Source organism: Arachis hypogaea, chromosome 9 (assembly GCF_003086295.3).
Source record: "Arachis hypogaea cultivar Tifrunner chromosome 9, arahy.Tifrunner.gnm2.J5K5, whole genome shotgun sequence".
Classification (NCBI taxonomy): Eukaryota; Viridiplantae; Streptophyta; class Magnoliopsida; order Fabales; family Fabaceae; genus Arachis; species Arachis hypogaea.
In genome coordinates, this window is record NC_092044.1 from 83,831,985 (window position 1) to 83,904,073 (window position 72,089).

At 36.3% G+C, this 72,089-nt stretch overlaps 4 protein-coding genes, 1 non-coding gene and 1 pseudogene across 8 annotated transcripts; 4 read left to right on the plus strand and 2 right to left on the minus strand.

The window, feature by feature from the left end:
• The first annotated feature begins 4,859 nt into the window (after positions 1-4,859).
• On the plus strand, positions 4,860-13,288 carry LOC112711119 (RNA-dependent RNA polymerase 1). Of its 4 annotated transcripts, XM_025763686.3 has the most exons (6): positions 4,868-4,997; positions 5,274-5,329; positions 7,385-7,926; positions 8,708-10,578; positions 11,443-11,593; positions 12,297-13,288. In XM_025763686.3, the coding sequence occupies exons 3-6, from the start codon at positions 7,411-7,413 to the stop codon at positions 13,107-13,109; spliced, it is 3,351 nt and encodes a 1,116-aa protein (XP_025619471.1). In that variant the 5' UTR covers positions 4,868-4,997; positions 5,274-5,329; positions 7,385-7,410; the 3' UTR covers positions 13,110-13,288. The 4 variants fall into 4 exon arrangements, with proteins under 4 accessions (XP_025619472.1, XP_025619471.1, XP_025619470.1 ...); XM_025763687.3 differs by lacking the exon at positions 5,274-5,329 and having other exon boundaries at positions 4,860-4,997; XM_025763685.3 differs by lacking the exon at positions 4,868-4,997 and having other exon boundaries at positions 5,026-5,329.
• Positions 13,289-14,618: 1,330 nt separating this feature from the next.
• LOC112711121 (22.0 kDa class IV heat shock protein) lies at positions 14,619-15,559 on the plus strand. The gene has a single exon (XM_025763690.3). The coding sequence runs from the start codon at positions 14,740-14,742 to the stop codon at positions 15,343-15,345; it is 606 nt and encodes a 201-aa protein (XP_025619475.1). The 5' UTR covers positions 14,619-14,739; the 3' UTR covers positions 15,346-15,559.
• Positions 15,560-17,261: 1,702 nt separating this feature from the next.
• LOC112711122 (uncharacterized) lies at positions 17,262-19,351 on the minus strand. The gene is made up of 3 exons (XM_025763692.3): positions 19,173-19,351; positions 18,709-18,842; positions 17,262-18,615 (listed from the first exon to the last, which is right to left on the minus strand). Exons 2-3 carry the CDS (start codon positions 18,836-18,838, stop codon positions 17,477-17,479), a joined length of 1,269 nt encoding a protein of 422 aa, XP_025619477.2. The 5' UTR covers positions 18,839-18,842; positions 19,173-19,351; the 3' UTR covers positions 17,262-17,476.
• A 7,665-nt stretch (positions 19,352-27,016) lies between these two features.
• Positions 27,017-27,592, plus strand: LOC112709267 (uncharacterized). Its single transcript, XM_025761160.1, has 2 exons — positions 27,017-27,221; positions 27,435-27,592. The coding sequence occupies exons 1-2, from the start codon at positions 27,017-27,019 to the stop codon at positions 27,590-27,592; spliced, it is 363 nt and encodes a 120-aa protein (XP_025616945.1).
• Positions 27,593-46,811: 19,219 nt separating this feature from the next.
• On the plus strand, positions 46,812-48,470 carry LOC112711123 (mitochondrial arginine transporter BAC2-like; annotated as a pseudogene).
• Positions 48,471-65,075: 16,605 nt separating this feature from the next.
• On the minus strand, positions 65,076-65,183 carry LOC112713494 (small nucleolar RNA R71). Its single transcript, XR_003158466.1, has one exon. It is a non-coding gene; the product is annotated as a small nucleolar RNA R71 (small nucleolar RNA).
• Between the last annotated feature and the right edge of the window lie 6,906 nt (positions 65,184-72,089).

Here is a 72,089-nt window from a genome sequence, read left to right on the forward strand (position 1 = left end):
TTTGACCAAGCAATTGCATTCATGTAGATAGTTGCATATAGGTAGATTGCATTTAGTTAGTTCCATTGAATAAAAGCCATACCCTTTGCTTCATTCTTAGTTTAAGCATGAGGACATGCTTGGTTTAAGTATGGGGAGGTTGATAAACCCCGTTTTGACGGTTTATCTTGTATTGATTTTAAGAGATTTTATCACCTTTTACCCACATTTATCCATTGAATTAGCATAGTTTTGTGATTGTCTCCTTATTTGTGCTTATATGTGAAAACATGCTTTTTAGGACTTAAAATAGCTAAATCTAATTCTCCTTGATTCCATTAGATGCCTTGATATGTTTGTTAGTGATTTCAGATTGAAAAGGCTAGGAATGGATCAAAGGAGTGAAGAGGGAAAGCATGCAAAGTGGAGAAATCATGAAAAGTCAAAGAAGTTGAACTCGCCCATGGACGCGCACGTGCACCTGGCACTTGCGCGCACCTTGCGAATCACCCCATGGACGCGTACGCGTGCTGTGCGTGTACGGGTCGGTGCTGGTTTATGATTTTTTAATGAAAACGTGACCAACAAATTCTTAAAGGGTTGTGGGGCCCAATTCCAACCAACTTTGGCGCCTAAACTGCTATTTAAAGCCAAGGATTGAAGAGCAAAGGGACTTTAGTTCATTTTCACTCATTAGGATTAGTTTAGAGGTAGTTTCTAGAGAGAGAAGCTCTCTCTTCTCTCTAGAATTAGGATTAGGATTAGGTTTAGTTCTTAGATCTAGGTTTCCATTCATTCATTCTTCTACTTCTACTCTTCAATTCATTGTAGTTACATTCATTCTTCTTCCATTCTTTTGTTGTAATTTCCTTTGTGTTATTCTTATGTTTTGTTGTAGATCTACTATTGTTCCTTCCATTTTCTTTCAATTCAATAAGAGGTAATTCATGTAGATCTTGTTTCCTTTAATTGTTGTTGTTAATTCTTTACGTTTGATTGTTGTTAGAATTAATTCTTGTTGTTGATTTACTATGCTTTTCTTTTGTACCTTCCAAGTGTTTGATAAAATGCTTGGTTGGATTTTAGAGTAGGGTTTTATGTTCTTGGTTTGGAAAGGTAACTTAGGAACTCTTGAGTTGCTAATGTCCAAGTAATTGATGATTGGGATCCATTGACTCTAGTTCTCACTAATTGAATTAGTGGAGAGTTAGGACTTATGGACTAGGATTGATATAGCTCATTTGACTTTCCTTTACTACTTGTTAGAGGATAATTTAATGAGATTAATCCTTGCCAATTCTCATATTGTGGTTAGTGATTAGGATAGAGATCCTTGACCACCAACCCTTGCCAAGACCTTTTAATACGTTAAAGAATGCTCTGATGAATGCTCCTATTTTAGCTTTACCAGATTTTTCTAAACCATTTGTCCTGGAAACAGACGCGTCAGGTTCCAGTTTTGGAGCTATTTTGAGTTAGGATAACTATCCGATTGTATACTTCTCGAAGAAACTTTCATTAACTATGTAGAAACAATCCACCTATGCTAGAGAAATGTAGGTGATACTCACAGCAGTTTCAAAATTTTGACATTATTTACTTGGTCATCGTTTTGTCATCTGAATGGATCATTGAAGCCTGAGAGAAATGTAGGACCAAGTGATCTAAACCCTGGAGCAGCAAGCTTGGCTTCCGAAGTTGCTTGGGTATGACTTTACCATTGAATACAAAAAGCACAAAGACAATCATGGGGCAGATGGGTTGTCTCGTGCCTTTATGACATTGTCCACCATGGAATCCTCTTTTGTATTACAGCTTAAGGCTTCTCTCCGATCATTTACACCAGCTTCTAAGTTTTCGGCGGCTGAGTTGGAGTTTGACAGATTGCACAAACAAGATGGACTGTGGTATTGGGATGGCAGGCTGGTGGTGCCAAAGGATCCATTCCTCATCCCAACTATTTTAACTGAATTCCATGATTCTAAAGTGGCGGTCATGCTAGATTTCAGAAGACTCTAGTGAGGGTCTCAGCTCAATTTTTTTGGAGGCATATGCGTGCGGCTGTTAAAGAGTATATGGCTAGGTGCCAAGTGTGTCAACAGGCCAAGTACCTAACACAGGCTCTAATGGGGTTACTGGTTTCGCTGCCAATTCCCTCTACATTTTGGCAAGATATCGCTATGAATTTTGTCACGGGGCTTTCTAAAGTACAAGGATATTCGGTGATAATGGTGGTGGTGGACCGTTTATCTAAATTTGCTCATTTTGTACTTCTGCTGACAAATTACATTGCAGAAAAAGTGGCTGATGTTTTTATTGATCGGATTGTGAGTTTACATGGTCCTACAAGCTCAATTGTGTCTGACCATGATAAAGTCTTTACTGGTAGATTTTGGGAGCATTTTTGTGTTAGACAAGAAATCACACTGACTCGTAGTACAGTCTTCCAGCCAGAGACTGATGGCCAATTTGAGGTGTTAAATCGTTGCTTGGAATGTATCTCCGGTGCTTTACCCAACATAACCCCATAAGACTGGCTTTCTCTGCTTCCTTGGGATGCATTTAGTTACAATACGTCTTGGCATTCCTCAATCGGCATGTCCCCTTATAAGGCTCTTTTTGGTCATGATCCCCTTGCTATTCTCCGATACACTCCCAATTCTAATGACCCTCAAACCCAGCAGGATTCGCTACAGCAAAGAGATATTATTCTGGCAGAGCTCAAATTGAACCTGGAGCGGGTCCGAAATAGAATGAAAGCCAAAGCGGATCTGAAACAAAGGGACCTCGAGTTTTAAATTAGAGAATTCATATTTGTTAAATTACAACCCTATCAATAGTAGTCCCTTGCTCTACGAGCGAATTAAAAATTGTCTATAAAGTATTTTGGACCCTCAAGGTGCTAGCACGTTGGGGAAGGTGGCTTATAAGTTAGATCTCCTGCCTCATGGCCGGATTCATCAAATATTTCACATCTTCCTTCTCAAGAAGTGTGTGGGACATCCTGTTGCTGCTACTTTTCCTTCTCCTTAGCTTACGGATGGCAATCTTGTGATACTAGAGTCTCAGCAAGTGTTAGGTCATCACATGATCAAAAAAGACAATAGATGGCCGGAGGAGGTTTTAATTCAATGGCACTCATTGGCAGCAGAAGAAGCCACTTGGAAACTATATGAGCAAATGAAGCAGCAATTTGCTTTCTTTGACCTTGAGGGCAAGGTCCTTTTTAAAGGTGGGGTGATGACAATAAGGATAGTAACATGCTGCACGCAAATGGAGCAACACACGCAGAGCACAATGAGGATCGTAACAAGAATGACCAACAAATGCAACTAACAGAATTGGTGCTTATTAAGCGGGCGTGACATTGGCAAGAGGGACGAGTGTGAATTGTGAGCCTTCCTTTCTGAATCTCTCTTTAAATTCTCTTCATGTGATTCTCTTTCTGTTTCTCATTCTTTCTTCTACTTTGTGACTTTGGACAAGTTGAGCCAGGCTACTATTACACATTCCTATTTCTCTCAGCCCCAATATTATACTCCTAACTCTCATATGTACTCCCATGAATTTCATTTGTGATTTTTCTATACTTACATATTCATATCAGTGGTTTTGTTCAATTTGAGTAAGCAGTCGTATCAATAATACAAAATTAATCTAATAATATCACACAATAATATTTAGGAGACAATAATTTTATTAAATATAGTACTCTTTTAATTATTAAATATTCATTCAATGTTTATAATTATATTTAAAAATATTTTGATAATTAATTTTTCAATACTCATAAATAATCAATATAATAAGACGAGTATATTTAATTAATAATTTAATTTAATTCAATAAAAACAAATATACCTATTTGTTATTTATCAAAAAGATTTATTTTTCTATAAAAAAATTAATTTTTAATTTATTTATTATTTATTATTAAAATAAAAATTTAAAATTTTTATTTATAAATATATAAATACCTTTAAAACCTAAATACCTACAAATTCCTTTTTTCTTCTCTGCTTTCTAATTTTGCCAGGCTCAAATTTTGCTCTAAAAATGTTCAATTTCAATGGATATAATTTCTCAACTACAAGAATAAGTTAAACAAATAATGCCATTTTTTAAAAATTAATTTTATAATACTCATAAATAACTAGCACAATAATATAAATATATTTGTTTTTATTGAATTAAATTAAATTATTAATTTAAATTATAAATTATGTTATTTGAATTATAATTTATTAAAAAATATTTTTATAATTTTAAAATTTAAAATAATTTGAATTAAATTGAATGAAATAAAAAAAATTAAAATCAAACAAACATAACATCAATTCAATTACACACATCTGGGTGATTGAAATCCAATTAGTACTTTGTGCCTATTTTTGCTACTGAGATCCTTTATGAATGTTGCACGTATTTCGATACTCATACCCATTTAACTCTTGTGATATAGATGGGTTTCAAAGTGATTTTTAAATATGCAGTTGAACTTTAATGTTATCCTTAGACTTAAAATTGTTGTAAATTTATCTCTCAATTTAACAATCGTTGGTCTCTGAGATATTTTTTAGTGACAAAACGATAATGTAATTGGACAAAAATTACATTAAAAGCCACGCTAGTAAAACGTCGCAGTTTTATTTTTAATGTCTAAATAAAACATATACCAACATCTTTTAAGATATTTGAAGGAGTTTTATTTGAACGCCAAAAATAAAATAATGACATTTTATCAGTCCAGTAAAACTTTTAACGTGGCCTCCATCTAACTATTATCTCGTTACCAAAAAATATTTCAGAATAAATCATTGTTAAATTAAAAGACAAATTTAAAATAATTTTAAATTTAGAGACGATACTCAGGCTCTACTGCAAACTTAGGACCCAATTTAAATATTTACTCAAAAAAAAAAATCCCTTCCTTAGCCGAGTCAAAAAATCATAATATATCGGAATTTGGAACGCAAACTTTTCGTGTTGACTTGGCATTGACGAGTGAGGATCCTTGGGTCAGTCTCTCTGATACTTTACTCTCTTGTCTCTTCTCTTTCTTTGTGCCTGATCATGATCATGCTCTTCAATCGTATCCTCATGCTCATTTTCACTATAACTTCTGCATTGCTTTACTCTTCTTCCAACATTGATTGGTTTTGTTGTTACTCTTTGGTCGTTGGACTTTGATGCATTGTAGAATATAAGTGCCATCTTTGGTTGCTGTAACTGTAAGGAAGAGTCTTTTTATTTTTTCGGTCCATAACTCGTGGTGTTCCAATTTCTTTAAGCAGGAAATGCTCAATTTTTTACCTCAAATTCACGCAAGTTCATCACTATTTGGTTAGAGGTTCGGTTTTCTGTTATTTTGTTCCATATTTATGACCAAGTTATCCTTTTTTTTTACTAAGGAAAGCTCGAAGTCGTTACGAGTTAACCAAAATGATTTTGCAGCCATTTTTGGGGTTCCTTAGTGTGAATTCCTTGACAGTTAATTTTTATTATTTTATTTTATTTTTAATCTTATGTTGGGCAGAAAAAACTTTTAACACTTTTTTTTTAAATCAAATTCCTTGGTGCAAATTGCTGTTTATTCATATCGTAAACGAAAACAAAGGCTCTAGATTCTAGTAATGTGCTTATTTTGAGAAATCAGGTCGCACAATGGATGCAAATGCTTCTGATTTTGGGAAAAAATAATTGATTTTAGTATTTTACAACTTACTTTTTTAATACAGTTGAGAATAGCTGAGGACAAATTTTATTTAGAAGGTTTTCTGCTTAACTTTTTGAACAAACGCTAAATATTTTTATACCATTTTGATTGTTTCATAAAATCTATACAAAAATGTGGAAAGTAATTTTTTCAGTAAACAAGATGATTTTTTGTCTAAAAACCAAAAGCATGCATCCTAATTTCATAGATATCTCGAAGCCATTTAAGCCATGTTCATGTCTGTTTCTTCAATAATTTTAATCAAGACAATTATTTATTTATGTTATTTGCATTTATTCATGAGCCAGTGAGTTTTTTACAACTTTTTCTATATAAAAAAGGTTGTTCTTGAGCTTCAGCTGTATTTTCTTTTTATTTTATTTATTCACCCTTCAATTTTGATATTTATTCATTTGCACTTATTGACTGCCCATTGGATCTTAAGAGAGTCATGATTTTGTATTGTGCACTTGAATATTTTCTGAAATTTTAGGATCTGGCTTACTTGTTACATTCAAAGGTAGACATTATTTTTATTTTCTTCTTCTCTTTTCAGTTGCATTTGTTTCAGTGCACATGTTACATATTTTGACAACAGTATACTATATTTTGGTAAATATCCTCTATCCCGCTTACATAACCACTTGGTGGAATATCCATCTCGAGTGCTGAGCAATTTAAAGAGCTTATGTTTTTCTTGTGTTGGCTGAACATAATGCATGTTTGAAACTTTTGACATTTTGTTAACATGATCTTAACTCCATTAACAATTCAACCCATTTAGAATAAGTTTGGATAGTATCACTAGTTCCAGAAATCATTGACATTTTCTGCAGGGTGCACTCATTGAAATTGTTGAAACTTTTTGATAGATTGTGCTGTGCAAACTAGATACTTATCCATATTCTTAACAGCTGATAATGAATTAGTTAGGAAAGTTGTTTTATATTATTATATTCATTGATGTAACTTCTGATTTGTTAAAAAAATATTGCCTTGTTAATAAATGTTACATTACAATACTTATATTTTAAATTTTAACTTTACAGTCTTAAGAGATGTATGTATTTTCAGAAGATGTCAATGATATCTATTGTTACTGTGACACCTGAGAAAGGTTATGTAATATGAATATACTTGGAATGTTTTGGTTTGGCTATGCAGAAAGTTTCTGAACCTTTAATGTTCCCTTTTTTTTAACTATATTTACATTGTGGACTGCAATGAGAGCTGAATCTGTGAAATGCATTTTGAATCTCATCCATTAGGTTAAACCTAAGCTTGCAGCCTGAACTGATGTTCGGTTATTCAGATAAATTTCATCATTAAAAGTGTGGGAAGTTCTTGCAAACATGGCTGTCTTATAACTAATTTGTGTATATGATCAGTTAGTTTATGTTAAGAAGGGTTTGTTTTACATGTAACACACCCATTTGTCAAAAGCAGCGAAAGTTTTCCCTTGAAAACAAATTGGCTTGGAAGGTGCATTCTAGTGTCTGGATCAATTGTCATCTATCCATGTTTACCAGAACAATGTGAATAAACATTCAATGCATTTGATACCGTAATATTTTGGACGACAAATTTAAATTAACTGTTTAAATAGAAGATCTAGCATCATATTAGTGTTGCCTTTCGTTACTGCTTTTTAATTGTTTTACTTGTTTATTTTGTTCTCCTCCTATTCAGGAAAGGCAAAAGAGTGGTTATGAAGGATGGGTAAAACAATTGAGTTGTATGGATTCCCATATTATGTTACTGTGGACGTTGTAAAGACATACGTGGAACAAATTACCGGTGAAGGAACTGTATTAGCTGTTAAGATAAGGCAAGGCAAAGGTAAGGTTCCAAGGGCATTTGCGATTATTCAATTTACCTCTGCAAGCAATGCTTCACACATACTGTCTAAAGCTACAAAAAAGTTGTGGTTTGGCAACTCCTATCTGAAGGCTCGGGAAATGATAAAAGATATTGTGCCAAAGCCAAGATCTTCTCAGCATTGTTTGAATAATGTGAAGCTTTATTTCGGCTGTCAGCTCTCCAAGGAAAGATTCTCTGTGTTATGGAGAAATATGGATGTCCGTTTATGTTTCGGGTATGGAATGAGAAAGTTTCATTTCTTTCTTTCCCATAACAATTCAGAATATAAACTTGAGCTTTATTATGAGAATATTTGGAAGATTGAGCGGCATCAACCCAGAGGTGAAACTGCTAATTATCTCCTGATTCAGGTTCTTAAATCTAAACCTTATCATTATTGGTTTTAATCTATTCTTCAGATTTAAGTAACACTTTTATTATAGTGGAAAATGAATTCCAACAGAAAAGTTTAACTTCCAACAGGAGTTACCTGCTGTAGTCGCTCTCCTACCCATGGACCATAATAAATACATTGCTCGAGTTTGAATTGGGGTATTTCCTTTTGTTGAACCTTGGTTCTAGACTTGAGCAAGTTTCCTTAGCACTGGATTTTCTTTAACTGAAGGAAAATAGTTCTATCAAAGTCACAAGAGACCTGACAACAATGCTGTGATGTTTCTGTAGAAGTTAATAGGTTGGATACCTTGTTCACTGAAAATTCAAATGAAGTGAACCTGAACTGATAAGTCAAACTATATTTAAAAAAAAAAAAAGGTATAAACCAGCTTTCTTGCAAGAAAGCAACTAAATATAATGATACAGGGAGTAGCCTTTAGTAATCCTTTTGACAATGCTCATTAACTATTTTCCTTATCATTTCATCTATTACTAGGTGTAAACCCTCGACCATCCACAACAATGTGCATATGGTTTAAATTTGATCTCAAGCGTGTTATTACTTATTGGAACTTTTTTCTTTTTTAATGTATTTCAGAATTTACCATGTCGATATGACTTGGAAAGCCAAAATAATTTTCTTGATTTTCAGTCTTTTATCGTTTCGTGGGATGTTTTTACCTTGTAATTGCTGTTGCTATGGATGCTCTATACATGACTTATGACGAACATCTTTAATTTTTCTTCAAATGCCAGTTACTTGGTGCTCCCCGTATTTTTGAGAAAGAAGAATCTACTTCAGGAGATATATATGATCATCCGTTATTCAACTTTTATAAAGATGTTCCTGATGACCAATGGATTCGAGCAACAGATTTCACACCTTGCAGCAGTATTGGGCAGTCATCTGCCTTAGTTATAGAGCTTCCATATGACCAACAGTTTCCAGATTTCAGGGAAAACTTTGGTTATTATGAGGAAAGTGAGAGGCAATTCACTTTAGTGACAGGGGTTCCTTTTTCTAGCAATCTGGACCTTGTTCCCATTGTTACTCCTCCACAAGGCATTCAAATACCATATGACATCTTGTTCAAAGTTAATTCACTGGTTCAGCATGGGAGTCTCGCTGGTCCATCACTTGATGATGGCTTTTACCGTTTAGTTGATCCATACAGAATGAAGCTTGAATTTATAGAACATGCTTTAGAAAAAATGTTCTATTCAAAGGAGTTCTGTTATGAACCCATAAAGTGGCTGAGTGATCAGTACAGAAGGTACATTTCTGGCAATGCATTAGGGAACCCTCCTCGATCACCTGCGATATCCTTGGATACTGGTTTGGTCTATGTAAAGAGGGTTCAGATTACACCTTGCAAAGTGTATTTTTGTGGGCCAGAGATTAATGTCTCAAATCGTGTTCTCCGCCATTTCCATCAGGATCTTGACAACTTCCTACGTGTTTCATTTGTTGATGAAGAGCTAGAAAAACTGTATTCTACTGATTTGTCGCCACGTACTTCTGTGAACAGGAAGACTAAAATATACACAAGACTTCTTTCCATCCTTAGAGATGGCATAACTATTGGTGACAAGAAGTTTGAATTTCTAGCTTTCTCATCAAGTCAGTTGCGGGAAAATTCTCTTTGGATGTTTGCTCCTACAGCAACTGGATGTACTGCTGCATATATCAGGGAATGGATGGGAGATTTTCGTAATATTAGAAATGTGGCCAAATATGCTGCTAGGCTGGGGCAATCTTTTGGTTCATCTACTGAAACACTAACTGTTAAGAAGCATGAAATTGAAGTTATTCCTGATGTAGAGTTTAATGGCTATGTCTTTTCTGATGGAATTGGGAAGATATCTCTTGAATTTGCCAAGAAGGTTGCTAAAAAATGTGGTTACAGTTCCACTCCATCTGCCTTTCAGATCCGATATGGCGGGTACAAAGGAGTTGTGGCTGTTGACCCAACATCGACAACAAAGCTATCACTGAGGAAGAGTATGCGGAAGTATGATTCAGATAACTCAAAGTTGGATGTTTTGGCATGTAGTAAATTTCAGCCTTGTTATCTAAATCGTCAGTTGATTTCTCTCTTATCCACTCTTGGCGTCAAGGATGAAGCTTTCGAGAAAAAACAGAAAGAGGCTGTTGATCAACTGAACACTATACTAACAGATTCATTAAAGGCGCATGAGGCTCTGGACATGATGTACACTGGGGAAATCAGTAATGTTCTGAAGGAGATGCTCAGCTGTGGCTACAAGCCGAATGTAGAACCGTTTCTATCAATGATGCTGCAAACATTCAGGGCATCAAAGCTTTTGGAATTGCGACTCAAGACGAGGATTCTGATTCCAAAAGGACGAGCAATGATGGGTTGTCTGGATGAAACTGGAAGCCTAGAATACGGTCAGGTGTTTGTTCATTTCTCTGACAATAGGCATGGGAGTCTTTCTGGTAGTTCTTCATATGATCCTGCAAAATCTTACATAGTCAATGGTAAGGTAGTAGTGGCAAAAAATCCCTGTTTGCACCCGGGAGATGTGCGTGTTTTAAAGGCTGTGAATGTGCCAGCCTTGCATCACATGTTAGATTGTGTTGTTTTCCCACGAAAGGGACGCAGGTACTTATATTTCTTAATATCTCAATTATTATTTATGGTAAACACTATCTCAGAAGATACTGTCTCACGTATATGTTAAGCGCAGTCCACATCTTAGTCACTAAAATTTACATAAAACAAGTTTGGGGAAATAATTAATACCTACTTGGCCTTTACCATTATGTATAGGCAGCTGCACTATGAACTGCTAGTTTTACGTGTTGAAAATTGTCCTTGCTTCTGTTACTTTTAAGATGTATAGCTGTAACTTTTTTTTTTTTTTTCTTTTTTTATGGTTGTTTTTTAGTTTTTCTTTCAAAAAAACATCAACTATGAACTCCATTCAGTCAAATAGACGTTGCAGTTTTACAGTCAATGGTGGTTTCTTCCACTGCTTTCTAATTATTTTTGATACTCCATTTTTCTCTCCATTAATACTTTAGTTTTCACTTATATACAATATTTAGGTTAGATAATATAAATTTCTTAAAAGATTATTTCTAATGACGACATCATTTAAAATAAAAAATAGAGAGAAAGAATGAAGGAGAAAAAGACCTGCGTGCAATGCAATTTGGGGGTTAAAAGAAAAAAAAAAAAAGTAAATCAGAGTGAGAATGAAAGAGAGAAAAACCTGGAATGCAGTTGCAGCTAATAATATTCTTTTAGGCATCAATATTGTTCTTTATTTCTCTTAGATATGTTCGTCAAATGCTTGTGAGTTTTGAATCATACATTATACATGATCTGAATGGTACATCAAAGTTGATCTTCTTTAAATATGCTTGAGAAGTTATTTCCATTCATAAATGATTTTTTAAACTTTTGCATGTGGCCATCCTCTCAAACTGTCTCTGGGCCTCAATAACTGATTTTTGTTATAAGGCCTCATCCAAATGAGTGTTCTGGAAGTGATTTGGATGGTGATATCTACTTTGTTTCTTGGGACCCTGAATTGATTCCGCCAAGAGTAATTGAACCAATGGACTACACTGCTGGTCCAAGTACGGAACTGGATCATAATGTCATGATTGAGGTATCATTTTAGATATTGTTATCTTTGATATATTTGTTATTATTTTTGTTTTTTGATCTTATGTTGCTATTATGTATAATCTTTAATCATGTTTCAACATTTCTGCTGTTGTTATGGATTATGTTGTCACATCCAACCAAGGTTTCACTTCAATACTGATTATGTTATAACAACTTGAGCCAAGCTATACTTTCTGTCAGAGTATCTCCCTTAAAATAATTTCCCATTTTTCTTTATCTTTTCAAAGTGTAAACACAACTTCACTTAGTCACTTAAATACAATCCACGTCAATTCTATTATCTAAATCCAATACTCGTTCTAAATTAAAATATATGTCGTTTATTTATTTATTTTTTTCTAGTTTCATTTCATAAGTCAGAAGTGTTAAACAATCTCATAAATATTAGTTATGTTCAAAAATACCAAAATCTAGCCTCAAAACACCCAAAATGTCTCTCCTGTTTTAGTCATTCTCTTCTATCGCAAATCACATCTGAAAACAGTGAAACATTTCTCTTTTTTGTCCACGAAGCTTGAACTCTATAACTTAGATATCTCTATTTTCTTTTGTATTTGTTATGAATTTATGATAGACCAAAATACTCAAACAATTTAACTTTTCATATGGTCTTTGAGTTCATCTTAGTCTCTTCTGTACCAATTCACTTTTTATTTCAATTTTCTTTTAATTATTTGGTGCAGGAGATTGAGGAGTATTTTGTAAACTACATAGTTAATGACAGTCTAGGAATAATTGCCAATGCACACACTGTATTTGCTGATCGAGAGCCCTTAAAAGCAATGGCTGAACCATGCCTCAAGCTAGCAAAGTTATTTTCAATAGCGGTCGACTTTCCAAAAACTGGTGTTCCAGCTGTTCTTCCTCGTGAACTTTATGTCACAGATTATCCAGATTTCATGGAGAAGCCTGATAAAAATCCCTATGAGTCGCAGAATATTATAGGAAAGCTTTTCAGGGAAGTGCGAGGAATCGCAACCAGTGCCAGCTCGATCACATCCTTTACCCGGGAAGTGGCTATACGGTCATATGACCCCGACATGGAAGTTGATGGTTTTGAGGATTATGCTGATGATGCTTTCTTTCACAAAACCAACTATGACTACAAATTGGGAAATCTGATGGACTACTACGGGATCAAAACAGAAGCGGAAATCTTGAGCGGGAATATCATGAAAATGTCAAAATCTTTCAGCAAAAGGAGGGATTCAGATGCAATTAATGCAGCTGTGAGGTCTCTAAGGAAAGAGGCTCGAACGTGGTTCAACGATGGCAACGGTGATGATGCCTATGCAAAGGCTTCTGCATGGTATTATGTTACTTATCATCCTGATTACTATGGTCTGTATAATGAAGGCATGAATAGGGACCATTTTCTAAGCTTCCCATGGTGTGTTTACCCTCAACTTGTTCAAATCAAGAAGGAGAAAGCCTGGATTAGAAGATCTTATAATCTATCATTGGAGGATAGTTTCCCGCAGTTGAGTTTAAATTGACAACTCTGCCCTTCTCTTTGTTGACTATGTGTATATTTAACAATTTATGTTGTGAGTAATTTAAGGCTCTGGTTCTGTTTGTTATTTCACTTGCATGCATGTAAATATGATGAAGATGTATATGGATGGGTAAAAACTCTGGCTATGTGTTAATGATATCCTTTGTGTTATTTCCCTTATATGTAAAGTAGTATTAATGCCTGCGAAAAACGAATGTCAATTCCCACATGATGAGTTTTATTAAAAAATAAGTAAAATAAATTTATTCTTGTCTACATTTCCAAACACAATGATCATTATATGAAAGTAGACAAATTGAAAGAGAATAATGAGAGTTTCAACTCTCAACTTTACTTGTATAAAGTAAATTTCTCTATGAATTTTAACATTATTCACTAATATTTAAATATTTCAAACTTCTCTTGACTATAATTCGTTCACTTTTTAAAATTTGCAGTAGAGAAAAGTGTGGAAGTCCGATATAACTGACTGCCTGCATGTGCTGCACTTTTTTTTGTCTCGGCTTTGACACTCCTTCACGGTCATCTCGTTCTTGTTATATAACTTTATATTTTAGTGGATAGCAATTGCAGGTAGTCCATCAGTAACCAAATTGAACTAAAATAGCTATGTTAACATATCTCTCCAATCAATCTTTTCTTTTCTCTCTGAATTATATATAAGTCAAATAAGTCTCTTAAAATTTTATTATAAATCAGAAAGGTCTCTAAAATTATAGAATATATGTCAATTTAGTCTTCTCAAAAGAAGCAGCTAGAAGGTGGAGGATAAAGGTGGAAGACGAATCTCTCCATTAAAAATAGCGTCGTTTGGCATTTTAGTCACGTGTTTAGGAATTAATTTATCTCAATGCAACGCGTGTTGTTTTATCTTATATGTTACATCTACAATTTTCACGTAAGAAAGACAATGTCGTGTTAACTTATTTAACTTGGTTTAGAGATTTATATAGCATATATCTAACAATCTTAAAAATTGAAAATCTAAATATTTTTGGAGACAAATTTGTCGGACCATGAAATTTTTGAAAACTTATTTAAGATATTACTCTTTTTAGTAATTTTTTTTATGATATGTTTAAAATATGACTTTAGGACATATATGAGTAAGATCCTGATAAATAAATTTTTATGTCAGGTTATTTTATTAAAAAAATATAAAAAAATTTAAAAAAAAGATAAAATTATAATATTAATTTTTTATTAGTAAATTTTGTTTGTCTTTAATATAAAAATTTAACACTAAAACTTATTTATTTAAAAATAAATAATTAAAAATTAATTTAATAATTAAAATTTATTAATAATTAAAATATCTTATTAAAAGTTTGGACTTTGGATACTACTAAATTTATTAATAACTAATATTAATACTCCACAGTTGAAAGTAGTATGCAAAAGACAAGAAGGCTCTGGAACATTTAGGAAAACTCTTGCACTCGCTTTTACGTTCCTATACTATCGAATCATAATGGAACATTCTCCATATCTCTACCACCAAATTAGAGCACATCCTTTCACACTATATATAGACACCAGAATTACACTTAACTCATCAGTCATCATCACTGCCAAGTCCGACCAAATTCTGAATTCCAAGCACAACGAAAATGAGGCCACAAAAACTCAAGTTGCTGCTAGCATCATTGGTGTTGCTTATTGTTGCGCAATGTTGTTCCAACACAAAAGCTTCTCTCCTTCCTTTGATAGATCCTCCCACCTCTCTCTTATCTGACCTCTGGCCGGACCCGTTCCGAGTGCTGGAGCAAGTCCCATTCGGGGTAGGCGGCAGGGACGAGCAAGCAGCGATGGCACTGTCGCCGGCGAGAGTGGACTGGAAGGAGACTCCGGAGGGACACGTGATCATGCTGGACGTGCCGGGGCTGAAGAGAGACGAGATCAAGATCGAGGTTGACGAAGGAAGGGTGCTGCGAGTGAGCGGAGAGCGCAAGAGGGAGGAAGAAAGGAAGGGAGATCACTGGCATAGGGTTGAGAGGTCATATGGAAAGTTCTGGAGGCAGTTTCGGATGCCGGAGAATGTTGACTTGGATTCTGTTAAGGCGAAGCTTGACAACGGTGTGCTTACTTTGATTCTTGATAAGTTGTCACCTGATAAGATCAAGGGTCCTAGGGTGGTTACCATTGCTCCTGGGGAGTCTGAGGGTGCGGGTCCCGCCAAACACGACAACAGTGGCGCCAAGCGGCAAGAGCTTTGAATTTAGAGTCTCTTCGCGAGTTGAAGGGCATCATCATCACTATCGTCTTGCGTTTAATTTGTGAATAAGAGTATGTACAATGTAATGTTGCTTGCATTGTGTCTCCATGGATGAAGTTTGAGGTCCTATATATATATGTTGCATATATCCACTAATACACCACTGTTTTATTAATCTGGTGATGAATCGAAAAAGAGGTTTTTTAAATAACTAATTTTTTTTTTTTGTGAATACTATGGTCTCTATTATTTTGTACTTTAAATTACTAAAATAAATAAATAAATAATATTTAATAAATTTTATATGATTTATTTTTTATTTTAAATATTTTATTTTTTATTTTAAAAGAAATGTTAGGCAATTTAAGCACCATAATAAAGATATCATAGAATTTATTTTTTTCTTTTCATGAATAATCAACCAATAAATTATTAAAGAATTTTGTTAGATAATTTATCTAAAATAAAATAAAAATATATTATATTTAAATTATTTATTTAAATTTTAATATTAAAATAATTATTTATATATTTAGTAAATTAAATATTTGATATATTTATTATTATATTATTTAATATTTTTATTGTTTATTTATATTTTTTTATTAGTGAATTGACAAATCTTAAAGGTTAAAAAGAAAAATTCAAAGGAGGATATTTTTTTTCTCTTCAACTTATTTATTTTGGTTGAAATAATACTAAGGAAATTAATTTTTTTCAGTTAATATTAATTTATTATATAAATTATTTTATTTATTTTAAATTTTAATTTATAAATTTTTTATTTTAAATTTTAAATAATAAATAACAAAAAATCTGAAATAATAAATTTTAATTTTAAAATTAATTAATATTAATTCATTATAAGTTAGTTTTTATATTTTTTACTATATAACGAAAATATCAAGCAAATCAACTTAGGCATAGTTTAGTCACCAAAAAAAACTTAGGCATAGTTTGGTCAGAGTTAGGCCATGAGATTGGTTTAAAATGAGAAATTTAAATTTTTTAAATTTTAAATTTTTATTTTAAAAAATAAAATATAATTAAATATTTTTTTATATTTTTTTATTTTATTTATAAAATAAATAGTGAAAAATTATATTTTATTTTTTAAATTAAATAAAATTAGAAAGTTCACCAAAATCCATCCTCAATCGGCTGATCAGATTCTCTTCCGAAGATGTCTCCACAAAGCTCAAAGCATTTTTAGCTTAGGTCACCGACATTTTTAAAAGAATAATGTTATATATTTAAATTTTTTTTAACTAAATTTATTCAAGTTAGTCTAATATAATAAAAATTAATTATGATTAATATTATTTTAGGTTTTATTATTTAATTTGAATAGATTCTGTTTATAAAAAAGCTTAAATACATAACACTATTCTTCTTAAAATTGCAACCAAAAGAAGTCCAATTCAAACTGAGATCTTCAGTGAAATTTTAAAATATGCATGCATCTCTCTCCGAAGATCTGTTGTCTCCATTTTAGATATAAAACATAGGTAGCTAGTGATAAATTAAATTTACCTTGTAGCACAAATTTATCAATGTCTCTATCTATGGATGCTTTTGATTTGTTTCTAGTTTTGAGATGCAGATGTTTTGTACGTCCGGAGATTCAAGACCTTTTTTTACTGACTTTTCATATATCAAAAGCAAATCCTCTAGTCTTGTATTATTATCTGATTCTAGTGGCTTAAATGACTTGGTTTCTTTCTTTTTTTTTTTTTGGTTCTTTTAAAAAGGGGGGGGGGGGGGTTATAACAGTGATTGATTATTAGCACTTGAAACTGGAAAAAGAATTATTTAACTTTACAGCATCTTTAAAATGTTATACGTGTAAATCCCCTGACAAAAATAGTTTTCTTTTAGATACAACCAACGTGACTTCACTTAACAGTAGACCTCTAATTTTCTACAAAAAGTTCTATATACGAATGAATTAGATTACTCAAATTTTTAGTAACAAGAATCCAATATAAATGGCAAAAGAATTAGAAGTGTCTGCTATTCAATAACTAGAATTAGAAACTTCCAACTGGAGTATGCCATATATGCACATAAAATCAAATGATTAAAAATCTATAATCAAAGACTAGATTCTTTACTGTCACCATTAGCTGCTTCTATACTTCTTTATCTGCATTATTTGGAAATTGGAAATCTATTGACATCTTCCCCAAAGATTTTGTTAGCATGTCAGTCATAGTATTAGAGCCTGCAGATGGCATGGTTGCTTGGACTCCACTTGTCCTTTCGTCTGGCTTCTCACAATTGTCTTGATCACAACTTTCAGATTCCCTCAAAAATGTTTCGCCCGTCTCATTTGCTTTCTGGCTATCATTAGTATCCGGATTAAGGGCAGCTAGTTTTGTACTAAGCGCATTTACAGCAATGTCCATAAAATGGTTACGAAGCTCCGCCTGGTAGATGCCTTTTGCAATGCCGCTCTCTTTAGCTTGGGTTATCCCGCTATATTTGAAATCCGGCTCCTTTGAGTTTCGCTCATCACAGCTGGTCAAGCTCATATCCTCCAAGGCACTTCTTATCTTGGAAGGATTAAAGTAACTTCTTTTAGCAACAGGGTGCTCCTCTTGGGAGGCATTTTCCCTCTCTGTTACTTGCTCCTCATTGCGCTTTCGCTTTACTTTCTGATACATCTGTTGAACATCTTTTTCTTGAGTTGCAGAGGAACCCTGACAAGTTTTTCTCAGTAATGTACTGCCATGGAAGTTGCTTACATCATGTGCCTGTGGATTGACAGTGTGCAACCCCCTGGAGCGCCTCCTTGCTGATAAAACCTTCCGTCTATCTAGTTCAACTGCCATAAATTCTTTGTTGCAAACAAAACACAAAAGTCTACAGTTAACTTTAACTCTAGGGTACAGGAATACAAGCTTGCACCTACGGCACATAGTCCAAAATGTACTTGATCTTGATGCAGGTGAATTCTCCTTCTGAATCTTTGCAATTGAAGTGGCAGCCTCGGTAACATTGTGATCACAATTAGCCCCCTCTTCTGATGGTATATATTCACACTCAGTTGCAAGTTTACATGTTTCCACCTTCACCTCCTCATCGAATGCTGGGGCATTAATCTTCTCATCGATCATTGCCCTCTTAGCCTTATCTGACAGCACACTCCATGCTTGCGAAACAAGTTCAAAGGCCCCATCTGCGCCAACAAACTTGTTCCTCTCAGAGTGAATCAGGGAAGCTAAACTCACATACGATTCCCTCATCGTGGCAACATCGTCTTGCGTGCCTACACCAAGCATAGTGTACCAATCAATTTCACCATTTATTTTAATCTTAGCAGCGAGGTATATACCAAATATTTTTATCATCTGCTCAATACCCTCAAGACCAGGAAACAAATTTCGAGCCATACGAGCGAACCTCATTGCAGTATAAACATCACCTGCAGCAAACATTTTCTCAGAAATCTCTTTGGCTCTGATGGCCTTATGCTTATTTGACTCATCCATGTGCCTGCGGAAATATTAAGATATAATCCACACTTCTCTTCTGCACTCAAAAACTACACAGCAGGATCCTCCATTGATAGGGTTATGAAAACAATTTATAAATTTTCATATGAATGCATTCATTCTCTACTGTGATCAATAAAGTGCATTATAATCACTAACCATCAAATGATCGGAAACCCCTTTCTTTCCCAATTGCAACGCTTCAAAAGTTTCCTACCTCTTCTTTCGTTTTCTATAATTCTAAGTTTATAAGTTCTAACTGCTACCTAACAGCATACTGAGAGTCAAATTGAAAAGAAAAATAGAAACTTCGAAGATAATTTGATAATACCTCAAATCTCGATGATGCTGTTGGAGAACTGGTGGAAGAAGGAGAAGAGAAGAAAGATCAAATAATCGGAGAAGAAAGAACTTATTTTTAGGCAAATCCTGCTTTTGCTGACTTGATTCTTTGCTTGTGGAAAAAACCGCAGATTCGGGGAAGTTCGTTCGTTTTGCAATTTTCAAAATTAATTCAAATATGGGAAATTGGCAATACATCTTTTTATTATGTGTTTTTTTTTAATTGTGTTGTCTGGTATAATTTTTTATTATATAATTTTTAAATTTAATTTAAAAAATATGTGACAGAAGATATTAAATAATGAGATTATACTTAATAAAATAATTAAGAAAATTAAAAAATCCATTTCAGGAGAAGATACAATTTGTTACCAAAATTCCTCCTAAGGTGTTTGGATCACTTCTCTTTTTTGGCATTTAGCCAAAGTGCCAAACTTTTACGAAGGAGTAAGTCATTTTTTTTTTTAAATTGTAACATTTTTTAAATATTTAATTTTGAGAATTTAATTTTTAAAATTAAAATTTAGCATATAAAATTCAAAATTTAAAATTTAGTTTAAAATTTAAAATGAAAAAATTAATTGATATTGACATTGAAAAAGTTAGCTTCCTACTAAATTCAAATTTTATTATTCAAATTTCTTCGACAATTCTATATTTTATTTTTTTTCATTTTTTTAAATTTTAAGCAAAACTTTTAATCATGTCATATGTATACAAAAAAATTAGTTATTAAATTAATTGTCTATATAAAATATACATTAAAATAAATTAAATAATATATATATTTATATATAATACATAGTAGTTAATTTGATTGTTGATTTTTTGTGTGTATGTATAACATTACTTTGCTATTTTTCGATGTGAGGATTATAATTTTTTTGTTTTTTAAACTAGAATTATTAAGATGATTCTTTGTATTAAAATAATTCTCTTATTTTAGTCTTTAAATTATATGTAAAAAATAATGTTTATAATTTTATATTAAAAAAAGTACCTAGTCACCAAAAAAATATTTAAAAAGTACACCAAATCTCTTCTAAGCCTAATAGCCAATAGATTTAGCACATTTTTATTTTTATTATTGGATTAATAAGGGTGTTTTTTTGAATTGTGATCTATTATGGTATTTTTTTAAAGAGAAAGTATAGATAAATAATGAAAATATTAAACAATATGAACAATGGATATATCGGATGTTCAATTTACTAGGCGTGCAGATGGTTATTCTAATATTAAGATCTAGGTGAGTAATTTGAAGTGTAATATGTTTTACTTGAATTAGGAGTGTTTGCGGTGGGGTTTGGATCGGGTTTCAGTAAAAAACTCATCTAATCCGAACACTATGTTTACTTGCGGTGCGGTTTGGATTGGATGGTTTTTTTTTAAAAAAAATCCGATCCAATTTCAAGCGGTTTGGATTGGATTGGATTTGCGGTTTTATAAATTAAAAAAATTAAATATATATAACAAGTCTCAACATCAAATTTCAAATAACCAACAATGACATAGCAAGTCTTAACAATATTTTAAAAAACCAATGATAACATAACAATAGGAATAAAATTATAGGTTAGTTAAAATAAATAAATAAATTACATTTTGAATATAAAACATCTATTAAATAATAATAATACATGAAAAATATAAAAATATATAACAAATTAAATATGTTATAAGTATAATTTTAAATATAATAATAAAATAATAATATTATAACACATTGTACGGTTTGGATTGGATTAGATCGGTTGTGAAAAGTAGATCTGAAATCTGATCCGATTTAGCGGTTTGTAAAAAAAAGAAGATCCAATCAAATTTGAATTAGTGCGGTTTTAATCGGTTTTCGGTTTGAATTGGATTAGACGAACGGTTTAATTTGGATCGGTTTGGATTTGAACACCCCTAACTTGAATTGGACTAATTTTAGGATCCGTTGTTTTATGTTGTTAAAAAAAGTCATTGGTTACCTAGCATGATCCTTTTCTAAAATGTGGGATGATTTAATTTAGAGAGTACAAATCGGACCGTCTAATTTTTAACAAGTACACAAATCGGACGGTCCGATTTGTGTACTCTAATTTTTTTTAATTTTTTAAACACAAATCGAAAGATCCGATTTGTGTACCCAAAATTTTTAAAATCTTTTAAACACAAATCGAATCGTTCGATCCGATTTGGGTACCTCCCATCATTTTAAAAAACACAAAAATTTAAAATATTAAAATATCCCACTCATTCTATTTTTATATATAAATTTTTTAGCCTAGATATAGTACGTAACCTTAGTTAATAAGAAAATTTTCATAAACAAAATAAAAATATCTTTCCAAAAACAATTAAACAACATTTAAATCTCAAATTTTTTTTGGAGAAAAATGAATTAAGTCCATCTCGATTACGACCAAATTGGTTGGATTCCAACAACCGATTATGCTTTTTTGTATTTTTTTTTCTTTTTACATTTGTAATATATGTATTATTTTTTTTCTTTTTACATTTGGTTGAATTTAGCATTGCAAGAAACTCGAACAGACTTTTTTTTGTTGCTCTTATTTTAAGGTAAACATTCTTTAAATTTGTTTTGTTTCAAAATTCGTTGTCGTTACTATAGAGTGTTATTTGTTACAGACCATAGCTCCACATTACAAATACTTTGTTTGGCTTGATGAATATGTTAGTTCATATACACATAAAGCTGATGTCAATCAGAATGGAGTGGTTGAAAGTTTGAAAAAGATGGAGGAAAGATTAGAGATACTGGAAGTCATGATGGCAAAGTAGAGAACTGAAAAAAAAAATTTGGAGGCAACACTAAATGCAGGTATTTTAATGAGATATTTTAACTTGATTTGGATGGATTTCATCCCATAAATCTACACTTAAACACCAAAATAGCATACTTTTGTGATTTCTCCCTAATTTGATCCTAAATGTGAAAATATGCGTCTTTGTGCTTAAATTAGTGATTTTAATTCCACTTTTATGTCATTTGATGCCGTGATATGTTTTGTGAGTGATTTTCAGGTCATTTAGGCAAGATTGGCTAGGTAAAAGTGGAAGAAAGCATGTACAAGAAAGAACACATGAAGAAAATAAAGGAGAAGCACTCACTGACGTGTGCGTGCGCACAAGCACCTGTGTGTACGCACAAGACCCTGCACGTGATTTCATTAATGAAATACGTGATCCGCGATTTTGGGGGGCCTTTGGCCCAGTTTTTGAATGCTTTATGCTGAATGGGAAGTGTTATATGAAAGGGAAATGAAGCCATATGAAGGCATTAGGACTTAGACTTTATTTTAATATTTTTCTCCATAGTAGTAGGAATATGAGTAGTATAGATTAGGGAGAGCTCTCTTAAGATTTTTAATTAGGATTCATTGTAGCATTTTATAGCAAACTTTGATTTTGGATTTTGCTCATCTTTTGTAAGTATTCTCAATTTCCTCTTTAATTTCACTACTTTTGCTTTTATGTTCTTATGGTTCAAGTTACTTTGTTTATATATGCAATTTTGGTATCTTGAAGTTTTGATTGATGAATTTAATGTTTTATGCCTTATCTATGCTTGATTGCTTGTTTATAGTTGGTCTTGTGAATATTTTGGTTATAGATTTTATTTTTCTTTGTAATTTCCTATATTTTGGTTTTATGCCCACAAGTTGTTTGTGAAAAGGCCAATTATGAGTTTTGAGTAGATTTTCACACTTTAGCTTGGGATTTGAGTTTCTAGGACACTAGAGTCATGATGTCCAACATTTAGTGGTAATTCTTGGGTAGTTAGTTGACTCTTGTGTCCATTGAAGCTAGCTTTTTACCAATAATTTGGTAAGTTAGCTAGGACTTATGGATCAAGGTCAATTATGCTTCCTTGACTTGCTCCTCGATGATCGGGGTTAACTAAGCGAGATTGACTCATCATAATTAACATAGTTGTGGTTATGGCAATGATAGGATTCCTTGGATCCTCATTCCCAAGTAAAGACTTTTTATGCATTTCTAGCATTTTCACTAGTTTTGACCTTATTTTCCTTTTTCCTTGCATTAATATCAATTTTGATTACTTCTTAATTCATTCATTTCTTGGTTCTTTTAATCTCTCATTTCTTGATTCCAAAACCCCTTTTTGCCCCCTCACAACCAAGAGAGTAACACTTCAATTGCAGTTCTAGGAGAACGACTTGAGATTTCATTACTCTCGGTTTATATGTTTTGAATTTGAAAATATCAAACTTTGATTTGAGCACTACTCGTTTGTTGAGAACTATACCTACAACGAAGTTATTTCTCTTTTACCGAGAATAATTTCTTAGCGGACGGTTTTGCTCTACATCAAGTACTCTCAATTTTGTATTTATATTTGCCTTAGAGGCTTACTTTGAGAGAGATATATTGTATATGTTGGTTTTACTTTCAAAGCTCTGTATGTCTCTATGTAACTACTTGGCCTAAACTCTGCGGCTGAGGCTACTTCTTTATGACTATTATACTCATATATCTATTTATGCTTTCTAATCTTGTATCTATATCCTGTGCCTTAAGTTCGTTACTTCGTGTGAAAGTTTTGCAGTTTTGAAACTCTATTTTTTAGCTTATTTCTTCATCGAGCATCTAGACTTATTATTTTCTTCTATATATATTAATGTATAATCCTTAGAATTGTCGTGACCTTTAATTAACCTTTGCTTTAAGGGATGAGGTAAGGTTTAGGGTAATTAGGGTGTTATATTTAGTGGTATCAGAGAGCTTCGTCCTCGTGAGCCTGAAGGATGGACCGATTGTGCTTCATTGCATACCCTGTGTCTTTTTCTTTGATGCTATTTAGGTTATCTGCTTGATATATGCATAGCATGCTTTTTTGTGACTGCCTTTTGGGATAATTGAAGCACTAAGCTTTTGATATTGAGACTACTCACCTTGATATCGACTATTTGATATAGACAGGAACCCTAATGGCTACTCGCGGATGAGGTCGTACTCGTACACAGGGAGAAACTGAGAATGACCAACCGGCCGACAACCATGCTGGGTTTATGGTAGCTATGACTAATCTGGCAAATACTATGCAAGGTAACACTGTGGCAACCATGCATGCCATGGAAAAGGATGGGTAAACCGGCGGGGAACGATAACGAAAACAAGAATGGAAATGGGGAAGGAGACGGTAATGACTTGGGAGGTGCTCCGATGACCTTGGCTTCGTTTCTCAAGGTTCATCCACCAACTTTTAGAGGTTCAACCAACTCCACTGAAGCGGACAATTGGTTTCGAGCTATGGAGCATGCACTACAGGCTCAGCATGTTTCGGCTAACCAATACATAGAGTTTGCGGCCTATAAACTATTAAGAGAGGTACAACATTGGTGACAAGGAGAGTGCCAGTTTCTGCAACTTCTGAATGTAGAGATTCCTTGGGACGTGTTTCAAGCGAAGTTCTATAGGAAGTATTTCCCAGAGTCGGTGAGAGAAGCCAAGGAGTTATATCTTATGCAGCTGAAGCAAGGCTCATTATCTGTGGCCAAGTACACTAGTTAGTTCGAGGAACTCTGTAGGTTTTTTAGGGTGTGTCAAGGTGCCCCAGAGTCCTACGAGAGTTGGAAGTGTATAAACTATCAAAGGGATTTGATGGAAACCATTATGAGTGTTGTGGCTCCTTTGGAGATACGGGTGTTTTATGAGCTTGTGAATAAGGCAAGGGTGGTGGAGGAGTGTGCTAAGAAAGTGACATTGGCAAGAGATAATCGAGGAAGAAACAATGCTTGAGGCCAAGGCAAGTACTTTCAGCCGTGGGGTCAGAACTTCAAGAGGGGAGGACATGTCCCTCAAGGTCAAGACAACATTAGGAGGTCCACTTTTGATAAGTACCACCAGGCGAGAGGAAGAGGTAATTAGAGTAAAACATCTCTGGATTTAATTTGTAACAGTTGTGGGCGTTTTCATCCTTATGATTTGTGCAAGCTGGGTATAGGTGGATGTTTTACATGTGGATTATCTGGACATCTGGCGAAGGATTGTCCTCATGGGAGGAACTTGAATGCGGGTCGAAATCAACACCAAGGAAGGGTGTTTGCTGTGAACACAAATGATGCGGATAAGGGGGATCCTTTAATGAGAGGTATAGGTTTAATTGGTGATAAAATATTGGTTGCATTATATGATACTGGAGCTTCGCATTCTTTTAATACATTTGATAAAGTTGAGGAACTAGGATTGAAAATTTCAGAATTAGCTTTTGATTTGCACGTGCATACCCCGTATCAGGCAATTGTGACAAAGTTAGGTTGTAGGCACATCTTTCAAGCTTGAGAGTAGAGAATTTGTTCATGATTTGATTTGTTTACCAATGGTTGGATTAGAAATGATTTTTGGGTTTGATTGGTTGTCAAAGAATCGGGTTTTATTGGATTACTTTAAGCGATCAATTCGGTTTATTCCGAAAGGGGAAGGTGGAGCAGTGATAGCTGAGGGTTATTACCTGAACTTTGTGTTGGTGAACTGTAGCAGAGAGGAGTGTCAGGGTTATATATTGTTGGCTATGAATGCATTATGCGATGAACAGAGGTTAGATCAAATTCCGGTAGTTAGAGATTTTCCTGAAGTATTTCCTAAAGATATTCCTGAATTTTCGCATCAAAGGGAAATTGAATTTACGATTGAATTGGTGGTGGGAGCCGGACCAGTGTCGATTGCGCCATATCGAATGGCTCCGATCAGTTGGCTAAACTTAAGACTCAGTTGGAAGAGCTTCTAAACAAGAGGTTCATTCGACCAAGTGTATCTCTGTGAGGAGCGCTAGTTTTGTTGGTAAAGAAAAAAGATGGGGGAATGCAACTTTGTGTGGATTACCGACATCTGAACAAAGTGACTATGAAAAACAAGTATCTGTTGCCGAGGATACATGACTTAATGGATCAATTGCAAGGAGCTGAGGTGTTTTCCAAGATTTATCTGAGATTCGGTTACCATCAGATACATGTAAAGGAGGATGACATTCCAAAAACTGCATTTAGGACGCACTATGGACACTACGAGTTTGCGGTGATGTCCTTTGGGTTGACGAATGCACCTGCTGTGTTCATGGATTACATGAACAGAGTATTTCATCCCTTTTTGGACAAATTTGTGGTGGTTTTCATAGACGACATCTTAGTTTATTCAAAGACGGCGAAGGAGCATGAAGAATATCTTAGGATTGTGCTACAAGTTCTGAAGGAAAGGGAATTGTATGCTAAGTTGTCCAAATGCAAGTTCTGGAAGGAGGAAGTGAAGTTCTTAGGTCACGTGGTGAGTAAAGGTGGAATAGTCATAGATCCTTCGAAAGTAGAGGTAGTGATGGAATGGGAAAGACCGACAACGGTAACAGAGGTTAGAAGCTTTTTAGGGTTAGCTGGTTATTACAGAATTTTTATTCACGAGTTCTCACAAATCACACTACCAATGACTAAGTTAACAAGTAAAGAGACACTGTTTGTGTGGAAGGCAGAGTGTGAGGAGAGCTTTCAGACTTTGAAACAAAAGTTGACTTTAGCACCACTTTTAATTCTACCTGCACTACATGAACCATTTGAAGTATACTATGATGCTTCTCTAAAGGGTTTAGGTTGCGTGTTGATGCAACACCGGAATGTGGTGGCTTACGCATCGCGTTAGCTGAGACCACATGAGGTGAATTACCCAACTCGTGACTTGGAATTTGCAGCGATTGGGTATGCGTTGAAGATTTGGAGGCATTACTTGTACGGAGTGAGTTTTAGAGTCTTTTCTTATCACAAGATTCTTAAGCATATCTTTGATCAGAAAAAGCTCAATATACGTCAAAGGAGGTGGATGGAGCTGCTTAAGGATTATGATTTTAAACTGAGTTATCACCTTGGGAAGGCTAATGTGGTAGCAGATGCTTTGAGTAGAAAGTCTTTGACTGTTGCTTGGATGATGATCAAAGAAGAGGAGTTAGTAAATAAGTTTGCTGAACTTAAGCTGGATATTGGTGAAACTGACGGACAAGCCTATTTGAACCAATTGTGCATTTCGAGTACGTTTAAGTCAGAAATTCAGAAGGCTCAGCAAGACAGACAAGAACCTTAGAAGATGTTTCAACCAATTGGTAAGAAGAGGCATGGAGAGTTTACTAAGGATAAGGAGGGGTTGTGGAGGTATAAAGGGAGAATTTATGTGCCGGATGTCAGAAGTTTGAGACTAGAGTTATTGTCAGAAGCTCATAACAGTGGGTTTTTTATTCATCCAGGAATTATGAAGATGTACTATGATCTAAAGAAGATGTTCTGGTGGCCTAGGATGAAGGTTGATGCAGCTACAGTTGTGTCTAAGTGTCTGACGTGTCAGAGAGTGAAGATAGACCACCAGAGACCGTCAGGAATGTTAGAGCCACTTGAGATTCCTTAGTGGAAGTGGAAAGGAATTGCCATGGATTTTGTGAGTGGTTTACCAAGGACTAGGTTGGGATTTGATGCGATTTAGGTGATCGTGGATCGCTTAACCAAGTGCGCTCACTTTCTGCCTATCCGAGTGCACTACTCTATGGAGGAATTGGCAAGGTTGTACATCAAGGAGATTGTAAGGTTGCATGGTGTGTCATCAAGCATAGTGTCAGACCGTGATCCCTGATTCACATCAAGGTTTTGGGGAGTGATGAGCGGATATTTTATACGCTTTTTGACATTATTTTCATATAGTTTTTAGTATGTTTTGTTTAGTTTTTATTAAGTTTTCATCGATTTTAGTGTTAAATTCACATTTTTGGATTCTACTATGAGTCTGTGTGTTTTTATACAATTTTAGGTATTTTCTGGCTGAAATTGAGGAGCTGGAGCAAAAGTCTGATTCAGAGACAGAGAAAGCACTGCAGATGCTGTCCGAATCTGACCTCTTTGCACTCAAAAGAGATTTTCTAGAGTTATAGAAGTCCAAATGAGGCATTCTTAATGGATATGGAAAGCTGACTTCTAGATCTTTCTAACAATATATAATAGTTTATACTTTGCTTTAGAATAGAAGGCCCAAAACTGGCGTCTAACACCAGCCTCCTGTCCCATTCCAGACGTTCAGCGTCCAAAGAAGGAGACCTGCATCCAAACACCTAGAGAGGACCCCCTAGCCAGTGTTCAATGCCCTAGAGGCCTCCTAGCATGTTGATCTCATTAAAGCTCAGCCCAAATACTCATCAAGTGGTCCCTGGAAGTGGATTTTAGCACTAAAAAGACTGTTTTACCTTTACTAGTCATTAGTTTAGTATTTAAAGTAGAAGATCACTCTTTGTTAAGGATCTTCGGCCACTTTACACCATATTTTCGTTTATCACATTATATTTTCTATCAGTATGAGTTTTTAAACCTCCTAAGTTGAGGGGAGAAGCCCTGCTGAGTTCTATGTTTTAATAAAAGTATTATTGTTTCTCTCTAATCCGTGTTTGATTCAATTCCAAGATGTATATTCATTCTTCAACTTGATGAATGGGATGATCTGTGACAATCAACTCCAATCTTCATACTAAGACCGCGTGCCTGACAATCACCCGTATCTTCTTGGGTTCGTGTGAATACGTGACTGGAAAGCATCGAACCGCCAGCACGATTATACATCTCTTAGATGGATAATCCACGACTTTGTTGGGGACTTCTCGAGACACCAGTTCAGCTAAGGTATAGAGAGATTAGGGTCTCTGTGGTAGAGGCTAGAACCAAGGCGCACCATCCTCTGATCCAGAAGATTCGACCTTGTCTGTTGCGTTTTGAGTAGGATCATCGAAGAGAATGAACTGCAGGAGCTTCACCCCCGTTCAGATTGGATGACCGCGGCCATACGGCGTTTGATCTAAAATAGGAGAGATTAATGACCGCGGCCATACGGTGTTGATCATATACAGCCTGCCATAGAAGAAATCATTCACAATTGAAGAAGATAGTAATACCAAAGTTAATCCAAAAGGATAAAGCATCTTCAAGCCAAAACCATCTTCTTATCTCTGATTATAATTCAATTCACAAAGTATTTTATACCCTTTTCTTTATTCCTTTTATGCAATCAAACAACCAAACCAATAACTCTTCTATCCGCCTGACTAAGACCTGCAAGATAACCATAGCTTGCTTCAAACCACAATCCTCATGGGATCGACCCTGACTCGCTCAGGTATTACTTCGACGACCCAATGCACTTGCTGGTTTAGCTGTACGAAGCGTGGGGATTCGTGCACCAGGGAGCCTTTCAAAGAGCTTTCAGTACGAGACTATGTCTCAGCACGGCGTATCATCCGCAAACGGATGGGTAGTCAGAACAGACTATTCAAACGTTGGAAGATATGTTGAGGGCGTGTGTCTTGGATCAACTAGGAAGTTAGGACCCTTACATGCTATTGGTGGAGTTTGCGGACAACAACAGCTTTCATGCGAGCATTGGGATGGCTCTGTATGAGGCTTTGTATGGACGAAAGTGCCAATCTCCACTTTGTTAGTATGAGGCCGGTGAAGCAAGTGTGTTAAGGCCAGATTTGGTAGCAGAGACTACTGAGAAGATTAAAAAGATTCGAGCTAGGATTTTAACTACATAGAGTCGACAAAAAGTTATGCGGATCAAAGAAGAAAACCGTTGGAATTTGAAGTGGGCGAGCATGTATTTTAAAGGTTACTCCTACAACTGGGATTGGAAGGGCGATTAAGACGAAGAAGTTGAATCCAAGATATATAGGACCGTTTGAATTTTTTAGGCGAATCGGGTCGGTGGCATGTCAAGTAGCTTTGCCGCCGCGTTTGTCTAACTTACATGACGTATTCCACGTGTCACAACTCTGTAATTACACGTCGGATGCAGGTCATGTGTTAGAGCCTAATTAACCGCGACTAATTAAATTAAATTAAATTAATTGTCCAAAATAGGATCCAAAAATTTAAAATGTTAATTAGAAAATTTAAATGTGATTTTTGGACTCAGTAGATTTTTCTGAGTTGAAAAATATAATTTTCTGTGAATAACGGCGTAAAAATGCGTACCAATAAATTAACCAGCAGTACCACCTTAAATTTGTCTGGTACTATGCGAGGACAATAAGAACTGTAGGAAAACTCATAAAATTAATTAAAGTTGAAAATCGGGCACTAATTTTAAAGGTTTAGCCCAAAGTTGGGCCAAACGAGCCTAAAACGCTAACAAGTTGGACCGGACCCAAGTTGGGTCCAAGCCCAACATATATAAGTGTGTAAATGAACTCAGTTCAGCTCATAACACACTTGAAATGCTAGCAGCTAAGAAAGAAGAGGGAAGGGAAGAGAGAAAACACAATTCACATCCAACTTTGTTCAACCATATCTTGAGCTACGATGCGCTGATTCATGTGCCGTCGGTGGCTACGTGAAGCTCTTGCCGAGCCCGTTAGTTCTATCTAAACTTTGTTGGTAAGACTTCAAATTTCACTCCATTCTGCTGTTCTAAGAATTTCGAAATTTTAGGTTTGGTTTTTGAGAGATTTTTTGTAATTTTGGGTGTTTAAGTATACTTTAGCACTTGGTTGCTATTGGGTTTTGCTCCCAAAATTGATTGTTGATACTTGTTGGATTTGGTTGGTGATTTATTGGTGATTTGGAAGCTTGAATTGGACTCAATTTGGTGTATAACACATATTGGAAATTGGCCAAGGTATGATTTCATTTTTGTCTATATAATATGTAATATTTCTGGACACTTAGGCTAGTGGACCATAGGATATGTTTGAATTGTTGATAGTGCATTATGATTATTGATGCTTGTGATGATTTAAAGAAATTGTGATATTGTTGTTGATTATCGAGATTGAAGTTGAATAATGATAATATTGAGTAGTGATATTGGGTTTGGATGCTTGTGAATGCTGATGAATGTTGAGGATTTTTGAATTAAGGTTAAGTTTGTCAATTATTGAAAATATGAAGGTGTGAAAGTAGGAATTTTGAGTGGAAATGGTGAAAATATGTATGGATAGGTTGAAGAATGATTTGAGAGATATAAGAACATCATTTAGGTCCATTGGAACTGTTTTGATTGTAGGATAATTGGTTTTGATTGTGAATTTTGAAGGTTTGAGAACCTAGTGAACTTTTGGTAAAAACCAGTTTTGGCAAATTTTGATGGATCATATCTTGAGCTACGATTTTTGAAATTGAATAAATTTTGTATCAAGTTAAATATAATTCAAATGGCTTTAAAATGGTATATATTTCGTGAAAATCATAATTTTGTAGAAAAAGATATGATCAGTGGAAGTTGGTGTCAAAAATCTGATTTCTGTGATGTTGCAGAAATTGAGTTCTGGTTTGTGTGTGCATTGTCTGAGCAGGGGCCATATTTTTACTTATGCGTACGGATACCTTTGTGTGCACGCACACCCTGTAAAATTTTTAAAATGTGCGTACGCACACACACATAGGGACATGCTTACTGTTGAGAACGTTCGCACACTTTAGTGCGTACACACACCCTGCGAAATTTGAAGGTTGTGTGTACACACAACATTGTGCGTATGCACATGCTGGGAAGTGCCTTCTGTTGAGGGCGTTCGCACGTATCCATGCATGCACACAAAACGGAAAATTTTACCTTATGTGCGTATGCACACTTTGGGAAAACTCTTTTGGAAGTGCATACACAAAATCTATGTGTACGCACACTACCCTATTTTTCAATAAAAAAATCTTGTTTTTAACCGTTTTACCTTCCCAGCAAGCTTGTAAACTTTCGTAACGCTTATCTAGGTTTCCTTAGCTTGTTTTTAGGCTTTAAAACATAGAAAAGGTTCTAAGTGAGTTTAATTAGATATTTTCTGATAAAAACTTTAGAAGACAGAGACTTAGGTTTTTAGAGTTACGAGGATAGATTAGTTAAGTGAGATGGTAGAATACTGTAATGATGATGAATGTTATGAGTTGTGGAATTATGGACCGATGATGGTTATGACGAGTCTGGGACTTGACGAGAAATTATGAATTATTGAATGTTGAAAGTGATCACTGAATGAGATATGATATGTATGGTATTATACTGATATTGTTAAGACGTTATGCGCTTGGCAGGGACGATAGATTAATCCTGCCTGTCGAAGTCGCGGCGGCGTAAGAGCGGTGGTTAGTCCTGCTTACGTTGAGATGTGAGATCTGTGGCAGAGTATCCTGCTCGCATCCTTTCGGATCACAAGAGTATGTCCGGCACTATATCCGTGGGTGGTGTGTCCGACACTATATCTGTGGGAGGATCCCACTTATATTCGTGACCAAAAGGTGACATCTCCATGGGGATGTGTCGGGTTGGCAGTTGAACCGATGATGAGATATCACAGCCAAATAGGACATGCATTAATCATATGCATATTTTATTTGTTTGTTTGCTTTGCCGACTTGCGTTGTTTGCCTAATTGTATAACATGATTATTTTCTTCTTGAATTTCTCAATATACATGATTATACTCGTGTTTTACTTGCATTGCTATTACTTGTGTTTTCTGATGGGATTGAGGAGGTTTGGAAAGTGGTGGCGATAGAATTGCATGGAGGATACACTGGTGAAGGCTGTGGGACAACGGTGTGAATGTTAGATTAGAAATTCCTTAAGTTCGATTACCCTTACTTTCATTATGGCTTTAAAGTGATGGTTTTAAACTTTAGTATGCTTTAAGCTTGAATATTTATGATTGATATGAAGTTCTAGGATTGCTTTTGGTGTCCTGGAGTCTTATATCTTACATTACTAGGCATTGTTACCATACTGAAAACCTCTGGTTCTCATTCCATACTTTGTTATTGTTTTTCAGATGTAGGGCGTAACCCATCTCGGTGAGTTGTGAGATTGTGACAGAGCAGGGGATCTTGATTATCTTTTGGAGTCTTTTGATTTCTTTTGTTTAGTACTCTCACTTTTGTTTTTATATTTGCCTTAGAGGCTTACTTTGAGAGATATATTGTATATGCTGGTTTTACTTTCAAAGCTCTGTATGTCTGTACGTAACTAGTTGGCCTAAACTCTGCGGGCTGAGGCTAGTTCCTTATGACTATTATACCCATATATCTATTTATGATTTTTTATCTTGTATCTATATCCTGTGCCTTAAGTTTGTGGCTTCGTGTGAATATTTTGTGCTTTTAAAACTTTGTTTTTGAGCTTATTTCTTCATCGGGCTTCTAGAATTATTATTTATTTCTATATATATTAATGTATAATCCTTAGAATTGTCATGACCTTTAATTAACCTTTGTTTTATGGCATAAGGTAAGGCTTAGGGTAATTAGGTGTTACAGAGATGATTTTAAATAGCCGCATCATCCATACTAATACGGCTGTGAAGGAGAATGTTTCTTTCACTCTAAGCAATTCCGTCAAATTCTTTATCATAGATGCTATCCTCTTCAACAGTTTTTTGCCTTTTTGGAGGGAGCTCTGAAGAGGAAGGAAAAGAGGGAGGATCACACTCTCTGGAGGAGAATCTGGTGGGATGATCCAAACGAAAGGAGTGGGAGTAATTTTCTTTTGAGTTGAAGGACTCGATTTTGACTTTTTCGGAGAAGATCGGGCAGAAGCAGCCTAGCTTCTTTTTCCTGAATACCTCGAGCCACAACCGTCTTCCTGGTTTGGCGTAGCTGTTTCATTGTCGCCGACTTCAGAGCCATGGTCTCTACAAAATAGAAATAAAAGGCCAATTAGTTAAACAAATTACTACTGAGAGGTTACAAAAGCTAAAGGTCAGAAATCTACATAGCTCAGACGGAAGCGGACTGGGATCCCCTAAAAATCTTGAGAAGCTCGGCCAAAGCACTCTTCCAATACGTCTACAACACACTTTTCAACATCATCTAAAGCATCTACGTTGTACTTAGCTATTATTGGTTTTTTCTCTCAATATAGTGGAAAACAAGGCTCATCGTTTTCATCTAGATAGAAAGGTCGGGCCCCATCTACAGCTCGGACTTTAAAGAATTAGTTTTTAAAATCGTGGAAGGATTCATCATAAATCGAAAAAAAACTTTTTTACCCTGAACAGCGCGAAAGAAAAACCAAGAAGACTTCCCTTTAAAAGATCTGGGTTTTGTTAAAATAAAAAGGTGAAAGAAGACCTTGAGGAAGGTCGGACCTCAAGCTCTTGATACAAAAGCTGGTGAATTTTCAGAAAAGCCCAAGAATTTAGGTGAAGCTGGGAAGGAATAACATTACAAGAACAAAAGATGTTTGTTTCAAAATCAGAAAAAAGAAGCCTAATACCTAACTTTGTAAAGAAGTGGTGCACGAAATTGCAATCACACTATAGCAATCCCGCACAACTAACCAGCAAGTGCACTGGGTCGTCCAAGTAATACCTTACGTGAGTAAGGGTCGATCCCACGGAGATTGTCGGCTTGAAGCAAGCTATGGTTATCTTGTAACTCTTAGTCAGGATATCAATAATTATCAGGGTTGATTGTAAAAAGCAAAAGAACATGAAATAAGTACTTGTTTTGCAGTAATGGAGAACATGTTGAGGTTTTGGAGATGCTTTATCTTCTGAATCTCTGCTTTCCTACTGTCTTCTTCTTCATGCACGCAAGGCTCCTTCCATGGCAAGCTGTATGTAGGGTTTCACCGTTGTCAATGGCTACCTCCCATCCTCTCAGTGAAAATGTTCAACGCGCTCTGTCACAGCACGGCTAATCATCTGTCGGTTCTCAATCGGGTTGGAATAGAATCCAGTGATTCTTTTGCGTCTGTCACTAACGCCCAGCCCTCAGGAGTTTGAAGCTCGTCACAGTCATTCAATCCTTGAATCCTACTCAGAATACCACAGACAAGGTTTAGACCTTCCGGATTCTCTTGAATGCTGCCATCAATTCTAGCTTATACCACGAAGATTCTGATTAAGGAATCCAAGAGATATTCACTCAATCTAAAGTAGAACGGAGGTGGTTGTTAGGCACACGTTCATAGGTGAGAATGATGATGAGTGTCACGGGTCATCACATTCATCAAGTTGAGGAACAAGTGATATCTTAGAATAGAAGCAAGCGTGATTGAATGAAAACAGTAATAATTGCATTAATCCATCAAGACACAGCAGAGCTCCTCACCCCCAACCATGGGGTTTAGAGACTCATGCCGTAGAAGATACAATGAGAAACGTGTAAAGTGTCATAAGGTAGAGATACAATGTCAAAAGGTCCTATTAATAGTGAACTAGTAACCTATGGTATACAGAAATGAGTAAATGACGTAAAAATCCACTTCCGGGGTCCACTTGGTTTGTGCTTGGGCTGAGCATTGAAGCTTTCATGTGTAGAGACTTTTTCTGGAGTTAAACGCCAGCTTTTATGCCATTTTGGGCGTTTAACTCCTATTTTTGTGCCAGTTTCGGCGTTAAACGCTGGGAATTCTAAAGCTGATTTGCAACGCCAGTTTGGGCCATCAGATATCGGGCAAAGTATGGACTATTATACATTGCTGGAAAGCCCAGGATGTCTAATTTCCAACGCAATTGAGAGCGCACCAATTGGGTTTTTGCAGCTCCAGAAAATCCACTTCGAGTGCAGGGAGGTCAGAATCCAACAGCATCTGCAGTCCTTTTCAGCCTCTGAATCAGATTTTTGCTCAGGTCCCTCAATTTCAGCCAGAAAATACCTGAAATCACAGAAAAACACACAAACTCATAGTAAAGCCCAGAAAAGTGAATTTTCACTAAAAACTAATAAAAATGTAATAAAAACTAACTAAAATATACTAAAAACATACTAAAAACAACGCCAAAAAGCGTATAAATTATCCGCTCATCACAACACCAAACTTAAATTGTTGCTTATCCCCAAGCAACTGAAAATAAAAATAGAATAAAAAGAAGAGAATATACTATAGACTCTAAAATATCAAAGAAACTTAGCTACAATTAGATGAGCGGGACTAGTAACTTTTTGCTTCTGAACAGTTTTGGCATCTCACTTTATCCTTTGAAGCTTAGAATGATTGGCATCTATAGGAACTCAGAACTCAGATAGTATCATTGATTCTCCTAGTTAAGTATGATGATTCTTGAACATAGCTACTTTATGAGTCTTGGCTGTGGCCCAAAGCACTCTGTCTTCCAGTATTACCACCGGATACATACATGCCACAGACACATAACTGGGTAAACCTTTTCAGATTGTGACTCAGCTTTGCTAGAGTCCCCAATTAGAGGTGTCCAGGGTTCTTAAGCACACTCTTTTTGCCTTGGATCACTTTTTATTTTTACCCTTGCCTTTTTGTTTAAAGGGCTATTGGCTTTTTCTGCTTGCTCTCTTTCTTCTCTTTTTTTTCTTTTTTTTTTCGCATATACTGCTTTTTCTTGCTTCAAGAATCAATCTGATGATTTTTCAGATCCTCAATAACATTTCTCCTTTACCATCATTCTTTCAAGAGCCAACAAGTTTAACATTCTTTAATCAACAAATTCAAAAGACATATGCACTGTTCAAGCATTCATTCAGAAAACAAAAAGTATTGTCACCACATCAAACTAATTCAACTAGTTTCAGAGATGAATTTGAAATCCTGTACTTCTTGTTCTTTTGTAATAAAAAACATTTTTCATTTAAGAAAGGTGATGGATTCATAGGACATTCATAGCTTTAGGGCATAGACACTAAGATACTAATGATCATGTAGTGAAGACATAAACATAGATAGAACATCAAGCATAGAAATCGAAAAATAGAATATTAAGAACAAGGAAATTAAGGAGTGGGTCCACCTTAGTGATGACGGCTAGTTCTCCTTCTTGAAGATCCTATGGAGTGCTTGAGCTCCTCAATGTCTCTTCCTTACCCTTGTTGCTCCTCTCTGATTTCATGGAGGATAATGGTTGCTTTTGTTGATGTCCATGAGTAGGCTCTTTTGTTTGCTCCATCCTCTTTCTTAGTGATGGGCTTTTGAGATGAATCTCTCCATCTCTCATGACTCGGAGTTGGAAGCAACTGCCTTCCCTTTCCTCTTCCTAGAGATTTCTCCGGCCTTAGATGCCATAAATGGTTATGGAAAAACAAAAGGCAACGCTTTTACCACACCAAACTTAGAAGGTTTGCTCATCCTCGAGCAAAAGAAGAAAGAAGGGAGTAGAATAAGAAGAAAATAGAGGAGATGGAGGGGGCTTTGTGGGTGGGTTTGGGAGGGAAAGTGGTTTGAATTTGAATGATGAGGTAGGTGGGGTTTTATGAAGGATGGATGTGACTGGTGAAGAGAATGGTAGGATTTGATAGGTGAGGGGTTTTTTTTTGGGGAAGAGGTGTTGAGGTGATTGGTGAATGGGTGAAGAAGAGAGAGAGTGGTGGGGTAGGTGGGGATCCTGTGGGGTCCACAGATCCAGAGGTGTCGAGGAAAATTCATCCCTGCACCAAGTGGCGAGCAAAAATGCTCTTTATGCCAATTCTGGCGTTAAACGCCGGGCTGGTGCCCATTTCTGGCGTTTAACGCCAGCTTCTTGCCCCTTCCTGGCATTTAACGCCAGTCTGGTGCCCCTTTCTGGCGTTAAACGCCCAGAATGGTGCCAGACTGGGCGTTAAACGCCCATTTGCTACCCTTACTGGCGTTTAAACGCTAGCAGGTTTTTCCTCCAGGATGTGCTATTTTTCTTTCTGTTTTTCATTCTGTTTTTGCTTTTTCAATTGATTTTGTGACTTCACATGATCATCAACCTGCAGAAAACATAAAATAACAATGGAAAATAGATAAATATAACATTGGGTTGCCTCCCAACAAGCGCTTCTTTAATGTCAGTAGCTTGACAGTGGACTCTCTTGGAGCCTCATGGATACTCAGAGCAATGTTGGAACCTCCTAACACCAAACTTAGAGTTTGACTGTGGGGGTTCAACACCAAACTTAGAATTTGGTTGTGGCCTCCCAACACCAAACTTAGAGATTGACTGTGGAGGCTCTGTTTGACTCTGTTTTGAGAGAAGCTTTTCATGCTTCTTCCCTTTCCTGTCTGCATACCATGGGACTTCCTGAATGGCGAAGAGTTGCTCATCAGAAAAGGTTTCAGAGATCTCAGTAGGAGGGAGGGATGCTCCTGCTACTGGTTCTATCCGGGACAGGTGATCAGCTACTTGATTCTCTGTCCCTTTTCTGTCTCTTATTTCTATATCAAACTCTTGCAGAAGCAACACCCATCTTATGAGCCTGGGTTTTGAATCCTGCTTTGTGAGTAGATATTTAAGAGCAGCATGGTCAGTGTACACAATCACTTTTGATCCTATTAAATAAGATCTGAACTTGTCAATGGCATAAACCACTGCAAGTAACTCCTTTTCTGTGGTTGTGTAGTTCTTCTGTGCATCATTTAGAATACGACTTCCATAATAAATGACGTGCAGAAGCTTGTTATGCCTTTGTCCCAATACTGCACCAATGGCATGGTCACTGGCATCACACATTAGTTCGAATGGCAGTGTCCAGTCTGGTGCAGAGATAACTAGTGCTGTGACCAGCTTAGCCTTCAGAAGGTCAAACGCCTACAGACACTCCTTATCAAAGATAAATGGCGTGTCTGCAGCTAGCAGATTACTCAGAGGTTTTGCAATTTTTGAAAAATCCTTTATAAACCTTCTGTAGAATCTTGCATGTCCCAGAAAGCTTCTGATTGCCTTAACATTGGTAGGTGGTGGTAATTTTTCAATTACTTCAACTTTAGCTTGATCCACCTCTATTCCCTTGTTTGAAATTTTATGCCCAAGGACAATCCCTTCAGTCACCATAAAGTGACATTTTTCCCAGTTTAAAACTAGGTTGGTCTCTTGGCATCTTTTCAGAACAAGTGCTAGATGGTTAAGGCAGGAGCTGAATGAGTCTCCAAATACTGAAAAGTCATCCATGAAGACTTCCAAAAATTTCTCTACCATATCTGAGAAGATAGAGAGCATGCACCTCTGAAAGGTTGCAGGTGCATTGCATAGACCAAAAGGCATCCTTCTGTAGGCAAATACTCCAGAAGGACATGTAAATGCTGTTTTCTCTTGGTCCTGAGGATCTACTGCAATTTGGTTATAACCTGAATAGCCATCCAAAAAGCAGTAGTATTCATGACCTGCTAGTCTCTCTAGCATCTGGTCTATGAATGGTAAAGGAAAATGATCCTTTCTGGTGACTGTATTGAGCCTTCTGTAGTCAATACACATGCGCCACCCTGTAACTATTCTTGTAGGAACCAGTTCATTCTTTTCATTATGAACCACTGTCATGCCTCCCTTCTTGGGGACAACGTGGACAGGGCTCACCCAGGGGCTATCTGAAATAGGATAAAAAATCCCAGCCTCTAGTAATTTAGTGACCTCTTTCTGCACAACCTCCTTCATGGCTGGATTTAGCCGCCTTTGTGGTTGAACCACTGGCTTAGCATCATCCTCCAATAGGATCTTGTGCATGTATCTTGCTGGGCTAATGCCCTTAAGATCACTTATGGACCACCCAAGAGCTGTCTTGTGTGTCCTTAGCACTTGAATTAGTGCTTCCTCTTCCTGTGGATTTAAAGCTGAGCTTATGATCACTGGAAAAGTGTCATCTTCTCCCAGAAATGCATATTTCAGGGATGGTGGTAGTGGCTTGAGCTCGAGTTTAGGAGGCTTATCTTCTTCCTGAGGAATTTTCAGAATTTCTTTTATTTCCTTTAGTTCCTCCAGATCAGGCTGAACATCTTTAAAGATGTCCTCTAGCTCTGATTCAAGATTTTCAGTCATATTGACCTCCTCCACCAAAGAGTCAATAATATCAGTGCTCATGCAGTCATTTGATGTGTCTGGATGCTGCATAGCTTTGACAACATTCAACTTGAACTCATCCTCATTGACTCTCAGGGTTAATTCCCCTTTTTGGACGTCAATAAGGGTTCGTCCAGTTGCTAGGAAAGGTCTTCCTAGAATGAGAGTTGCACTCTTGTGCTCCTTTATTTCCAGCACTACAAAGTCAGTGGGAAAGGCAAATGGCCCAACCTTGACAATCATGTCCTCAATTATGCCTGATGGATATTTAATGGAGCCATTAGCAAGTTGGAGGCATATTCGGGTTGGTTTGACTTCTTCAGTCAAGCCAAGCTTTCTGATAGTGGATGCAGGTATTAGGTTGATACTTGCCCCAAGATCACATAGAGCTTTCTTGGTACAAGTACCCTCTAATGTGCATGGTATCATAAAGCTTCCAGGGTCTTTAAGCTTCTCTGGTAAGCTTTTTAGAATGACTGCACTGCATTCTTCAGTGAGAAAAACTTTTTCAGTTTCTCTCCAATCCTTCTTATGACTTAAGATTTCTTTCATGAACTTAGCATAAGAGGGTATTTGCTCAAGCGCCTCTGCAAACGGGATCTTTATCTCAAGAGTTCTGAGATAGTCTGCAAAGCGGGCAAATTGTTTATCCTGTTTCGCTTGGCGGAGTTTCTGAGGATAAGGCATTTTGGCTTTATATTCTTCAATCTTAGTTGCTGCAGGTTTATTCCCTACAGAGGTGGTTGGAGAAGCCTGCTTAAGGGGGTTGTTATCAGCACTTGCAAGTGTCTGACCCCTTTGTGGCGTTTGAACGCCAGGATTGGGTGCCTTTTGGGCGTTTAACGCCAGATTGCAACCCTTTTCTGGCATTTGAACGCTAGAATTGGCTACCCATTGGGCGTTTAACGCCACTTTCTTACCCTTTTCTGGTGTTTGAACGCCAGAATCATTCCTCTCTGGGCTCTTACTGTCCTCAGAGGGATTTTGGGTAGTTGGTGGGTCATCCTCTGTCAGTTGTTCCTTTCTTAGCTTTCTACCGCTTTGAGTTGATACATTCAATGTCTTCCCACTCCTTAATTTAACAGCTTGGCATTCTTCTGTTATCTGTTTAGATAGTTGCTGTCTTGTCTGATTTAATTGTGCTTCCATATTCTTGTTAGCAATTTTAGTTTCTTGGAGCATCTCTTTAAATTCTGCTAACTGTTTTGTCATCATGAGTAATTGCTGATTAAGCTCAACCATCTGTTCTTGAGGGTTACGATTAGTAGTTACTGCCATAGCTTCTTCTTTTATAGAGGACTCACTGCTTGAGTATAAATGTTGATTTCTAACAACCATATCTATGAGCTCTTGAGCCTCTTCAATCGTCTTCCTCATGTGTATAGATCCACCAGCTGAGTGGTCTAAAGACATCTGAGCTTTTTCTGTAAGCCCAAAATAGAAGATGTCTAACTGTACCCACTCTGAAAACATTTCAGAGGGGCATTTTCTTATCATACCTCTGTACCTCGAGATTCATTATCCTCTTGTTTAAAGCCTTGGATGTCCAGCCTTAGCTGTGTCATCCTTTTTGGAGGGTAAAATTGATTCAGGAATTTGTCTGATAACTGTCTCCATGTTTTTATGCTTGCTGTGGGTTGGTTATTCAACCACCTCTTAGCTTGATCTTTTACAGCAAATGGAAATAGTAATAATCTGTAGACATCCTGATCCACCTCTTTATCACGTACTGTGTCAGCAATTTGTAAGAACTGTGCCAGAAACTCAGTAGGTTCTTCCTGTGGAAGACCGGAATACTGGCAATTTTGCTGCACCATGATAATGAGTTGAGGGTTTAGCTCAAAGCTGCTTGCTTTAATGGGAGGTATACAGATACTATTCCCATATGCAGCTGTAATAGGGTTAGCATATGACCCCAGAGTCCTTCTGGACTGCTCAATTCCACTTAGGTCCATGATGGAGAAAGGGAGATGATATGGATTGCAAGTAGAATTTTTTTTTAAAGTGACCGAAAATAATAAAATAAAATAAATGGAAAAGAAAATAAAATAAAATTTCAAAAACTGCAAGAAAATAAAATCAAAGCAAATTGAAAACTAAATTAATTAATTAATTAAAAAGATTTTGAAATTAGCAATTAAAAAGATATGATTGAAAAATTAAAAAGATTTGATTTTTGAAAAAGATTTGAAAAGATCAATTTTTGAAATTAGAATTTTGACTTGACTAAAAAAAATGATATAATTTTGAAAAAGATTTGATTTTTTTTTTGAAGTGAGGAAAGAGAAAAACAACAAAATGACACCAAACTTAAAATTTTTAGAAAATCAAACACAAATTTTCGAAAATCTAAAGGAAAACACAAAGAAGACACCAAACTTAAAATATGAAACTAAACTCAAATAAAAGACTCTAAATCAACAAAAATAAAACAGTCCTAATCTAAGCAACAAGATAAACCGTCAGTTGTCCAAACTCGAACAATCCCCGGCAACGGCGCCAAGAACTTGATGCACGAAATTGCAATCACACTTTTGTAATCCCGCACAACTAACCAGCAAGTGCACTGGGTCGTCCAAGTAATACCTTACGTGAGTAAGGGTCGATCCCACGGAGATTGTCGGCTTGAAGCAAGCTATGGTTATCTTGTAACTCTTAGTCAGGATATCAATAATTATCAGGGTTGATTGTAAAAAGCAAAAGAACATGAAATAAGTACTTGTTTTGCAGTAATGGAGAACATGTTGAGGTTTTGGAGATGCTTTATCTTCTGAATCTCTGCTTTCCTACTGTCTTCTTCTTCATGCACGCAAGGCTCCTTCCATGGCAAGCTGTATGTAGGGTTTCACCGTTGTCAATGGCTACCTCCCATCCTCTCAGTGAAAATGTTCAACGCGCTCTGTCACAGCACGGCTAATCATCTGTCGGTTCTCAATCGGGTTGGAATAGAATCCAGTGATTCTTTTGCGTCTGTCACTAATGCCCAGCCCTCAGGAGTTTGAAGCTCGTCACAGTCATTCAATCCTTGAATCCTACTCAGAATACCACAGACAAGGTTTAGACCTTCCGGATTCTCTTGAATGCCGCCATCAATTCTAGCTTATACCACGAAGATTCTGATTAAGGAATCCAAGAGATATTCACTCAATCTAAAGTAGAACAGAGGTGGTTGTCAGGCACACGTTCATAGGTGAGAATGATGATGAGTGTCACGGGTCATCACATTCATCAAGTTGAGGAACAAGTGATATCTTAGAATAGAAGCAAGCGTGATTGAATGAAAAACAGTAGTAATTGCATTAATCCATCAAGACACAGCAGAGCTCCTCACCCCCAACCATGGGGTTTAGAGACTCATGCCGTAGAAGATACAATGAGAAACGTGTAAAGTGTCATAAGGTAGAGATACAATGTCAAAAGGTCCTATTAATAGTGAACTAGTAACCTAGGGTATACAGAAATGAGTAAATGACGTAAAAATCCACTTCCGGGGTCCACTTGGTGTGTGCTTGGGCTGAGCATTAAAGGTTTCATGTGTAGAGACTTTTTCTGGAGTTAAACGCCAGCTTTTATGCCAGTTTGGGCGTTTAACTCCAATTTTTGTGCCAGTTCCGGCGTTAAACGCCGGGAATTCTGAAGCTGATTTGCAACGCCGGTTTGGGCCATCAGATCTTGAGCAAAGTATGGACTATTATATATTTCTGGAAAGCTCAGGATGTCTACTTTCCAACGCAATTGAGAGCGCGCCAATTGGGCTTCTGCAGCTCCAGAAAATCCACTTCGAGTGCAGGGAGGTCAGAATCCAACAGCATCTGCAGTCCTTTTCAGCCTCTGAATCAGATTTTTGCTCAGGTCCCTCAATTTTAGCCAGAAAATACCTGAAATCACAAAAAAACACACAAACTCATAGTAAAGCCCAGAAAAGTGAATTTTAACTAAAAACTAATAAAAATGTAATAAAAACTAACTAAAATATACTAAAAACATACTAAAAACAATGCCAAAAAGCGTATAAATTATCCGCTCATCAAGAAGCAATCATATGCATAGAAAAAAGGGCGATCCGAGTTATCCAAAGGAGGGAAAGACACTCTCTCCTCAGGGTCAGATTCCACTAACTTATAATTCTGCTCATCTTTTTTATTTTCACATATCCTATGATGCCTATGGAATACATCAACATACTCTTTATCGACTACAAGAACAGAGGAAAGGACGGGAGTATCTACCAAAGCCAAAAGATTAGGGAAAATTTTTGTCGACATACTGAGAATGACAGATCGAGACATAAAAACTACACCTACAAATACAAAATAAACAAATTGTCACTAAAGAGCTCGGGCACCAGCAAAAGAAATCGAACAAAAGAACCCAAATTTAAAAAACATATTTTTCAAAAGCAGAAAGTGCAAAAATGGCATCTCTCCTGCGCTAACAGCAGCGACACCATTAGGGGCAACACGAACACAATCAACAAGTCACAAAAGACTACAATCCCTCAAAACTTCAGAAATATAGTTTGAACACACCACAAACAACAAAAAGCAGTTTCAACAAGGTAGTTCTGAAGGAATTTTCCATTAAGAGACAAAGCGGCAGCAGCCAACAAATTTTTCAAAGAAAAGTTTTAAAGATAAAAACAAAACCAACATTATAAAGAACCTCTACTATTACCTAAAAGGTTGCCTCAATGTAAATAGATTCAAAAATACCAACAAGAAGTTACGCAAAAAGAAGCCAAAAGTCAATACTACCAACCTTGATGAAGAATTTGAATAAGGAAAGAAGCACGTCAAGCAGTAAAGACACAAATGATCCTCTTCACCAAACGCTCTTTCAAACAAATCAAGATAAAGAAAATATTAAAAAACGAAAAATGATCACGAAACAAACAAAGAAAGGGAATTTTTGCAAAAAAGAGAGCAACAGAAGCTTTTTTCAAAAATGGAGAAAGAAGAAGAAGAAGAGCGTGGAGAAGGAGCAAAATAGTCCTTTTGTCCCCCTATTAAAGACATGCGTGAATCTCAAAGGAACTGCCGCGAAACATTTTCCCCTCATTTAAAGAGGCATGTTCAAAATTTCAAAATTTTTAAAAACACGTCGAGTACCCGATCTCTTGAAGGCACCATACCTGATGTTGAGACTGGAGCCACGAAATGCTTGAACCTGACCTTATATAAAGCTCGGACTCAAACAGGGGTACTGTTCATATCCTGGCCCAAATTTATGAAAGCCAGACCCAATAAAGGCAGAAGGCCCAATCCAAAGAGGAGGCCTATGTCGTATACCCAACCCCTTTGAAGAGGTCGGCTGCAACGAAGGGAGCTTAGCTCTACTTGTCCAAGAAAGTAACTGTCTCTGCAAATCTATCTAATTATCTCTATCTTTCCTGAAAGATAGATCCCAACAAACTCCTTAGATATAGAGAATGGTTATTTATCAATAAAGGTAGAACTACTTCAACAAAGGTAGTTATGAGCCCTACTATAAATACGCTGACACCTCCTAGGTATATTTTATGTTCTAATCTACTAAAAACATACCTAAATCCCTTGCTAACTTAAGTATCGGAGTCTCTTGCAGGCACCACCCCCACCTCCTCACGAAGAACTTGGACGGCGGTACCTCGGGTAAGAATGAATCAGATGCTCTACTTTAGAAGGAGTCTAAACCTCACATTCAAGCGTAAAATCAACGTTTCAGATAACCCTCAGAACAGTAACCATGAAGAGGGAGGCAGTAGTGGTTTAGGTGGAAGATGGCTGGTGGATGAGAGTAAGAGATGGTGGATGCAGTATGTGAAGTTGTGGAGAGTCTTATTCTGCTTTTTATTTTTATTTTTTATTATTAGTAGGGGTAAATTAGTCTAAAAAGTAAAAAAGGAGTTAAAAAATATGATTTTAAAATAATTTCTAACGTTAAAGATAAAACTGATAAAAAAATTAAAAACAATTTTAATTTTAATCCAAAATATTAAGAATAAAAGAAAGTACTTAACTCTAAAATAAAAAGTTATAAAATTTATAGTTTTCTGATTTTTTCATACTAGAAATTAAGACACGACTAGTGGCAAAAAAAAAAAAAAAAGAACAGGGACAAATTTAGTAGTTAAATACGACCAAATAATTTGGCCTTAACCTCCTTTTAAATCTTTGATAGATCAATTAAACCACTAAGCTTCTCCTTCATTTTATATAAACATAAATAATTTTTCAATATCATTTCATATTCTATCCTATCGTTAGTTATTAAACATACATGATATGATTTTATAAAAGACAGCAAGACTTATCAAGGACTTTTATTTTTCTTCTCCTGTTTCATCCATTTAATTAGCTCTTATCTCCTTCTGTTTTATTATTTTTTATTTTTTATTGATGTATTATATTTTTGTTCCTTCAGCATTTTCATCACATATTTTGCTTTTGGGTTATCCCTCTCTCGTAATGCTAATTACTAATGACATGTGTAGTCCAATTTATAATTTTGTTCGTCATGAAATAAAATGAATTCTATATTTGTCAACAACAAAAAAATAAATCGGTAATGTTAGAAAAATAAAAAAAAGCAAAAATTGATCTTATTTAGCATTAATAAATATTAAATAAGACAAATTATGATTATTTTTGTCTAATTTTTTTTAATTATCAAATATTTTTAAAAATAAATAAAGAAGTGAATTAAGTCATTCCACAAGTCAACCACAAATTGATACAAATGGGATGAATTCTAGGTTTGTCAAAAAATAAATAAATAAAAAAGAAAAGTAGTTAATTATGTCATTCTACATGTCAACCACGTATTGGTACGAGAGGTCTTAGTCCCTTTTATGAAAGAAAAAATATTAGCCTTTTCTTTACACTTTAAATTTGGCAACAGAATAGTAACTAGTGGCTTTCGTTTTCTTGTTCTTTGTATAATAAGTAACTAATAATTTTTGTTATTTTAAGTGGCCTAAAATTAGGCTTAACGTACTTTTAGGTATCACTCAATTTTATCTCTTTCATTCTTTTGTCTTTCTTTTTCATTTTTCTTTTGATTATTTTCTTTCAAGTTTTTCTTTGAGTAAAAGAGTTGTTGGACACACTTTTACGTGTGTTCATGCAACAAGTTTCGAAGAACAGAGGTTTGGTTTTGGGGATTCTCCCTTCAATATCTTTCAACCTTGCCCTTTTTACATTCAAGAAAATGGAAGTAAAATAATTTAACAAAGAAAAATGATATGAATTGTAGAAACTTTTAATTTTCAATCAATTTTGTTTCTCTTGGGTTTGTTAATCAGAAAAAAAAATCAAGCTTTGGAAAAAACAAAGCATTGTAGCAAACCTGAATAGGTGGGACCTTTTTCAACATTTTGTAGAGCATAATTTAAACACAGGAAAGAAGAAAATGGATCTTTGGGCAGAATTTCATGCAGCAAGTTGGGGAAGGGAGTTTGTAGCAGGAGGATTTGGAGGAATTGCTGGGATAGTATCTGGTCATCCATTAGACACAGTGCGAATAAGGCAACAGGTCTTAAACACCGGTGGCCATGGCTCATCATCAGCATTCACCATTCTTAGAAATGCTTTGGCTAAGGAAGGACCTGCTTCTCTCTATCGTGGCATGGGTGCACCTTTGGCCTCTGTTACATTTCAAAATGCTATGGTTTTTCAAACTAATGCAATTCTCTCAAGAGTATTTGGCAAATCTGTTTCTCCTAATGACCCTCCTTCCTTCAAGGGTGTAGCATTAGGAGGAGTTGGCACAGGTGTCCTCCAGAGCCTAATTATTTCCCCAATAGAGTTGGTCAAAATTCGCCTGCAGCTTCATCGCAATGAAAAACACTTGATAGAACAACCACATAAAGGTCCTATAATTGTTGTCAAGAATGTATGGAGAAAAGAGGGACTAAAAGGAATATACAGAGGACTGGGCATCACTGTTATAAGGGATGGACCTTCACATGGTGTTTATTTTTGGACATATGAATATATGAAGGAACAACTTCACCCAGGTTGTAGAAAAAGTGGTCAAGAAAGCCTCTGTAATATGTTGATGGCAGGTGGATTAGCTGGTGTAGCAAGTTGGATTGTTTGCTACCCTTTTGATGTTGCAAAGACAAAGTTACAAGCTCAAACACCTGATTCTTTGAAATACAATGGCACTGTTGATTGCCTTAGAAGAGTATTAAGGAAGAAGGGTATGGAATTTTATGGCGCGGATTAGGAACTACAGTTGCTAGAGCTTTTGTAGTACATGGTGTTGTTTTTACAGCTTATGAGATCACATTGAGGTTATTATTTAATAATGAAATTATTCAAGTGCAGAAAACTATTTAGGAGAATGAATTCGATCTTCTCCTTTTATTTTTTCTGGGAGATATAAGAATGGTACAATCATCATTATTAGAGTAACACGTGTACTATAATTAAAAAAATGCATATCTGCTTGCCCTAAAAAATTTGTAGGTTAGATATTGAAACCATTACCAGTTGTAATCTCTAAAATGTTTATTTTATTTGATAATTATTACTTTACCTAAGGTGAAGGGGAAAAAGACTCTTCACATTCTAAGCCATATAAGTATATATTTCTCTCAATTAGCTCAAGTGAGAATAATTAATAATTAATAAAGTAAGAATAGATTAATTTTTACCTTGTACATGAAATTTATTAGAGTAAAATTCACTTCTACTTTTACTCCAACCAAAAGTACCTTTGTATTCGAAGGGAGAAAGTATTTTTTTCCCCCTATTTTTAAATTAATAGAAGAAAGAAATAGGCCATGAAGATTTATGTTTTGGTCTTTTAGATATGCAGACATTTCTTTTAGCTTTTGATGAGTTCAAAGATATTTTTGGATCATAGCACAAACTTTTCTTTTCAGTCTAAACTATACTTTGATGACAACAAATAAATCAATAATAATTTTGTCTAAGAACATACGTTAAAATAATTTAACTTGAATAGCTTAATTTTAATTTCATTCAAGAGGCAAAATTTTATATAAGCATCTATCTCTATACTATTATCTAAGAGTATGATGGAAATACAATCAAGTGAGAAATAAGTGATTCAATTAAACTTATGCACTCATTCCACTATAGCCTCTATAACGATATATACATGGATGGATAATTTATACTGAGAGGAACACACACGACAAGAACTAAGTAGTTCCCTCCACACCGTTTTGATAGGCTCCATTGGCATATGCTTAATGAAGCTGTAAGCCTCGTTTACCTGACCGGTATGTCTTAAAAGATCTGTGTAACAAGTAAAATGTTTAATCCATATTGTTAAGTTATATCTATTTGTCATCTATATAATGCAAAACTTCCCTTCATGTAGTAATGGTTACAAGCTAAGAAAATTGCAAAGACAATAGAATTCGTGCTTAGACCTAAATTGTATTTTTGTGAAGAGTTCCACCAATTATAACCTTGTCTACTCATATCATATGCAGATATCAATGAATTCCGATAAATGAATTAAGCAACATAACGAACATTCTCTTACCAGATACCTTTCTTGCATCATCTAGATATCTACAACTAGCATACATGTCCAATAGAAAATTTGGATACAGTTTCTTCCTCTCAAGCTCAGAAAACACTAGCACAAGTAATTGCGCTAGGTTTCACCCCACTTTTCTTGATTTCTAAATACAATTCTACAGCTTTGCTAGGCATAGAATTTTTGATATATAAAATAAACATCATAGTCTATAAAACCAATCTCTTGTCTAAATTCATAATATCTTCTTAACATACAGAATGTTATCAACTGGTCTGTTATTTACCACTGGCATGAGACTAGACATAAAATGACAGCTGAGTTTTGTGTTAAAGCTTCCATTTCCCGAGAACCTTCAATGCATTATCAAATAACATCGCCGCTCGATACTTGAAGTAAAAGTAAAACACGCCTTGCCTCCAACAAGCAAAGATATTTCCTATACACTGGAATTAGACCGCTTCTAACAAATAGATCAAAATCAAGTCGATCCTTCGGCAGATCTTTATGCACTTGCAACTTGAAGCTTAAATTATCAGAGCAGAAGCAAGCTTTCAGAACACAAGGATAAGTATCATGATCAGGACTACACCCACCACCATTAACCATGACCTTGAAAAGAAGTAATGAATCATCAAACCAATGGTTATTGACATAACTTTTGATCAAGACATCAAATAACATAACTTTCCTCGTGGAAATTTTATCAAACACCTTTGCGGGCGAACCTGGATTCACCATAAGCTACATATGCCAGCTTGATCTTGCCACATTAGAAATGAATTTTCATGTTGCGCACTTATCACTCTCCCTATCGCTTTCTTCATTTTGAATCCGCTCTCCCAAAAGTTTGGATTTTTTTGCTCACATTCTTGTCACCATTGAATAACATGATGAGTCCATCCCATGAAATTCATCATCCTAATACGACCAAAGCTACAGATTCTAACCTCAGAAACCTGGCACTTTATCTATACTTCCTTCACAACCTCGAAATTTTCTCCAAAGAAAGAAGTCTATTGTTGAGTGATGTGTCCATAAACAACGGTGCTAATTTCTTCGAGGTAAGATCGTTGTAGTTCAACACTTTTATTATTCGTGGACTGTCAAATTTAGAATGGGGATTTTAAAGTGAAGTTTAAAGACAAACAACCCGAGTTGAATCTGTAGAAGGATTATTAAAATTGACTAGACTTTGGAATTTTGTGGAACATTGTGAATATATAAAAGGTGACTTCTATGATGACCAATTCATTTGAGTGGACAAAGTGACTAAGGAGTTTTCAGCCAATTAGAGCTTCACACGTGAAATGAATGAGTCTAACTCCTATATGAGTTTGACGGATGAAAATCGTAAGTTTTGTTAATGATTCAGGGTAAAACCCAATAAACATGCCTAATGAGCAAATGTAATTTGAGAAGTTTATTTTTTTGAATTTTAAACACTCCCATATTTGAAGCAGGAGGGAATTGAAACAGAAATGAAAAGAAAAAATAAAAAATTTCCCAAATCTGAGAGTTGAATGAACAGAGACCTTTAAGGCACTTGGGAAAATTAGGGTTCATTCTGAAGTTGTGCTTTGAGTTGTGGGAGGTGAGCGTAGGCCATCTCCAACAGCCGTTTCTGGAAGTGGATTCATTGAGCAAGGTTTGGGCGAAGGAAAAACTCATTGATCAAGGCGACCTCACCTGACAGCAGCAGCAGAATCTACCAAATATCGGAGCCAAGCGATTCCAAAGAGCAGAATCAGAATAATCGCCGATGACTCGGAGAGAAAAAGCAGAAGAAGAGCGGAACCGTAGACTTTGCTCCATTGTCACCTCTCCTCTCTCAACGCTGGAAACACTGAACCCTGGCTATTGGTGCTGGCTCTTTGTCTCCCCTAGTGTCCCCCGTCTCTCCTCCTATGTGTCGTTGTTGTTCTAAATCAGTGGACTGTCTCCTGTTCGTTCTTCTTGGATGCTCTAATTTTGGTGATTTCTTTTTTTCTTTTTAAATCCGAGGAATATGCAGTTACTACAAAAAAAAAATTGAATATTTCGAACAAAAATTTTATATCAAATTTAAAATTGTTACAAAAAAATATTTTTTTAATAATAATTAGTAATTATTATAAAAGAATAATATTTTATAATAATATTATAAGTTGTTATAAAATATGTTAATATTTTGTAATAATTTAATTTTTTTATTACAAATTATGTTAGTTTTTATAACGAATTGGTATTTTGATATAAAATATTATGATATTTTACAATAAAAAATATAATAATTACAAAAATTTAAAATATTTTATAACAAAATATCTTTTTGTTTCAAAATTCTAATTATTTTATAACAAAAAAAAATTTATCACAACATTTAAGATTGTTTATAACAAATTATTTGTTTGTTACAAAATGTAAGTATATTTTATAAAAAAAATTATTTCAAAATGTTAAACATTTTGAAAATAAAAAATTATTTATATAATTCTTTTCATAATAATTTTATTTTATTTCAAAAATTAAAATTTTTTAAATATTGTTTATATTCATTATTAATTTTTAAAAATTGAAAATATTATTTTATATTTTTTAAAAAATTAATATATAATTTTTATTAATAATAAGATTTTTAATGTTAACTAAAAATTAATTTGTGAAACTTAAAAAAAATTAATTAAATTATAAATATAAACAACAATAATTAAATATAAAAGAAAAAAATAAGATACCAGAAGCCAAAATGTAAAAAATAATAAAGTGAAGCAGTAGAAAAAATTCTAATTTATCACTGCTCACTCTGCGCCTCATTCAACCCTTGTCTTTGTGCCTTTTACGCCACCAAAGAACAATGGAGCTCTTATTGGAAGAAGAAGCACCGGCGTAGCCTCCGCTGAACCATCTGCCTCGTCGTCATCTAGTCTGCCATTGTCGTGTCGTGTGCGGTGGCATCATGGTCTATTGTGCATTGGCTCTTTCGGTGGTCTTCATTCTGTAGTGTGCGTCGTCGTCGTCGTGGTCTTCGTGGTGGTGGTTGTCGTCGCTGTTTGAGGTCTCCATTTCGTCAGCTCTGCACCTTTGCGTCCTGTACGTCTTCCTTTGCCTCTGCTAGTCTGGTTCAGCAGTGCTTCCTCTGGTGTCTGTCTGGTCTGATTGCTTCTCTGCTGAAGGTAAATGTAATTTATTTTAGTATTGTTGTCTATACTATTGTCTATATTATTTACTTGTTGTATCCCCAACTCACTTTGAACTATGGAGTTCTTCCCAGGTGCCTCGACCCCTCCATATCAATTCGGCATTTTTGAATTGTTTGTGTACATATTTGGATTTTTTTTGGGATTTCTTTTGAGCTGGATTTTCTGTTGAATGCAATGGAAGTGAGGTGAATTATTCTAATATGGAAATTTGGAGTTTATATTTTAGTTGTGCGTAACTTTTATTTTAATATTTTTGTAAAAATTTATAATTGGTTTTGATGGAGGTGATTGTGAAATGTGGTTACTAGGGTTTACATTATGTTATTTTGCATGTTTGAAATTGTGTTCATGGCGTCATGGAGCAGAGTTTCTGTAATGTTATGATCGGCTTTATTTATTTTTTTAGGGGGAAAAATGTTGGACTGGGTTTCTTGAGGGGTAATTTACTACAATATGGGTATATGGGAGTTTATGGGGGGGGGGGGGTAAACGATGTGTTGAGTTAAGAAACTAACTAAATTAATTTGATGATGACAAACATTATTTTTAGTGGGTTAAACACCCAATTAGTTTTTAATTGAATTTGATTAAGTGTTGCAGGCCAAAGAAAAACAAAGCAGCAGCCCAATTGGATGGAAAATAAAACCAAGGCTGGTGGGCTACAAAACAATAACAGCCCAAAAGAATCAAAGCAAAAAATTCAGATGGGCCAAAGAAATCAAACGGGCCAAATGAATCATAACCGACCCAAGCCTGAATTCATCTTTCAAGCCAATCCCTCCAATTTGCTTCCAGTAAAGCAACGTTCACTTTTTCCTCTTTGGTCAGAACTCAGAGAAAGAGAGAGAAAGCTTAGTTTCTAAATTGTTCACCAAAGAAGAAAGAAAGAGAAGGATTAAGTAAGAAAGGCAGAGGTCTAATTATCCAAATCAAACCAAATCAAGCTAAGGCAGAGGTCAAAGATAAAATATTTCCTCTTGCATGCGTATTGCTTTCTTCTCCTCTTCCACAACTCTCTGCCACTCTATATTGGGATAAATGAAGAAAGTAACCTCTGTTAAGCTCTACTGCAAATCTATGGTCAAATTTGTGTCTTGGGGACCAAGTAGTATTTCAATGGCTCATATCTGGTTTACCATTGAAAGACTATTTCTCTTTGCTTCCCTGAGGCTTTCAGTCAAGCAAGAGAAAGTCAGACTCAAACTTCTAATTTGGGGATTAACTGAAAAAAGTGATATGGTAAGTTGGTAGCACACAGCTCAAGAAGTTGACCTAAGAGAGAGCAACTCAGCAACATACAAGGAAATACAAAGGAAGATTTTTCATCCCTCGGAAGAGAAGGAGAGAAAACTAGTATTTTGAGGATTATGTTCTGAGAAGAGTTCTTTGAAGAAGTTCATCAACTTGGACAGTGCTTCTTAGTAAAAAGAGCATTCCACCAGAATGAGGAACTAAATTAGAGGCAAGCAAATCTGGTTCATCACATAGCAAAGAGGCTGTTGAAGCATCAATCTCCTTCATGTTTTACAGATTGTAATTTTCTTTTTAATGTTTATCTTTCTGTAATTTCTAGAGGTAAAAGGAAGAATGAGAGAGCTCAAGTAAAAGCCTAAGAGTGGAAAGAGGTAGAGTGATACACTTGAGTGAAAAGCCTAGAGTGATTTCAGATTTTTTTAGGTTGATTCTGTGTCTTGTATCTTGTACTTGTGAGGTACCCCTTTCTTAGTTGGGTAAGTGACATGGCAGAAATTGGCAGATTAAGAAATTAATGTAAGAGATACCTTGCAAGTACAGTTCTTAACTAACAAAAATCCGTTCATCAATTAAGAAGGGTTGTCACAAAATTAGAATAAAAATACTGGGAGTATGAGTCCCAGGTCGTCTCCCAACAAGTTGCAGAAAGATGTGCTATTTTATTAATCAGAGGTTTTTCAAAATGTTTTTGAGTTTGATAAACAGGAAATTAAATCAGAGAATTTATGTAATTCAAATAAAAACTTGACCGGGAGAAGATTAATCGGAAGTTCTATCCTTATTGGATTTCTCTCAAGATCAATTGATAATTGAAGGTTGTTTCTACTTAGTGATCCTTTACTGAGTAAAGGAAAGTCAAGTAAGTTGGAAGTCTACTTCTATTCACAAGTTCTAATCCTCTCCCTTGGAAAGGATTAGTGTTAGTGATAGAGAGCCAGCCAACAATAAATCCAATTACAATTTAGCTCTTGAGTATTCCAACTCAAGGTTCTCCTTTTAATCAACTCCCAATCAAGTTAGAGGACTACTCCATTATCATGAATGTAAACTTCACAAAATTAAAAAGGAAAATAAAGAAAGACATGATAAACAATAACAAAAAAGATCAATTAAAATTAAAAATGGTTCTTGTATTAATAAATTATAAAAATAATCCAATTGTAACTCTGGACAAATTAAGGATATGAAAGAGTAAGCGAAAAGTAAGGAAACAAACTAGAATGATGAAGTCTTGGCGGAGGTAGTAACTCTTCTCAATATCCCAATCCAAAAAGCAGTAAAACAAAATTCTAAGAACTATGAATGTGTAAAGAGAAAACCTAGAGGAGGAATAAAATCAGATCTAAAAACTAAAACTAAAATTATGTAGAATGAGAATCGTCCTTAGTCTCTCAATGTTCCCTGGCTCTAATCTGCGATTCTGGGCCAAAAACTGGGTTAAAACGCGGCCCAAAATCCACGCCAGTGATTTCTGTAAATTCTGCAGATCGCGCACATCACGCGACCGCATCATCCATGCGTTCGTGTCATCTAGCATTTTTCATTTCCACGCGTGCGCGTCGTCCACGCATTCGCGTCACTCGTACATATTCCAATCCACGCGCTCGCGTCAGGCACGCGTTCGCGGCGCTGTGATTTTCTCCAATTCACGCGGATACGTGAGCCATGCGTCCGCGTCGCTTCTCGCTGGTCATCTCCTCAATTTCTTGTGATCCTTCCATTTTTGCAAGCTTCCTTTCCATTCTCTAAGTCATTCCTACCCTATGAAGCCTGAAACACTTAACACACAGATCACGACATCGAATGGTATAAAGGAGAATAAAAATATACAATTAAAAGATCTTTAAGAAGCAAGTTTTCAATCATAGAACAATTTCGGGAAGGAATTGTAAATACATGCAAATCATATGAATAAGTGGGTGCAGACTTGATAAAACCACACAATTAAACACAATATAAATCATAAAATAATGGTTTATCAGTAAGCACTAAGAGTGAAGAGTTAGGTATTAGCATAGCCAAGTCAAGTTAGGATAGAACTTGAGAGTGAAAGGATTGTGTCAATCCTGTGGAATTGGTGTATATAATACTTTAACTATAGTGAAAATTCCACCACTATTGTGGTAGAGACTGGATGTAAGTTACATTGTATAAGGCAACCGAATCAGGATACATGATGGTGTCAGCTTTTCTCTTCCCTGCTCTGTTCTATTTTCTGATATTCATGAGACAAAAAGAAATTGTCTCATAAATTTTTCGCTGCTGAATTCAAACAGATTCAGACTGAAAGTTTGTTATTAAAGGGTTATTTAATTAAAGCAAAATAAGGTCATAGATTGAACCCCCTTCTCTAAGCCTTTTACAACCTTCAATTGGTATCTAGAGCCAAAGTCTCAATAATCAAGCTTCATCCCTTGGAGCAAAGGTCCAATAGCGAACAACTTGGGCAAAACCACAGTTGTCTATACTCTAACTGAAGGCCAGTCAAACAACAGGCCTTCCTTCTTCAACAGGAAGAACTATGCCTACTGGAAAGAGAGGATGATGATCTTCATTCAATCCATTGATTACAACATATGGAAGATTGTTGTGAGCAGCCCCAAGATTCTAACAAAAATAAGTGCTGATAGAGTGATGACTCCAAAAGAAGAAACTAAATAGAATGATGACAACAAGAAGACAATGGAGCTGAATGCTAAAGCCATCAACCTTCTTCACTGTGCTATCAGCTTTGAAGAGTACCGAAAGGTGTCTAGATGCAAGACAGCCAAAGAAATCTGGGAGAAACTCCAGGTTACACACAAAGGCACTAAACAAGTCAAAGAAACGAGGATTGATATGTTGCGAAAAAAGTATGAGATATTTAATATGAAGGATGGAGAAAACATTGATGAAGTATTTGAGAGATTCTCAATCATAATCAACAACCTTGATGCTATGGGTACAACATACCCAGAACAAATCCTAGTGAGAAAACTCCTTAGAAGCCTCACAAAGGAATGGGAAACTACTGCCACTGTCCTAGCCGAGAGCAATAACCTAAGCCCTATAATCTATGATGAGATGAGAGAAAAACTCCTTGCCTATGAAGCCACACACACAAATCCGGACTCAAAGAAAAAGAGAATAGCCCTCAAGTCAAAAATAGAATCAAAAGAGAGTGAGTCCAGTAAGGGTATTTCAGATGATGAACTTGTGTTTTTTGTTAGGAGACTTAGAAGGATAATGAAGAACAAAGGCAAGTACAAGGGTTCATGTTCAAAGGAATACAAGAAGGACTTGAGCAAGGTGACTTGTCATCATTGCAAGGACGCTGGACATTTTAAGCTCAACTGTCCGAAGCTCAAGAAGGAGGACAAAGGGAAGAAAGAAAAGAAGAGAGTACTCATGGCATCTTGGGAGGATCTTGAGAATAACTCGAATGAGGAAGAAGACTCTAGAGGTGAAGATAAAATCTGCTTCATGGCTGGTAATGATCATCTTGATGAGGTAAATTATTATGACTTGTCCATAGATGATTTACATGCTATAATTGATGATCTTACACTGAATTCCTCAAAAATGTTAGAAAAATACACTAAATGCAAATCTAAAAAAGAAATGTTGAAAGCTGAAAATGATTTTTTGAGAGAAAATGTGAAGAAAACTAAATGTGCTTTGGATATTATTGAAGAAAATAGATTTCTAAAATCCGAACTTGAAAAAATAAAAGAAAAGCACATTGTGGATCCTTCTCAAGAGCTTATTGCTGAAAATAAAAGACTAAATGAAATTATTAAAAGATTGAATGGTGATTTAGCAAAATTTGCTCAAAGTTCTAGTAACTTGGACAAATTACTTGTAAGTTAAAGACTACTATTTGAAAAATCTGGTTTAGGTTATGTAATCAAAGAAAGTGTAGTTTTTAATGATTCTTTTATAAAATTTGTGGCTTCTTCATCAAAAACTAAATCCACTTCCAACAAACCTGGTCTTGGGTATGTTCCCACACATGAAGAGGAATCTGATGAATTTTACACTAGTAAAATCGAGCCATCATCAAAAACAGAACCTACATCAAATAGGTCAGGTCTGGGATACATTTCGAATAATGAGGTTGCTTTCAAAAATCCACCTTTTACAACAAAATCTCACATTCGAAAAGTCCAAAAGCTTTCAAAAATTCTTATTGGAATGCTTTTACAAAGAGGAATAACTATAACAAAAATCAGTTTGTCAAAAGAAAAGCACCTCTTCCAAAAACCAGAAAATTCCAGTCTTTTAATCATTTCTAGCATAATAAGTCACCTCAATTTCAGCAATATGCATCAGAAAATCATTGTTTTAACTGCGAGAAATTTGGTCACTCATATTCACAATGCTTCATTGAAAAAAGAATTGTAGGAAACCAAATTTACAATGTTGTTTGTGATTTCAATGCACTTGGGCAAGCAAGATGGATTAACTTCATAAGATCCAAACTAATTTGGATACCTAAGGTTACTTGAATTTTTTAATGCAGATTTGCCTAGCATCCAAGAACAAAAGGGATATGTGGTACTTGGATAGTGGATGCTCAAGGCACATGACTGGAAGGTCAACTTTCTTCATCAAACTAAACAAGTATGATGGAGGTTTTGTGACCTTTGGAGATGATGGAAAAGACTGTGATGCAGGGAATCAAGCTCAAAAGGACGATGAAACTGCACAAAATCATGAAAATAAAAATTTTAGACAAACTGAACTAGAAACTTCAGCTACTGAAAATTCAACAAGAGACAATTCCATTTTGTCTCATGAATCTGAAGAAAATCCTGAAACCAACAGTTCCCTGAATCCCTTGGTGACTGAATCTGCCTCCAAGTCCACCAGACCTTGTAAGAACCGCAATTAATCGAACCGGTTAATTAAGTGGTTATATTACTCAATTTTTATTCTAAAAAGTTAGAGTGAGAATTTGAGGTTTTAATCATCATTTTTGGACTCAGTGGGTCTTTCTGAGTCAGAAATGTGTTCTCTGCAAAAAATTGTGAAAGACCGCGAACCGATAGTTAAACCGGTTGAACTGGTTCAAGTTTGTCCGGTGCTGCTCGAGAAAAAGTGAAAACAGTCAAAAATCTTAGAAAAACATTAGAAATGGAAAACCGAGCGTTAATTTTAAAGGTTTGGCCCGAAGTTGGGCCAAACGGGTTAAAAACACTAACGGGTTGAATCGGACCCAAGTCGGGCCCAAACCCAACATATATAAAGGTTCATTTAATGAACCCTAACCTCATAAACACACACACACTTCAGAAATTGAGAAAGGGAGGAGAGGAGGAAGAAAACCCTATTCCCCTCAATCTTCCCAAGCTCATATCTTGAGCTATAGAGCTCCGATTTGTGTGCCATCAGCGGCTACGCGTTCCTTGTAAAGAGCTCTATAAAATTCATCCAAGAAACTCTAGAGGTAAGCTCAAAATCATCCCAGTTCTTCTCTCCAAAATTTTGGGTACCTAGGGTTTTGGATTAAATGAGTTTTTGTGATTCTTGGTGTTTAGGTTCACTCTAATCCTTGCTTAGCTTTGGTTTTGACATCCAAATATGTGAAAAAGGTAAGAGGCTTTGAACTCTTGTGAACTTTTAATTTATGTTGAGTCCTAGGTTGATTTTGTGGTGATTTATATGTATATAGCTTGATTATTGTGAGTTTGGAGCTTGTTGGTGCTTGTTGGAGCTACATTGGTGGTTGGATTTTAGTTGAAAGCTCATTTGGTTCATAAAGGGAATCGGCCAAGGTATGGTTTCGGTTTTCTCTATGTAGTATATAATAATCATGGACACTTAGGCTAGTGACCCATAGGATAGGATTGGATTTGAATGGTTGATGAGTTGTCAGATGTTGTTGTATGATGATGTTTGATGAAATGATGATTTTTGAGTTGATATTGATGATTAATAATGATATGATGAGAATGAATGACTTGTGAAGTTGAGTAGTGGATTATGTTGATAAATGTGATATTGGTGTTGATCGATTGATAATGTAGTTGAAACATTGTTAATGAAGTTTGATATATGAGATATATTGATGTTGATGTGTGGATGAGAAAAGGTGAAGGAAAAATGTGAAAATTTTGGGGTAATATGACATAGAGGGTTGATTTTGATGGAAAGTGGAGTTTGGAATGGTTTGGTTTGGTTTTGGTTATGTTTTATAAAGAAATTGTGGAAATTATGATTTTGGGTAAAATTTGAATTTTAGTGAACTTTATCTAATCATAACTTTTGCCTCGGTTTTCAAAATTGGTTGAAATTTGTTTAAAATTAAAGATCATTGAAAACCCCTTAAATCGGTATAAAGTTTGTGAAAATTAGAATTTTGTAGAGGAAGTTATGATCATTCAAACTTGGTGTTGAAAATTTGAAAATTCTGCAGAGTTACAGAATTTTATGTTTTCTGGTATGTGCGCACGCACACTCTGCAAAAATTTTGACCTGTGCGTCCGCACACGCAGAGGAAGGCAATCTGCCTGCAGCACTGGCACGGCTTGTGCGCATGCATGCCAATGGGAAAATTACAACCTGTGCGTACGCACAAACCTGTGTGCACGCACACGTTAGGGAGATCAGTCTGTTGGGGGCACTGGCACAGGTTGTGCGAGAGACCTTTTTATGTTTTGACAGATGTGCGTATGCACACCTCTATGCGTACGCACACTTTTAAAATTTTTCCTAGGCGTGCAGACGAACACACCCTGTTTCTCAAATTATACTTTGGTTTCAACTATTTCACCTTTCCGATGTGGTTATAAGCTTCTATAACACCTTTTTAAGACTTTTGGGAATATTCTTGGGTGCTCAAACATGAGAAATGGTTCAAGGGTTTTAGATAATATTATTTGGGAAAAAGTTAGCAAACGGAGTACTAGGTTTCGGTTGTATTGGGGAAGGTTTGATGATGTGTGAAGGATGGTTGATGAATGAAATGCGAAATCAAGGAACTGAAATGTGAATGAACAGTGGTTGGAAACGAGTCTAGGACTCGGAATGAAGTGATGGATCCATCTTGTACTGAAAATGTTTTGAAAACCACAGTACCAATTTTTCATTGAGATTATAAGACGTTATGCGCCCGGCAGGGGCCGAGGTTGTATCCTGCCTGTCGTGGTAGTGGCGGCGGTGTAAGGGCAGTGGTTCGTCCCGCTTGCGCTTAGATGTGAGGTCGGTGGCAATAGATCCTGCTCGCATCCCTTCGGATCATCAGAGCGTACATGCGCAAAACCCTGGATAGTGATCCGAGCACTATATCTCGGGGGTTCCCATACCATGAATCCCAAGGGCAACATCTCCATGGAGATGTGTCGGGTTGGCAGTTGAATAGACAATGTGATATTACAGACAGTAGGGCAGGCATTCATCATGTGCATCTTCTACCTGTTTGTATGCTTTGCCGACTTGATATTGTTTTCCCTATTTGTTTAACATGTCTAATTGCTACTTGTATTAATTGTTGTATATGCCTTGATGAGCGGATAATTTATACGCTTTTTGGCATTGTTTTTAGTGTGTTTTAAGTATGTTTTAGTTAGTTTTTATTATATTTTTATTAGTTTTTATTTAAAATTCACTTTTCTGGACTTTACTATGAATTTGTGTGTTTTTCTGTGATTTCAGGTATTTTCTGGCTGAAATTGAGGGACCTGAACAAAAATCCGATTCAGAGGCTAAAAAGGACTGCAGATGCTGTTAGATTCTGACCTCCCTGTACTCGAAGTAGATTTTCTAGAGCTACAGAAGCCCAATTGGCACGCTCTCAATTGCGTTAGAAAGTAGACATCCTGGGCTTTCCAGCAATGTATAATAGTCCATACTTTGCCCGAGATTGATGGCCCAAACAGGCGTTCCAAATCAGCTCAAGAATTCTGGCGTAAAACGCCAGAACTGGCACAAGAATGGGAGTTAAACGCCCAAACTGGCACAAAAGCTGGCGTTTAACTCCAAGAAGAGTCTCTACACGAAAATGCTTCAGTGCTCAGCCCAAGCACATACCAAGTGGGCCCGGAAGTGGATTTTTATGTCATTTACTCATCTTTGTAAACCCTAAGCTACTAGTTCTCTACAAATAGGACCTTTTGCTATTGTATTTTACATCCTGGAGTCTTTTGATCACTTTAGATCTTTTGATCATGTTTTTATGATTGAACCCTCTTTGGGAGGCTGGCCATTCGGCCATGCCTAGACCTTGTTCTTATGTAATTTCAACGGTGGAGTTTCTACACACCATAGATTAAGGTGTGGAGCTCTGCTGTACCTCGAGTATTAATGCAATTACTATTGTTCATCTATTCAATTCAGCTTATTCTTGTTCTAAGATATCACTTGTCCCTCAACTTGATGAATGTGATGATCCGTGACACTCATTATCATTCTCACCTATGAACGTGTGCCTGACAACCACCTCCGTTCTACCTTAGATTAAGTGGATATCTCTTGGATCCCTTAATCGGAATCTTCGTCGTATAAGCTAGAATTGATGGTAGCATTCAAGAGAATCTGGAAGGTCTAAACCTTGTCTGTGGTATTCTGAGTAGGATTCAAGGATTGAATGACTGTGACGAGCTTCAAACTCGCGATTGTGGGGCGTTAGTGACAGACGCAAAAGAATCACTTGATTCTATTCCGACATGATCGAGAACCGACAGCTGAATAGTCGTGCTGTGACAGAGCGCGTTGAATATTTTTACTGAGAGGACAGGACTGTAGCCATTGACAACGGTGATGCCCAACATACAGCTTGCCATGGAAAGGAGTAAGAAGGATTGGATGAAGACAGTAGGAAAGTAGAGAGACAGAAGGGACAAAGCATCTCCATACACTTATCTGAAATTCTCACCAATGAATTACATAAGTATCTCTATCTTTATTTTATGCTTTATTCATAAATCATCTATAACCATTTGAATCTGCCTGACTGAGATTTACAAGATGACCATAGCTTGCTTCATACCAACAATCTCCGTGGGATCGACCCTTACTCACGTAAGGTTTATTACTTGGACGACCCAGTGCACTTGCTGGTTAGTTGTGTGAAGTTGTGATAAAGAGTTGAGATTGCAATTGTGCGTACCATGTTGATGGCGCCATTGATGATCACAATTTCGTGCACCAAGTTTTTGGCGCCGTTGCCGGGAATTGTTTGAGTTTGGACAACTGACGGTTCATCTTGTTGCTTAGATTAGGTATTTTTCAGAATTTTTAAGAATGAATTCTAGTGTTTCAAGGTGATGTTCTTATCATCACCAAAGCTGATTGATCTTCATCAATTTAGCTCTTGAATGCAATGTCCTGCTGAAGCTTGGCTAGCCATGTCTAATTTCTTTAGGCTGAAGTTTTAGACTAACATTGCATGATTCCTGGAATTCTTATTAAAAATTTTGAATCTCTTTATTTTCCTTTCCCATATAATTTTCGAAAAATCCAAAAAATAAAATTTACAAAATCATAAAAATCAAAAATAATTTCATATTTCTTGTTTGAGTCTAGTGTCTCATTTTAAGTTTGGTGTCAATTGCATGTTTCTGTTCTTCTTGCATTTTTCATGTGTCTTCAGTGATCTTCAAGTTGTTCTTGATGATTTTATTGCTCTGATCTTTAAATTCTCTTGTCTTGAGTGTTTTGTTGTTTCTCATATGCATTCTCAATTTGTTAAGTGTCAGTAGTATACGAACTTCTAAGTTTGGTGTCTTGCATGCATTGTTTATTTAATTTTAGTTGCATTTTGATTATTCCTCATCATTAAAAATCCAAAATTTTTTTTTTGTCTTTTCAAGTCAATAATACAGAGAATTGAAGATTCAGAACATACAGCAGAGGAATTACACGGAAAAAGCTGGGCGTTCAAAATGCCTAATGAGGAAGGAATACTGCCGTTTAAACGCCAGCCAGGGTGCCTGGCTGGGCGTTTAATGCCCAAAAGGGTAGCATTTTGGGTGTTAAACGCCAGAATGGATACCATTCTGGGCGTTTAACGCCAGGATGGCACAAGAGGGAAGATTTTGTTTTCAATCCAAATTTTTTTTCAAGTTTTCATAATTTTTCAAAATCAAATCTTTTTCAAATCATATCTTTTCAATCATATATTTTCAAAATCAATTTCTTTCCACTTTTCAAAAATACTTGCTAACAATTATGATTTGATTCAACATTTCAAGTATGTTGCCTTTTCTGTTGAGAAAGGTTTAAATGTATGAATCATATCTTTTCTTGTTAGCCAAGTCATTAATTTTCAAAATCAAATCTTTTTTTTTAAATTGTTTTTCAAATCATATCTTTTCAATCATATCTTTTTAAAACCATAACTTTTCAATCATATCTTTTTAATCACATCTTTTTCAAAATAGTTTTCAATCATATCTTTTTTATTTCTAATTTCAAAATCTTTTTCAAAAATCACTTTATTTCTTTTTCAATCTTAGTTTTCGAAAATCATCAATCAAATTTTCAAAATTTCTTTCTTTAATTTTCGAAAATTCTTCCCCTCTTCTCACATCCTTCTATTTATGGACTAACACTCCTACTCAATGCACAATTCGAACTCTATCCCTCTTGATAAGTTCGACTTCTTCTACCTCCTCCTTCTATTCTTCTTTTCCTCTGACACCTCAAGGAATCTCTATATTGTGACATAGAGGATTCCATACTTCCTTGTTCTCTTCTCTTTCATATGAGCAGGACCAAAGACAAAAGCATTCTTGTTGAGACTGACCCTGAACCTGAAAGGACCTTGAAGCGAAAGCTAAGAGAAGCTAGAGCACTACTCTCTGTAGAGGACCTAACAGAAATCTTCAAACTAGAAGAAGACATGGTAGCCGAAAACAACAACAATGCTAACAATGCAAGGAAGGTGCTGGGTGACTTTACTGCACCTACTCCCGACTTCTATGGGAGAAGCATCTCTATCCCTGCCATTGGAGCAAACAACTTTGAGCTTAAGCCTCAATTAGTTTCTCTAATGCAACAGAATTGTAAGTTCCATGGACTTCCATTGGAAGATCCTCATCAATTTTTAGCTGAGTTATTGCAAATCTGTGACATTGTCAAGACCAATGGGGTTGACCCTGAGGTCTACAGACTTATGCTATTCCCTTTTGCTGTAAGAGACAGAGCTAGGATATGATTGGACTCACAACCTAAAGAAAGCCTGAACTCTTGGGAAAAGCTAGTCAATGCCTTCTTGGCAAAGTTCTTTCCACCTCAAAAATTGAGTAAGCTTAGAGTGGAAGTCCAAACCTTTAGACAGAAGGAAGGTGAATCCCTCTATGAAGCTTAGGAAAGATACAAACAATTGATCAGAAAGTGTCCTTCTGACATGCTTTCTGAATGGAGCATCATAGGTATCTCTATAATGGTCTGTCTGAAATGTCTAAGATGTCATTGGATAGCTCTGTTGGAGGATCTCTTCATCTGAAGAAGACGCCTGTAGAAGCTCAAGAACTCATTGAAATGGTTGCAAATAACCAATTCATGTACACTTCTGAAAGGAATCCTGTGAACAATGGGACGAATCAGAAGAAAGGAGTTCTTGAGATTGATACTCTGAATGCCATACTGGCTCAGAACAAAATATTGACTCAGCAAGTCAATATGATTTCTCAAAGTCTGTCTGGAATGCAAGCTGCACCAGGCAGTACTAAGGATGCTTCATCTGAAGAAGAAGCTTATGATCCTGAGAACCCTTTAATGGAAGAGGTGAATTACATAGGAGAACCCTATGGAAACACCTATAATCCTTCATGGAGAAATCACCCAAATCTCTCATGGAAGGATCAACAGAGACCTCAACAAGGTTTCAACAACAATAATGGTGGAAGAAACAAGTTTGGCAATGGCAAGCCTTTTCCATCATCTTCTCAGCAACAGACAGAGAATTCTAAGCAGAGCCACTCTGACTTAGCAACCATGGTCTCTGATCTAATCAAAGCCACTCAAAGTTTCATGACTGAAACAAGGTCCTCCATTAGAAACTTGGAGGCACAAGCGGGTCAGCTGAGCAAGAAAATTATTGAACTTCCTCCTAGTACTCTTCCAAGCAATACAGAAGAGAATCCAAAAGGAGATTGCAAAGCCATTAACATGACCCACATGGCCAAACTTGGAGAGGAGAAAGAGGCAGTGAGCACCACTGAGGAAGACCTCAATGGAAGTCCACTAGCCTCCAATGAGTTCCCTAATGAGGAACCATGGGAATCTGAGGCTCACACTGAGACCATAGAGATTCCATTGGATTTACTTCTGCCATTCATGAGCTCTGATGAGTATTCTTCCTCTGAAGAGGATGAAGATGTCACTGAAGAGCAAGTTTCTAAATACCTTGGAGCAATCATGAAGCTAAATGACAAGTTATTTGGTAATGAGACTTGGGAGGATGAACCCCCTTTGCTCACCAAAGAACTGGATAACTTGACTAGGCAGAAATTACCTCAAAAGAGACAGGACCCTGGGAAGTTCTCAATACCTTGTATTATAGGCACCATGACCTTTGAGAAGGCTCCGTGTGACCTAGGGTCAAGCATAAACCTCATGACTCTCTCTGTAATGGAGAAGCTAGGGATCTTTGAGGTGCAAGCTGCAAGAATCTCACTAGAGATGGCAGACAATTCAAGAAAACAAGCTTATGGACTTGTAGAGGATGTTCTGGTAAAGGTTGAAGACCATTACATCCCTGCTGATTTCATAGTCCTAGAGACTGAAAAGTGCATGGATGAATCCATCATCCTTGGCAGACCCTTCCTAGCCACAGCAAAAGCTGTGATTGATGTTGACAGAGGAGAATTGATCATTCAAGTGAATGAAGAATCCTTCGTGTTTAAGGCTCAAGGATATCCCTCTGTAACCATGGAGAGGAAGCATGAAGAGCTTCTCTCAAGACAGAGTCAAACAGAGCCCCCACAGTCAAACTCTAAGTTTGGTGTTGGGAGGCCACAACCAAATTCTAAGTTTGGTGTTGAACCCCCACATTCAAACTCTAAGTTTGGTGTTGGGAGGTTCCAACATTGCTCTGAGTATCTGTGAGGCTCCATGAGAGCCCACTGTCAAGCTACTGACATTAAAGAAGCGCTTGTTGGGAGGCAACCCAATGTTATATTTATCTATTTTCCATTGTTATTTTATGTTTTCTGTAGGTTAATGATCATGGGAAGTCACAAAATCAATTGAAAAAGTAAAAACAGAATGAAAAATAGAAAGAAAAACAGCACACCCTGGAGGAAAATTTGCTGACGTTTAAACGCCAGTGAAGATAGCAAATGGGCGTTTAACGCCCAGTCTGGCACCATTCTGGGCGTTTAATGCTAGAAAGGGGCATCAGACTGGCGTTAAACACCAGGAAGGGGCAAGAAGCTGGCGTTAAACTCCAGAAATGGGCACCAGCCCGGCGTTTAACACCAGAATTGGCAAAAAGAGCATTTGTGCTCGCCATTTGGTGCAGGGATAAATTTTCCTTGACACCTCAGGATCTGTGGACCCCATAGGATCCCCACCTACCCCACCACTTTCTCTCTTCTTCACCCATTCACCAATCACCTCAATACCTCTTCCCCAAAAACTCCTCACCTATCAAATCCCACTATTCTCTTCACCACTCACATCCATCCTTCATAAAACCCCACCTACCTCACCATTCAAATTCAAACCACTTTCCCCCCCAACCCACCCATACATGACCGAACCCTACCCCTCTCTTCACCCCTATATATACCCATCTTCACTCCTTCATTTTCACACAACTTAAACACTACTTCTCCCTCTTGGCCGAACCACAAAGCCACCTCCATCTCCTCTATTTCTTCTTTTACTCTATTCTTCCTTCTTTTGCTCGAAGACGAGCAAACCTTCTAAGTTTGGTGTGGTAAAAGCATTGCTTTTTGTTTTTTCATAACCATTTATGGCATCTAAAGCCGGAGAAACCTCTAGAAAGAGGAAAGGGAAGGCAAAAGCTTTCACCTCCGAGTCATGGGAGATGGAGAGATTCATCTCAAAGGTGCATCAAGACCACTTCTATGAAGTTGTGGCCATGAAGAAGGTGATCCCCGAGGTCCCTTTCAAACTCAAAAAGAGTGAATATCTGGAGATCCGACATGAGATCCAAAGAAGAGGTTGGGAAGTTCTTACCAACCCCATTCAACAAGTCAGAATCTTAATGGTTCAAGAGTTCTATGCCAATGCATGGATCACCAAGAACCATGATCAAAGTGTGAACCCGGACCCAAAGAATTGGCTTACAATGGTTCGGGGGAAATGCTTAGATTTTAGTCCGAAAAATGTAAGGTTGTCATTCAACTTGCCCATGATGCAAGGAGATGAACACCCTTACACTAGAAGGGTCAACTTTAATCAAAGGTTGGACCAAGTCCTCATAGACATTTGTGAAGAGGGCGCTCAATGGAAGAGAGATTCAAGAGGGAATCCGGTTCAACTGAGAAGGCATGACCTCAAGCCCGTGGCTAGGGGATGGTTGGAGTTTATCCAACACTCAATTATTCCCACTAGTAATCGGTCCGAAGTTACTATAGACCGAGCTATCATGATTCATAGCATCATGATTGGAGAGAAAATAGAAGTTCATGAGGTTATATCCCAAGAACTTTATAAGGTGGCGGACAAGTCCTCTACCTTGTCAAGGTTAGCCTTCCCTCATCTCATTTGTCACCTCTGTTATTCAATCGGAATTGACATAGAGGGAGACACCCTTATTGATGAGGACAAGCCCATCACTAAGAAAAGGATGGAACAAACAAGAGGTCCCACTCATCATGAAATCCCTGAGATGTCTCAAGGGGTGCACCTTCCTCCACAAAACTATTGGGATCAAATCAACACCTCCTTAGGAGAATTGAGTTCCAACATGGGACAACTAAGGGTGGAGCACCAAGAACATTCCATTCTCCTCCATGAAATTAGAGAAGATCAAAGAATCATGAGAAAGGAGCAACAAAGGTAAGGAAGAGACATTGAGGAGCTCAATCACTCCATAAGATCTTCAAGAGGAAGAACAAGCCGCCATCACTAAGGTGGACCCATTCTTTAATCTCCTTGTTCTTTATTTTTCTGTTTTTCGAAAATTATGCTTTATGTTTTATTTATGTTTGTGTCTTATGATCATTAGTGTCTTAGTGTCTATGCCTTAAAGTTATGAATGTCCCATGAATCCATCACCTTTCTTAAATGAAAAATGTTCTTAATTGAAAAAGAGAAGAATTGCATGAATTTTGAATTTTATAACAGATTAATTATTTTGATGTGGTGGCAATACTTTTAATTTCTGAATGTATGCTTAAACAGTGCATATGTCTTTTGAATTTGTTGTTCATGAATGTTGCCTCTTGAAAGAATGATGAAAAAGGAGACATGTTACTGAGGATCTGAAAAATCATAAAAATGATTCTTGAAGCAAGAAAAAGCAGTGAAAAAAAAGAAAAAGAAAAAAATGAAGTCATGATCCAAGGCAAAAAGAGTGTGCTTAAGAACCCTGGACACCTCTAATTGGGGACTCTAGCAAAGCTGAGTCAAAATCTGAAAAGGTTCACCCAGTTATGTGTCTGTGGCATGTAAGTATCCGGTGGTAATACTGGAAGACAGAGTGCTTTGGGCCACGGCCAAGACTCATAAAGTAGCTGTGTTCAAGAATCATCACACTTAACTAGGAGAGTCAATAACAGTATCTGGATTCTGAGTTCCTATAGAAGCCAATCATTCTGAATTTCAAAGGATAGAGTGAGATGCCAAAACTGTTCAGAGGCAAAAAGCTACAAGCCCCGCTCATCTAATTAATACTGATCTTCATAGATGTTTTTGGAATTCATTGCATATTATCTTCTTTTTATCTTATTTGATTTTCAGTTGCTTGGGGACAAGCAACAATTTAAGTTTGGTGTTGTGATGAGCGGATAATTTATACGCTTTTTGGCATTGTTTTTAGTGTGTTTTTAGTATGTTTTAGTTAGTTTTTATTATATTTTTATTAGTTTTTATTTAAAATTTACTTTTCTAGACTTTACTATGAGTTTGTGTGTTTTTCTATGATTTCAGGTATTTTCTGGCTGAAATTGAGGGACCTGAGCAAAAATTCGATTCAGAGGCTAAAAAGGACTGCAGATGCTGTTGGATTCTGACATCCCTGCACTCGAAGTGGATTTTCTAGAGCTACAGAAACCCAATTGGCGCGCTCTCAATTGCGTTGGAAAGTAGACATCCTGGGCTTTCTAGCAATATATAATAGTTCATACTTTTCCCGAGATTTGATGGCCCAAATAGGCGTTCCAAGTCAGCTCAAGAATTCTGGCGTAAAACGCCGGAACTGGCACAAAAATGGGAGTTAAACGCCCAAACTGGTACAAAAGCTGGCGTTTAACTCCAAGAAGAGTCTCTACACGAAAATGCTTCAATGCTCAGCCCAAGCACACACCAAGTGGGCCCGGAAGTGGATTTTTATGTCATTTACTCATCTTTGTAAACCCTAAGCTACTAGTTCTCTACAAATAGGACCTTTTGCTATTGTATTTTACATCCTGGAGTCTTTTGATCACTTTAGATCTTTTGATCATGTTTTTATGATTGAACCCTTTTTGGGAGGCTGGCCATTCGGCCATGCCTAGACCTTGTTCTTATGTATTTTCAACGGTGGAGTTTCTACACACCATAGATTAAGGTGTGGAGCTCTGCTATACCTCGAGTATTAATGCAATTACTATTGTTCTTCTATTCAATTCAGCTTATTCTTGTTCTAAGATATCACTTGTTCCTCAACTTGATGAATGTGATGATCCGTGACGCTCATCATCATTCTCACCTATGAATGTGTGCCTGACAACCACCTCTGTTCTACCTTAGATTAAGTGGATATCTCTTGGATCCCTTAATCGGAATCTTCGTGGTATAAGCTAGAATTGATGGCGGCATTCAAGAGAATCCGGAAGGTCTAAACCTTGTCTGTGGTATTCTGAGTAGGATTCAAGGATTGAATGACTGTGACGAGCTTCAAACTCGCGATTGTGGGGCGTTAGTGACAGACGCAAAAGAATCACTGGATTCTATTCCGACATGATCAAGAACCGACAGCTGAATAGCCGTGCTGTGACAGAGCGCGTTGAACATTTTCACTGAGAGGACGGGACTGTAGCCATTGACAACGGTGATGCCCAACATACAGCTTGCCATGGAAAGGAATAAGAAGGATTGGATGAAGACAGTAGGAAAGCAGAGAGACAGAAGGGACAAAGCATCTCCATACACTTATCTGAAATTCTCACCAATGAGTTACATAAGTATCTCTATCTTTATTTTATGCTTTATTCATAAATCATCTATAACCATTTGAATCTGCCTGACTGAGATTTACAAGATGACCATAGCTTGCTTCATACCAACAATCTCCATGGGATCGACCCTTACTCGCGTAAGGTTTATTACTTGGACGACCCAGTGCACTTGCTGGTTAGTTGTGCGAAGTTGTGATAAAGAGTTGAGATTGCAATTGTGCGTACCATGTTGATGGCGCCATTGATGATCACAATTTTGTTTACCATGCCTCTACTTGTGTTTTACTTGTATTTTATATACTTGTGCTTTGACTGGGGTTGAGGAGGTTCGAAAGGCGATGGCGATGGGATCGCATGGCGGATCGGTTGGTGAAGGCTGTGGGACAGCAGTGTTTGATTAAAATAGAAATCCCCTAAGATAGAATACCCTTATATGGTACTACGGGTTAAGTTGTGTTAATGAATTCCTTTTATGCTGATTTGGTTTAGAATGCTTTAAGTTTGAATTATTGTGATGGATATGGAGTCTAGGATTGCCTTTGGCATCCTGGGGTCTTATATCTTGCATCACCAGGCACTGTTACCATACTGAAAACCTCCGGTTCTCATACCATATTTCTGTTGTATTTTTCAGATGCAGGTCGCAACCCACCTCAGTGAGTTGTCTGATTGGTAACAGGAGCGGAGGATCTGAATACTCTTTTGGAGTCTTTTGATTTATTATGTATATGTCTTTCACTTTTGTGTTTTGTTTTGCTAAGAGGCTTGTATTTGAGAGAACAAAAACTTGTATAAGCTGTGTTTTACTGTCTGGTTTCATTCATGGTCTGTATATGGCTAGCCGGCTTAAACTCCGCTAGTCGTGGATAGTGTCTTATGATATTATACTATTATACTATGATGTTTTGTTGTTCTATATCTGATCTTATGTGTTAAGTCAGTAGCTTCGTTAGTACGTTTTGCGC

Excerpts from the sequence above, each read along its gene's own strand:
- LOC112711119 (XM_025763687.3), top strand. The coding sequence starts at position 7,411 with ATGGGTAAAACAATTGAGTTGTATGGATTCCCATATTATGTTACTGTG. Across the intron at positions 7,927-8,707 it reads CTAATTATCTCCTGATTCAG|TTACTTGGTGCTCCCCGTAT; the intron begins GTTCTTAAATCT and ends TTCAAATGCCAG. Across the intron at positions 11,594-12,296 it reads ATCATAATGTCATGATTGAG|GAGATTGAGGAGTATTTTGT; the intron begins GTATCATTTTAG and ends TATTTGGTGCAG.
- LOC112711121 (XM_025763690.3), top strand. The coding sequence starts at position 14,740 with ATGAGGCCACAAAAACTCAAGTTGCTGCTAGCATCATTGGTGTTGCTT.
- LOC112711122 (XM_025763692.3), bottom strand. The coding sequence starts at position 18,838 with ATGGATGAGTCAAATAAGCATAAGGCCATCAGAGCCAAAGAGATTTCT. Across the intron at positions 18,616-18,708 it reads TTTGTTTCCTGGTCTTGAGG|GCACGCAAGACGATGTTGCC; the intron begins GTATTGAGCAGA and ends TGCTTGGTGTAG.
- LOC112709267 (XM_025761160.1), top strand. The coding sequence starts at position 27,017 with ATGGAGCTGCTTAAGGATTATGATTTTAAACTGAGTTATCACCTTGGG. Across the intron at positions 27,222-27,434 it reads GAACCAATTGTGCATTTCGA|GAATTATGAAGATGTACTAT; the intron begins GTACGTTTAAGT and ends TTATTCATCCAG.